Source organism: Diceros bicornis, chromosome 18 (genome assembly GCF_020826845.1).
Source record: "Diceros bicornis minor isolate mBicDic1 chromosome 18, mDicBic1.mat.cur, whole genome shotgun sequence".
NCBI lineage: Eukaryota > Metazoa > Chordata > Mammalia > Perissodactyla > Rhinocerotidae > Diceros > Diceros bicornis.
Window position 1 is genome coordinate 23244465 of NC_080757.1, and position 69703 is coordinate 23314167.

General features: G+C 57.1%; 1 protein-coding gene across 1 annotated transcript; it reads left to right on the plus strand.

The window, feature by feature from the left end:
* The first annotated feature begins 2989 nt into the window (after positions 1–2989).
* TMEM132E (transmembrane protein 132E) lies at positions 2990–53669 on the plus strand. The gene is made up of 12 exons (XM_058562023.1): positions 2990–3056; positions 3446–3619; positions 3842–4077; positions 9335–9424; positions 41543–42471; positions 43275–43421; positions 43701–43893; positions 44712–44855; positions 47233–47438; positions 49196–49484; positions 50433–50624; positions 51544–53669. Exons 1-12 carry the CDS (start codon positions 2990–2992, stop codon positions 52597–52599), a joined length of 3723 nt encoding a protein of 1240 aa, XP_058418006.1. The 3' UTR covers positions 52600–53669.
* The last annotated feature ends 16034 nt before the right edge of the window (positions 53670–69703 follow it).

Genomic DNA, 69703 nt, shown 5'->3' on the forward strand with positions numbered 1-69703 from the left:
GCCTCTCAGTGGAATGGTTAATAAGCCCTTGGGTGACATTAATTGCCATCAGCCATTAGGAGCCTAATGAGAATCATCTTCCTTGACGACTCCAGCACCTTCCATCCCCAGGGCCTCCAGGAGCTCAGCCAGCCCTCCCCACTGCACCTCCCTGCCCCTCTGAGCTCCAGACAGATGTGGAGGTGGGGGAGGGGCGAGAGCCGCTCTCCACAGGCCCCATTACCAAGCTGAGGCAGCAACCGCCAGCAGCCAGGGAGGAGGGAGGCTTCCAGGAATGGTCCAAGCCCATTTTCCAAAAAGCAAATGTCACTTTCCTGGATGAAAAGGAAACACATGGTCAAGAGGTCTAGGACCAATTCAGACAGACGGTGAGACTGAGCGCCCCAGCTGGCCTTGCTTTAACCTACCTCGCCCCACTCTCTCAGTCTGGTTGAGTGCAGAGGTATAGGAGGGGGTGATCCTCAAGATCCATAGATTCCCCCATAAGAGCTACGTCCACAGAATAGAAGACCCTCTCCCTTGAGAGTAGAGTGGGAGACCCGCTTCCTGGAGGTTGGGACATGATATCCAACGATGCTATAAAATCATTGTTATGGATCCAATGCCTGGCTGACAGTGGACGGCTGACCTGTCCAGTCTGATCTGGGTTGCGCTCTAATGGAACGGGCCTGACGGTGGGAAGGAACGCCACCCACGCACCCCTTCCCCTCGTCAGCAGGTGCCTGGGTGAGTGTGCCAGAGGGGCAGTTCCCCACCCCCACCCCATGCCCCTTTAAAGGCTTGCAAAACAACCTGTAGGAAGGCACGTCCCCTTCTCTCCGCCTGCTCCCTCCTGCCCAGCAGCAGCGGACGGGTTTTCCCCCAGCTGCGCCCGGACCCATCCCCAAACGAAGCTGAGCCGGCGAGCTCCGGCGCGGCCCGAGAGGGGCTGGGCGCGGCAGCTCGGGTGATTCCCACCCAATGCCCCTGAGGGCCGCACGCAGACTCGGGGATCGGGGTAGGGTGCCCCCTACCCGCGCCTCTGGTTGAGCGGCCCTGGCGGGTAGTGTGCATCCTTTGAAAAGGGACATCGGTGGCTGCAGTGGCGTCTACCCGGGGGAAATGCAGCCGCCGCAGCCAGCCGGCCCCACTCCGGCCCCAGCGCTAGCGTGCACTGGGGAGAAAAAATAAAACACAAAACAGGGACGGGCGGAATCGCGAGGTCGGCCCTTGCCGGAGTATCATTAAGGAGCCGCGCGCGCCCCCAGGCTGGGAATGCGGAATGGACACGTGGACAGGGGAGGGGGGAGCTGGGAGAGGGGTGTCCTCCGTGGCGCGCGAGTCGTGGGCCGCGCGCTCCGGGCCCACGTGACCACGGGGAATCTGGGAGAGGAGGGGAAGGGAGCGAGCGCGCCAGGCTCGGCGCCCGCTACTGCCGGAGTGGGCGCTGAATCCCGGACGGGGGAGGAGGGCGGGCGAGCGCGAGTGTGTCTCTCTCTCTCGAGTCATTTACGGCGGAGCAGCCGGCGCGAGCGCCGAGGAGGCGGCGGCGGCGGCGGCGGCGGCTGCTTCGTGCAACTGTGGCTCCCCCCACCTCCTCTTCCTTTTTGCTCCTTGATTCTTCTTCTCCCCCCACACACGTCCATGGGGAGCCGGCCTCCCTGCCGGCATCTCCTCTCCGCTCGGTCCCGTAGGCACCAGCTGCCGCCTCCTCGGCCGTGGGCTGCGCGGCTGCCGGGTGCCCTGGCCCCTGGCGTGGCGCCCGGGTCTCGCCGCCCGCAGCCCAGGCTGGCGCGGCGCTCGGCTCGCACAAACTGACTCCGAGCGAGCGAGAACCGATGCCCGGCTGCACCGAGACGGCGGGAGAGCGGGCATCCAGGGGCAGGGCGGGGGCGTCGGAGAAAAGGAGGCGTCGGAGACTCTGAACCCCGGAAAAGTTCAAGGTTTGTGCAGGTCCCCCCGGGGAAGGCGAGGAGCGAGGCGTAGCAGTGCGCCCCTCTGCCGAGACAGTAAGACCTGGGAGGAGAGGGAGGCTGCCGGAGCTGCCGCGTGCTGGCGGAGCCTCTCTCCATCCTACTACGCTTACGGCCGGGAGGCTGGAGTCGGCGACCCAGGCAGGAAGGGTTAGAGTCAGGCGCATTAGCCGGCTTTCCCCTTCCCTCTCTTCTCCAAGCCCCATCTCCATGGGGCAGCCCGTTCTGGCCGCGTCACCCTCGCCCCAGCCGCGGAGCCGCTGCCCCGGCAAGCGGCGCTGAGCCGGCCTGGGGGGAGCCCGGGCTCTGGTCCAGACTGGAGAGAGCGCGCTGGAGCCGGGCAGCGAGCTCTGCGAGGGGACGAGCCGCTGGCCACCCGCCTCAGGCATTCCGTCCCGGCGTCGCCTAGGATGGTGGCTGTCCGCGTCGCCGGTCTCAGCACTGCACGGAAACTTTTCCTTCTCCAGATGGATTAAAGTTGCCTGGATTTTCTCTTTCTTTGGGAAAGAAATCATTCATTTGCACTTAACCCGGGATTTTTATGCTGGAGCTGCAGCAGGGCGCTTGGAAGGAAGCCTCGCTATCCATGTGGGGTTACTACCGAAACCGGAGAAACTGGGGCTTGCGTTGGAAATCTGCACCCTTGAGCGAGTTCGGATTCGAGCTGGGCCGCGGGGCTGGGGGATCCTGCGCTTGGCTCTAGGCAGCCCCCGAGACGCCGGTGGCCACCGGGCCCCGGGACCGCACGTGCGGCTCCCCTCTCGCCGCACAGATCCTGCAGGGGGCACCAGCCGGGGGAGCTGGAGGCTCCTTCCGCCCGGAGCTGCGCCCCCACCAGCTCCGAGGGTGTAGCCGGCGGAGCCTGGGACGCCCCTTCCCCTCAAAGTGTCCCCGAATTGCACTCCCTGGCCCCCCGAGCCTCAGCAGAGACAGCCTGGCGCCACGGCCACCCTGAGTTGGATGTGACCAAGCCCAGTCTGGGGACAAGTCGTCGTCGACTGTTGCCCCCTCGACCGACTCCCGCTCCCGCCTCGACCATGGCCCCAGGGATGTCGGGCCGCGGCGGCGCCGCCCTACTCTGCCTCTCGGCGCTGCTCGCCTACGGTAAGTGTCGCGGCGCGGACTCGGAAGTGAAGATGCGGCGGGCGCCGCTGGAGGGGGCACAGGGGAGACTGGAGAAAGGCGAACCCCCACCCCCTGCACTCGCAGCCGCCGCTCCCAGCTGGGCATCTCGGGCTGCAGCTCGAGTTACCTCCAGCCCCCAAGCCCTTTGGCGGGAGCGGAGGCTGCGAGCCCCGCCCCGGGGACCGAGCCCGGCCCAGGAAGGGGAGGGGGGCACGGGGGGGGAGGGTCCCTCCAGGCTTCCCCTGGTTAGAAAGAAGGGTCCAAACCCGAACGTCTGGGGGCGTGTCCGCCCACGGAAATCTACAGGGATCTGAGGGATCCTCCAGATCGCGTCCAGGCCGCCGCTCCTGCCATTCCCTCCCCCGCAGCCGGCGGGGCTGGGGGCTTTGGGGTCTGCGGGGATCGTGGCTTCCTCCGCCGCTGGCGCGCAGGCCGGTGCGGGGCCGTGCCGCCCGCTGGCACGCTTCCTGCGGCGGCCCTCGAGAAGGGAAGTGGACTGACAGGGCCCGGGGAGCCGCGGCGGCTCGCCCGCCCGCCGTCCTGTGAGCTGCATCTAAATGGCCGGCTTAGCCGAGCCCGGAGAGCGGGGGTCTGGGAAGCGGGCGCAGGCCGGGGCGGCGGGCGGCGCGCGGAGGGAGCGAGCTCTGCGCTCGCGCGTTCTGCAATCTGTTGCGTCTGCTCCCCAGGCTCGCCTGGGGCTCCGAGGTAAAGGAGGTGGGAGAGGGAGGGGCCAGGGTTGGCGCGCTTCGCCAGTGGGACACCAGGGATACGCGTGGGGAACAGAGGGTCTCTGAACAACCCCCAGGAGTGGGAACTCAGATCCGACGGGAGGAGGCGACAGCGGGCCTTCCGCAAGCTGGAGGCGCTCCAGGAGGCGAGGGCGCTGACCGAGGGGGAATGGAGAGAGCTGGTGGGGAAGGAGAATGGAGAAGAGAGTCCTTCTGCCCCTCCCAACATGAAACCAGCCGACCCGGGACGCATTTCTCCAACCAGCAAGGGGGTGAGGGGGGACTTGAGCCCCACGCTGAGGGATGAGCCTGGACAGGTTGGAGAGGCAGTGGGCTCTCCGCGTTGGTGGAGGACCCTCGATGTGTCGTGCTCAGCTTTTGCCCACATCTAACCAGTTCTCAGGAACCTGCCAGGGCTCCGTGAGCGCGCCCAAGGTCTCTAACCAGCGGCCTCTCTCGCCCTGACCAAGACGCATTCTCAAGGTTGAAAGAATAATGAAAGGAACTGGCTCTGGGAGTCCAGGGTCCTGAGGCCAGGAGGGGTTGGGGAACAGGCTGACCTCCCCCTAGGGATGGATTGGTTCTTCCCGGCTGGGGAGTGACTACAGGGGGAAGGGGGGCTGTTTTGTGTTCAGTTCACCAGACTCAGCCAACCTCAGTTCTTTATCAGGAAAATGGGCAGGGCAGCGTTGGGGGTGGGGTTGGGCAGGGGGAACGCAGCTGGGAACCAGAAATCTCGGCTCCGTGTGTAAGACTGAGGGCAGCCAGGGGCTGGGGAGGTGGGCTCTGCATATCTGGCACTGGAGTGGCGGCGCAGTGCTGGTGACCCAGTCCTGGCGAACAGGGAGTTTGGGCGCCCAGAAGGAGGAAGGCGAGCTCAGACCTGGGTCTAGGTGTGGTTCTGCCCCCAGCCTGCATCCTGCTGCCAGAGTTCCCTTCCCACGGCTCAGCCATGGCCCCAGCTCTGGGCAGCTCAGATGCTCTGGCTCCCACTGCCTGCCTTCCTGACACCTCAGCCTGGCATTCAAGATCCTCTCTCCCTCTCGCCTGCCAGAATCCTGCCTGCTTCCTAAGGCCCAGCTCCAGGTGGGCCTTGCTGTCCTGGCACCGCTTCTCTCAGAGTCTTAGCAACCTGCCTCCTCTTCTCCTTAGATGTCAGTCTTCTCTGTGCCCTGTTAGTCCTGGAGACGGGGAGGTAGAACCCTGGGCTTATTCTTCTCTGTCCCTCCACACAGCCAGGGCTTAGCACAGTGCCCGCCACACGCAGGGCACAGGGTTGGTGGTGATCTGAAAGAAGCTATGTGAGGAGGTGGGGTGACGGTCCCCCACAGAGCAGGCATTTCCGCCTCCTGATTGTCTATCTAGCTCCCTTTCCAAGCTTCTTCCCTGTGTCACCATCCCATGCCTCAGTCTCCCCTTCCTCAGGGTAGGGTGCCAGTAGGTGCTCACAGCTTGGGGACCCTCCAGATGGATAAGGCCAGAATCACAGAAGTTTCTCCCCCAAAAACCTGTCTCTCCTAGGCCTTTCCCCTTCAGGGCTGCCTAACACCCCCCCACACACACACACACACCGTCCCTCTCTCAGGAAATGGGTACATGGGTTTAGCCTCACTTCAGGCCAACTCTTGGTTGAGATTTCTGGTCTCTTTGAAGATGCTGTGGTGGGGGAGCATTTGCTCATTTCTTGTGCCTGGCAGGCTACTGAGGCCGCAGGGTTCTGACCTCACAGCCAGACTGGGAGCCGAATAGCCTGGGTTTCTGTCTGACTCTGGCGCCGTCGGGGAGGGTGACCTTGGGCTGCCTCCCTCGTATTCCCCATCTTCCATAAGCAGCGTGGCCTCTGGCCCATCCCTCCCCTTCTCACTTTCTGCCAGGACTGCTGGGCAGATACCTTGACTGAACAGAGCCCCACTACCTTGCAGAGCCCAGCTCAGCCTGTGGGGTGGTCTCCCGTTCTCCTGCGCTGCTCCTGGTCTCAAGTCTTCTGCCAGAGAACATCTGTGAAGGCCATTCTCCTGCCTCTAGTCTTTGGGGAAGCTTTCTGCTCCATTTTTAGTTTAAACAGGAGTTTAGCGGGGCAGGGTGGTGGTTAAATCTGTTGGAGAGCTGATTATGCCAGCCCCCTACTCAGTAGCTTTCCCTGGTTCCCCATTGCCTATAGGATCAAGGATACACTCTTTGCCCCACTGGCATCCAAGGCCCTTTATGATCTTGTCTCAATCTGCATCTTCACTTCTGTGATACTGCCATCCCTCCATCCTCCATGCACCTTATGAGGTATCGCTCTTCTCACCTTCCTGCCTTTCTGCTTCTGCACCCACCAGCCTTCCATCTGGAATACCCTGCCTCCAGAATCCTTACCTAGCCTTCAAAGCCCAGCTCAAACATCACCTCTTCCAGGGAGTCAGCCTAGATTACCCCTTGGTTTATCAGCAGCCCCCACCCCGCCAACAGAAGGCATTGATCTCTTTCTGGTGCTGCCTTTCCAGCACTCCTCACGGGCTGCAGTGTCTCTGTGTGAAGGATGTATGTGGGCATACTTACATGTGCACCCCTCCTGATCCCCACAGACTTGTATTTAGGGCTGGAGCCATAGTTTCTTCGTTTTTGCTCCACTCTCTAGTGCTTGACTCAGAGTAGGTGCTCAGAGGAAATGAAAGGGGTGGGAAGACAACTCTATATTGGGGCGCCTCCCAGTGTCAACTGAAAAGGGAGGTCTGGGGTGTGAGGCAGAAGAGGGGAAGGAGAGGAGACAGGTAGAGACAACAGGAAGAGAGCAAGGGGACGGGGCAGGGCTGTGCACGCCCCTTGAGTGGCACATACGGGATCCATGTGTCTGGGTGATGTGTCATAACAGTCCCACAGGATATGAATGTAGTGTCCCATGGCGCTCTGAATACGTGACCTCAGATGCATATGTCCTCACCTATGGGGCCCCCAACCCAGCAACCTGGAGTTTCTCCTCTGGGTTGTGTTCACGATTCTCCCTACCCCTTGATCACCCAAGCTCTGGACTCCTTCAGACGTGCAGGAGGGAGGCCGCAGGAGGACAGGGTCAGCCCGGGAGGCCCCTCACCACTGGGAGTGAGCGATGATGCTTGCCCCCACACACGCCCATCTTCTTCTTGGCCACATGGAGCCCTGTGCCACAACATAGCCTTGTTAGTGTTTAAGGCCAGTAGGTGGGGATGTGTTATAAACTTGGTGGCAGAAAATGAGCTTTATTGGAATCCATTATGAGGATGGCTCAGTGCTTGGCTGCAAGAGGTGAGGCCACTGTGGAACACCAGGGTGGGCTCCAGGCATCTCCCAGGCCCTTGCTGAGGACTTGCCTGGAACTGAGAGACCCCAGGTCTAATATGGTAGTGCATGCTCGTGATGCTGCAGAAATTGAAACCCTTAGAGGCACCGACTCCGACCCCCAGGGTCTGACCCCCGACCTGGGGCAGGGGGCGTGTGCTGGGGGAGGGTCTCGCTTTGTTGCCCTACACATGATGATGTCCATCCACAACAATGAAAGAGCATAGAACCACCAAATCCAACCCTCCCGTGGATGTGGAAATGGACCCTCCAGAGGGGAACGGCCTGGCCAAGGTCATCCTGCCCATTCGTTCTAGAACCGGGACTAGCCCCAGAGCCCAAAGGAGATTCGTGAATTGGCGGTCTGCTCTGGGCCCCTCGGCAGAGATTCCGCCCTCTCTGTTATACTCTCTCCCTCTGGCTTCTTCCAAAGATGTGCTTCTGGCCTCAGCTAGTCTCGGGTCCCAAGCGGTCAAGATAATCGGTCACCAGTGGCGTTAGTAAACCTTGCCAAGCACTACAGAGGGCTCGTGGAGGGGTTCAAACCCGAATCTTCACTCCTTCTCATGAGCTTGAAGTCGAGTTGGGGAGATGAGAGAAAGGCCCAGACTCTGAAATGCAAGGCAGTTTGACATCAGAGTCCCCAGGACACAGCACGTGTGGGTTCAAATCCTGGCTTTGTCATCAGCTTGCTACACAGCCACAGGAACGTGATCTCCGTCTGAGTCTTGTTTTCCTCCTCTGCTGAGAGAGGGGACGATGCCCCATGCCCCCCGCGCCCCCTCCCAACTCCCCTGTTCTGCGATGGAGATGGTCCTGTTACCTCCCTCAGGTCTATGCTAACGAGTGGATGCGATTCTCCCTTCCCGCTCCCTCCCTGGGGTCTTCCTGACTTCCTCCTCACCAGTGCTCGGCACAGAATTTTAATAAGAGATTAATGAACCAGTTGCGGGGTTGTTTTGTTTTTTTTTTTTTTTGAAAATAAATTTCTTTTTCTCTTTTTCTGCTCTGTCTTTTTAAATGGAACGTGGGCCTCCTTATCATCAATTCCACTGGCTGTGCCATGCTCCAACAGTCCCCAAGGATGGGGCAGGGTGTCGGGGAGCGCCAACACTCTGCTAGCTACTGCATCGGTCTGTGGCACTGGGACAGGTGAGGCCTGTGGGGCAACAGAGAGGGGACAAGCCGCCCTTGGGGACACAAGCTGAGAGTCTGGAAGTCATTATCTTTTCTCTATCTTGTTTGCCCCTTTTAGCTCCTCTTCCTTCCCCCCACCCGCCCGCTCACACATCTCCACCCCAGGCCCTGCTGGCGGGCAGACAACCCAGCAGGGTGAAGTGGAAAATGGAAGCAATTACCTGGATTATTCAATGCTTGTTGCACGAATGAATGAATGCAGGAATGAATAATTCAGTGCAAAAAAGGGTAGAAAAGGTAATGGGAGAAAATCCTTTTTTGTCTAAATGATCGAGGTAATTATCTGCCTCTGTAAAGTTCTGCTTTTTGTCAAACTCAAATCCTTCCTGCTGCATTCTCACCCACACCTTTTTGGCCTATGCGGATGGACAACTGGTTTTTCTCTTCTCTTGAATGACTTCCGGTTCAGTTCAAACTGGTGGCAGAGGGCAGGATGTGTGCTCGCTGGCAGAATTTCTCAGCTTGTCTCTGTTTCCTGGGCCCATCTCTCAGGAGCCTCAGAGCTGGCAGAGTGATGTGCCCAGGGTCACCTGGATAAATGGATGACACTCAAAATGGTCCAGGTTCTCAGTGGCATCTCCATCCAAGAATCCATGTCTGAACAACATCAGACCCTACAAGGCAGGCCCCTGGCCCTGAGAGAGGACAGGCAGCCAGGACACCCTTGACCCTGACCCCTCCCCAGGGGCATGGCTCCAGAGGTAGCCAAACCGTAAACAGAATCAGCTACCATCACACTGAGGGACAACCTCTCTGCTTTTCTGAGAGAAAAATCTTCGGTTTCTTTCGCTATTTCGATTCTGATTTTCTAGCTAATCATCTGCCTTTACAGAAAACTCGCTCCGGTGTGTGGGAGTTACATGCGCTTGTTTGGACAGGGGTCTTACAGCGCTCTTCTCTGGGAGTGTGACAGCCAAGATGTTTGCAGGCTCTGTGTGCAGGGGATGCAGGCCCGACTTCCCCGGGTCCCCGAGTGCCCCCAGTGACTCCGGATTACCCGTGCTTTGACCCCTCTGCTTGTCCCTGTTGTAGGTCTGCGAGCGCTCAGTTGGTGGCCCTCCTGCCACTGCCAGCCCCCTGCCTCCACATGACCACTACAGCCCATGCCTCTTAGCCAAGGAGGTGCCCTGCCCCGGGGCGACCCACGCTCTCCCCTGCCCTGTCCCTCCTGGGGAGAGACAGGCGTATGGGGCCTTTGTCCAGCAGGAAGGAACTCTTGGATTGGAAATAGGAAAAACTGCCATTTTCTCAGCTGCCAACACAGCAAAGAAACGATCTCAATTTTCTGTGGCTGTTCTCGGCAGGAGAAAAACTGCCGGCCGCCAGCCCCGCGCATGAGAGGTCTGGAGTGCTGGGGAAAGGAGGCGAGGTGGGCGCGGGGGAGGTGGGGGGATGAGAAGCGGGGGACTGGTGTAGTGCACAGGGCTGGGCTCCCCACTCGGGCACCGCAGCCCTCCTGCCTGGGAAGCCCTCCCCACCCCAGCCCCACTCACCATACACCTGTGTCTGAGCAGCTATGGGACTATCTAGTTATCTTAATAGTCACTTGTATTAACTGAGCAGCTACTGTGTGGCACGCCCTGTGCTGGGCACCAGGCGTCACTCCTGTGGAGCCAGCAGGAGACTCTGTTCTGTTTCGGCGTGGTCCTGATGCACACAGCCCTCCTCCACCCTCACCCTTTCCCTGCACTTGGCTCTAAAACCAAACTGCCTGGCTTCATCATTTCCTGTGTGATCTGGGGCAAGTTACTTAACCACTCTGTGTCTCAGTGTCCTCATCTGCAAATGATTATAAAGGTACCCAACTTCTAGGGCGGTTGTGATGAGTAAATGAGTCATTATTCCATGTCAAATATTTAGAATAGTGCTGGCACGTGCTCAGTGTCCACAAATGACAGTGGTCATTATTATTGTTATTGTTAGTACCTGCCAGGCACTGAGTTAAGTGTAAAGATAAAGAAAATACAGTGTCTGTCCCAAGAGGAGCTTCTAAGGTGGTGTCCTGGGGAGATGGGCCGTGTCTGCACCGATTGTGATGGAATGTGGTCATAGACGTGTTGGAAGGGCTACTGTGGTGGAGGGAGAAGTCCTATACCTGTTGGAGGGATCAGGGGAGGCTTCATGGAGGAGGTGTCACTTCAAGAGGCCTTAACCAGCTTCGAGAATTCTGCCTCTAAAGTCTCATCAGTCAGCATCTACTGTGTGGCTGATACCTTGGGGAAGACAGAAACTCAGGGCAAGAAGCGTCACTGGCCTCCCAGCTCTGAGTCCAGTGCGGGGAGAGAGCCAAGGCTGCCTGTGTACCAGGATAGGGGGCTATATGCAGGGTACATGGTTGAAATTCTTTACCTGGATGATCTCCTAAGACCTCTCAGAACTTTGACCCTATGTTCCATGCAGCGCTGGGGAGCTGTTGAGTGTTATAGAGTGAGGGAGTGACAGGATCAAGGCAGGGTTCTCAGAAGGACTTGCTTGGGGACCATTTGTAGGTTGGAGCAGTGTTGAAGGAAGCTGTGGCAGCAGCTGATCCGAGGGCTCTTGGGATGGGAAATGACCACTAGAAGTCATCAGAGGTCCCACCACATGGCAGAGAGCCCACTCTTGGGACCAGGGGGACAGATGGGAGTGCTGGCTCTGCCTCTTCCCAGCGGCCTGACTTCTCTTTTCTGCTCCTTGGTTTTGCCTCTGAAAGACTGAATGAGAGGCACAGAGCCTGCAGCAGCCAGCGCAGGGTTTGAAGCCATCTTTCTTGTTTCAGCAGCTAAGGCCAGAGAGCGAAAGGGACTTGCCTGTGGCTCACAGCTGACTGACGCCCCGGGGGTACAGGAGTGTCTACTTGCTTCTCCACTCGGCAATCCTGGGGAACGTGGCCGAGCAGAAGAACCGAGAGAGACAAGATCTCCCTCGCTATTTTTAATAGAGGCCCAGCCTCCCTCCTCGCTCCTCACCACTGAGGGGTCAGATCTGCTCAGGGGTCACTGTCAGCGTTTGGGCTCCAAGAAAGCCTCAGAAGAACCAGTCGTGTCACAGAATGGTGGTGGGTTTTGGGGTTACGCAAATGTCGGTTCGAATCCCAGTCGGGTGACAGTGTGGCTGGGTGACCTGGGAGCACCTGCCTGCCTTGTCGCCTGAGCCTCAGCTTTCCCGTCTGCAGAATGGGAGTAGTAGCATCATCTCTTGGGCCGGGCTGCCCCCAAGACAAGATACCACAGCGTGTGTAGAAGTGCCAGCACCAAGGCTGAGAGCCTGCTGGAGGGCTCGTAGACGGGTGGGTTCCGTTTGTTTCCCTCTGTTCTCTCCCGGAGCCAGGCCTCGCTGCTGGGAAGCACGTCGAAGACCATGCCAAGGACTTCCCGGAGAGCTGCTTTGTAGTAGTGGGGCTGTTTTGTTTTGTTTTGTTTGGGGTCTTATTTTTCTGACCCTTGATGCCTCCTAGCAACATGCTTCTTATTTTAAAAACTGCAGTGGCCAGCTGCCGGCCCCTCTCCCTCGCTCCCTTCCTCCCTCCTTCCTTTCCCAGGGGAGCAGCCACAGCATCACCCCCCACCGTTCCTGGTGCCTCTCCTGCCCAGGGTGGAGGAGGCCTTCCTGGGTGCCGCAGCTGGCTGCACTGCAGTGCCAGGGTGGTACCCGGCCGGCGAGGCCAGGGCTTCCTAAGATTTGCATCTCCTCCACGGCAGCCCCAGGGTGGGCATAAAGGCTGCTTGTACACCGGCAAGGCAGGCAGCCCCGCCTCCCCAGGCAGCCAGAGCCTTTGCCAGAATCAGGTCTAGGGTTTTGGGGAGTTTCTGACACGGAGCTGGAGCCGGGTGTCCCTGAAACACTTGCTCTGATGCATCCTGCAGCCTGAAGGCTCGTGGAGACCATGGTCCCACAGCTAACTCCTCTCACTCTTCATTCTCAGATTCCTCATCTGCAAACAGTAGGAAGGAAAGCAGACCCATCCCCTGGGGGTGTTGGTGGCGGGGTACCTGAGGTGATGCCCCCTGCCGGCAGGGTCAGAACTCAGGCCCTGGTCACTGTACCATTATTCATGGGGAGCCACAAACAACCCGATCCACCCCGAGGGCCCCTCACCTCCCCAGCCTCCCACCTCATTCCTCCTCTCCCGCAGGTGTTCTGTGCTGCATTGCCGGTCTCTCAGCTGACTGCGCGGCCTCGGACAAATCCTTTCCTCCCGCTGGAGTTGAGTTTCCTGTCTTTGAGATCAGGGTGGCTGAGCTGGGTCAGTGCTGTCCAGTGGAAATATACCATGAGCCACATGTGTTATTTAATTTTTTTTTTTAGTTATCACGTAAGAAAAAATAAAAAGAAACGAGTGAAATGAATTTTAATAATATATTTTAATCAATATATCCAAAAGATGATCATTTCAACATGTAAGTGGTATAAAAATTACTGATGAGATATTTTACAGTCTTTTTTAAATTTTGTATTAAATCTTTGAAATCCCCTATGCATTTTACGCTTACAGCAGCACATCTCGATTCCAGTTGCTCCACAGCCACGTGCGGCGAGTGGCTGCCATCCTGGACAGCCCAGGGCTGGGTGCTCCCCTACCGAACTCTCCCTCAGAGCTACGTCTGGGGCCCTCGAGTCAGTGCTCTGGGGCCTGGGGAACTGGGCCACTGTCCTCTCTGCTGCCCTTGGAGGTTCCCCGCCCGGCATGGAGCCTGCTTAGCTCCTCTCCAGCCCTGGCGTGGTTCATGCTGGCCATGGTGACTCCATTCATGGAGCTCCCAGAGGCCACTTTCCTTCCCCCTCTGCCGGAAGATCCTGGAAACATGGGGTAGATAAGTCACTCTCCTGCTCAGAACCCTCCGCCGCACGGAGAGCCAGCGCCAGAGTCCTCACCGGGGCTGACGAGGCCGGCATGATCTGTCCTCTTCCAGACAATGCCTCTGTGACCGTATCTTCCTTCCCACCTGCTCGGCTCCAGCCAGTGTCCTCCTCGCTATCCTCACACATGCCAGGCACTGAGCCTCGGGGACTTGGCTCTTGCTGCCCCTCTGCCTGGCCTTTTCCCCCAAATAAGCATCACTCATCCCCTTACCTCCTTCAGGCCTCCACTCAAATGCATCTTACCCGAGTGGCCCTCCCTGGCCGCCCCCATCCAGAATAGCCCGCCCACCCTCACTCCGTCCCCCTCCCTCTGACGTACTGTGTAGTTATGTGTCTGCTTGTCATAGACTGACACCCCCTGCCCCCAGTAGAATGGGAGCCCCTGAGAGTGGGGGCCACATTGCTTTGTTCACTGCCGGCTTCCCAATACGTGACCGGTGCCTGGCACAGAGGCAATGCTCAATACAGATTTGTGGAATGAATGAGTCAGAAGGTTGCTCCTTCCCATCCTCTCGTCCTTTCCACCCGGGGAGCCACTAGGAAGAGAGATCTGGGAGCTAAACGGGTGACGGACCAGAGGGGGGACACTTATTCCTTCATTCACTCATTTATTCACTCATTCATTCATTCATTCATTCACACAATCATCCACCACATCCTGGCTTTGTGGTTTTGGGAAAATTACTTCACTGCTCTGTGGCTCAGTTTCCATTCCTATAAAAGGGGATAATAAGAGTTCCTTCTTTATAGGGCTGTGATAATGAATAAACGAATTAATACATGTAATGAGCTTGGGCAGTACCTGGCTTGTAGTAAGTGCTCCATAAAAGGTGGCTGTAGTTTTATTCACGCCTGCCCCACGCCAAGCACTGTGACAAACACTGGTCACACAGCAGGGAGGAGATGGTTATGGGCTAATGTGGGGCAAGGATGCAGACAATTCCAGTGCAGTGTAATCAATGCCAGGGTGGCAGAGGTGCAAATGACTGGCCTCCCCTGGACTTTGGAGAGGGGCAAGTGTAGCTTCCTGTTGTTTTGCAGCAGCCACTGCCAAAATCTATGTGCACCGCTAAGTTGAGCGCCAGCAGCATCGTGGGGTGACCATTTTGTCCAGAGCCCCGCCCACCCAGCTACCACAGGGTACTGGGAAGAGCACAGCCCCGCAGTTAGGGAAGCTCGGCTCTGCCACCAGCATGGGGGGAGTCACTTCTGTTCCCTGAGCCTCAGTCTTCATATCTGCAAATGGGCTAGTAACAAACAGCACCTACTTCTTAGATGATGGGGATGGAATGAGCTCATGGACGTAAAGCACCCAGCATTGCCTGGATGCTTGATAGACAGGAGAGACTGTGATTGCTCTCACTATTGAAGTGCTGCCCCAGGGAAGGGGGACAGGTGTGATCTCCTGAAGGGGCCCTGCATGTGGCCGGCACTCCGTCAGTGCTTGTTGAGTGCTCTGGAAGCTGGTTTGCACTCTGACATCCTCTCTGGACTGTGGCACAGAGGGGCCACTCAGTGAGCTGAGACACTTAAAGTCCAGGAAACTTGAGTCAAGGGAGCTCGATGGGCGCTGCGGGCCCCTCTCATCCTCAACATCCCTATTTGAAAGATGAGAAGACTGAGGTCCAGAGAGGAGAAAGAGCTCAGCCTAGGTCACACAGCCGTCCAGCATGGCAAAGCCAGGCCTGAGACCCGGGTCCCTGCCCCACAGGCCACTGGGCTTGTTGTTGTGTCTTCAGAGGTTTTGCGTGCAGGTGTTGGAGGTGTGGGGGGATGTGGGGGTGGGCAGCATGGCCAACAATCACTGGAGGAAGGTGGTTGGTCGCAGATCAGGGTGCCCCCCCCACCTCTGGCTTCCCCAGGGGCCGTATCTCGGGGATGCGCCTCGGCAGACATGATGTTTACTCAGAGTAACCAGATTCCATCTCCGGTAATCACATCACAGACAGCAGGAAATGTGAACTGTGGGGAAGGCTTTGCTAAATGTGCCACTGGTTTTATTTTCCTTCCATTTCCCTCCCCGGGCCCCCTGCTCCTCTCCCTCCCACATCACACACACACAAACACACACACAGGACCTGTATTCCCCAGGCATGTGGTTCCAGCCTCTGATCCCAGCCCAGTGAAGGCAAGTGTGTCCTTGTCCAGCCTTAGAAGAGCGACTTCTCCTGTCTGGGGGGGTAGGCGGGAGGAGGGGGTATTTGAGGGTCAGGTTCTCACCCCCGAAGTTCCCCACCATGACCAAGGAGTGCGGAGCCCTTAGAAGTGCAAAATGGCCACCTCACCCTTTATCACTTTGTCACAGGTAAGCCTCACCTGTGAAACTGCTGATCAAGGTCCGCATTATGTGGATGACGAAACTGAGGCTCAGCAAGGGGGCGGGACTGGCCCAGGTCACAGACAGGAAGAGGCAGAATGGGCTCTGGCTGCAGACACTGTCTTCCGCTCCCCCTGGGCCCTAACCCCCTGACTCCGTGGCTCTAAGTCACAAAGCCCCTCTCCCAACCCCCAATATCATAGAGGAAGCATCACACCTGTTCAGCTTGGTCCCAGTGCCTCACCCATGCAGGCGCCCCAATTACAAACAGGGAAAGTGAGGCATGGAGTGGCTGGCTCATCCACTGGTGCCAGCTTCCCTCCTCCTCATGTGTCTCTGCCCAACATACGCTCCCTGCCCATGCCTTTTCCTTGGTTCCTTGCTGCTGCCTCCGGGTCTGCCAGTCAGATTTGTCAGACTAGAGCCCTGCGGGTCCTCCCCCTCCCACACCCCTCGGAACCCAGATTCTCCTTCTCCATATCCTTGCATAGCTGATCTGCATAAAACCTTCCCCAGGCCCTGCCTTTACAGGCCTTCATCTTTTCTCTTCTCCCTAAACGGCCCCTAAATGATTTCTGTAAATTGCTCTAAGTAGCTCAAAAAAAAGGAAATAATAACTCAGCGACTGGCTGCCTGACCAGAATGTCGATGGCTCCCCTGCTGCCTGCCCGTGGCTCCCGGCTCCTTTCTGCCGAGAACCCAGACACACGGCCCTCCGCTCTGTGTGGGGGAGCTGCCTCTGAGACCCTGCCCCCCACCAGACTGGGGGCTCTCCCCAGGGAGCTGTGCCTGCCTCATCAGTCTGGGGCTCCTCCAGAGAAGAAGGTGCCTCTCTCATCAGACTAGGGGCTTCCCCAGCAGAGGCGGTGCCTGCCCCCTCAGACGGGATTCTCTGGGGGCAGGGCTGCGGGGGGCACTCAGAAGCCCCTCTGGTTCTAACTTTCCTCTTCTGCAACCACTTCCTTACAGAGCCTCATTTCCTCTACCCCACATTAGAAATCTGGGTCCTGATTCTTAGACTGGGCTCTGTTTCATTGATTCAGTCCAGCATTCATTCATTCATTCATTCTACAGAGCTTTCTGAATACCTACTGTGCGCCAGACACTGACTGGACACGTGTCCTTCTGCAGATTTGGCCCCTTCGACGCGCACCTCTGACCAGGGCCCCCAGATCTGGGCCTGGTTCTCCTTGAGGTAGGGCATCCGGCCAAAGGGCCAGCTGAGGCACATGCCTCTGGACATGAACCCAGCCTCAGCCCGTGGCCACCATCATGACCCTGGCCTCTTTCCAGTGTGGGGAAGCAGAGGCCAGAGGTGGGAGGGCCCCCCAGCTCTATGAGACCCTGGCCCGGCCCACACTTCCATCATAATCTCCACCCACTGCCCCCTCCTCACTTCCTGCTGGTGGAGCCCCACATCTCCTGGCCCCTGGGGCTGAGATCAGGGTCAGCAGATCTTGATCCTAGCAACCTAGCCCCTAAATGGTGGTGTGGCTTTGAGCAAGTCCCTTCCCCCTTCTGGGCCTCAGTTTCCCTTTCTGAGATGTGACAGGATTGGACTCAATCGGTGACTTTTTTTTTTTTTTTTTTTGGCCAGGGAAGTACATAATATATATAATAGATAATACATGATAATATATAATATATATTCTATGGAATGCATGAAATGTATATAATACAGATAATATATGATACAGATCAAAGCAGAGCTGCTGGTTGGATGGAGAGTGGAGGTGTCTTCCTGAAGCCCCATCTGTCCCACCTTCCCTTGTCAGCCCATGGGAGCCCTGGGGACACCCCCAGCTGGCAAGCCCTGGGTCCCCTTAATCCACCCCTGAGGCCCCTTCCACTCCGCCATTGGGGGGCCTGGGTAGTGCTGATTGATGGGGGCAGCCCCTTCTCCTCTCTACCCCCGATTCTCTGGGACTCCCCTCAGTTTCCCAGTGCAGGTGAAACCCATGAGAAGAACTGGCTCTTGTCTGGGCACCCAGCACCCCTAGGACCCTTGAGTGAGTCCAGCCCTAGAACAGAAATGCAGGCATGAGAGCCACTCAGAAGGAGGCAAGTGGGCCAACCCCAGGACAGCCCTGCCTGCCCCACAGAAGGCGGGATTGTTCCAGATCAGATAAAGCCCTTTTGTCCTCCTCCCCGCCCTCCCTCTGATGTGCAGAAGGAGGAAGGAGAACAAACAGACACAGCCCTCTGCTTCCTCTCCCATTTAATTGGAACCCAATTAAGTGAATAATTGTTACACATGTGAAATCACTTTCCACCAACTTGGGGATGCTCCTGCACTGAGCGTGAGCCTACGGGACCCAGGCTGGCGCCCGCCCTGGGCCAGCAGTTTAGGGGTTCCACAGGGTGGGGAAGTGGTAACCTCCAGACCTCCAGACCCCCCAGCTGGAAGACATGCAGAGTGATCTGGTCCAGCCTCTGCAGCCGGAGCATAGCCTCTGGCCTCCAGCCTCACATAATTCACATTCAACCAAACTTCAGTGACCCAAAATGTGGACTCGCCATCCCAGATCCCACAGACACTCGCTCGGGCCAAGTCCACGCGGATGGAAATAAGTATCACAGTTGAGAACGGATGTGGGACCCAAGAAGAAACAGAGAGGGAGGGAGCCAAAGGGAACATTGCAAGCCTTAGGCAAAAACTTTTAAGATGGAGTGGGAGTGGGGTTCCTGGGGCTGCCCAGAGTGGGTCACTTCAGAAGAAACAGAGATGGGGTTTCTCCACCACAAGAGGGTGTAGGGAGAATCAGAGCAGGATGATGACTCATTCACATTCTGGAAACCTGCATAAGGAACACCCCACCGCGGGCGCCTGCTCGTGTGTTGCTCAACCACGCACTGTCCAGGGGTCGGTGGTCAGTCGCATGAGCGTGGAATGCCTCCTGTCCTCACCTTCAGGACCAGTTTGTCTGATGGCGGCCTCTGCGTCGGGGCTTTTAGAGCATAAAAACCTCATTGGTGACATCCGCAAAGTGAATGTCTGAGGCTGCCGCTTCCAGCCTGCAATGCAGGGGGAGGGGAGAGGGCAGGGGTGAGTTTGGGGAATCTGTGGATTCAGGTGTAGGGAAAGGGAAAACTTCTGTGAGACGTGGAACAGCTCAGGCAGTGGTTCTCCATCTTGGCTGCATGTTCAGAAGTTTTTTAAAATGCTAGTGCCTCGGGTCCCATCCCTAGAGATTCTGAATTCACTAATCTGGGGGCAGCTTGGGCTCCAAGTAAAGGAAGACCCTGATTGAGACTCACGACTCGAGCAAGATTTCCTAAACTTGGGGGGAGTGGGGCAGGAATCACCTTCTCAGGACCCACCCGGACCTTCTGAATTAGGATGGGTGGGAGGGACCTGGGGACCTGCATTTTATAAAGCTTCCTAGAGCGGGGACAGGCCTAGAGGGGATGCCCCAAGGCTGGGGTCCCCAGTTGAGAGAGGAGACTTGGAGGCCCTGGGGGCCAGAGGGGAGCAGCCCTGGGAAGGAGGAGGAGTTTGGAAAAGGTGTTGATGATGGACCTGTCCTATTTCTGAATGATTTGGAGGGAAATTCTTTTCATTTTCTCTCCTTCTCTTTCTCTCTCTCACCTAGTCCTCTGTTCCAGGAAGAACTCAGGGTAAGGCTCCTAGGACCACTGTTCAGTCTCATTATACACATAGCAGGTGCTCGATAAATATTTATTGAACGAATTATAGGTCGACTCTGTTTGGTGGGCTATCCTGGGAATGCAACAGCTATTGATAATATTGTCTCTATAGAGAAAGGTGTTGAAATGTGTTTGCAAGTTCTAATGGCCAATTTCCAAAGAACTTTTGATAAGCAGCCCATTTATAAGTTGGAGCGTGCGTGTGTGTGTGTGTGTGTGTGTGTGTGTGTGTGAGTGAGAGAGAGAGAGAGAGAGAGAGAGATGCACTGCTCTCAATGCACCAGCATGGAATCCACCCTTGGGGGTCTGCACAGAGGTGTAATACCAGGACCCGAATTGAACCCACTGGAGTGTTTCTGGAGACGGCAGAGTGGAGCATGGTCAGAGGAAGGACGGCCCAAGTGGCAGTTGAGGAGAGAAGCAAGAGGGAAGAGCCAGACAAGGCTGATACGTTGAGGGCAGGCAGAGCCCTGGGTCAGAGGAGCAGAAGTTAGGGGGTGGCCTCAGCAGAGCTGGGGGCCCAGGGAGGAGCCATGACGTACCCAGAGCATCAGAGTACCTAGTCTTGTCTGGGTGGCCAGGACAGCTCTGGCAGGTCGATGCTTCCAATCAGGAAAACACAGCTGTAGCCAGAGAGGGGCAACCATGAGGGGGAGGCCATGAGGTCATGGGACCACCTGCCCCAGAGCCCCTGGGCCCAGGCCCAGCTCACAGTGGGCACTCTATCAGTGTTTGCTGTGGGAAGGGAGGGGGACCGTCCCCAGCAGGGAGCAGGCAGACACCAGGAGAGTATAGGGGTGGGGAAGTGTCCTCCTGCCTTCTCACAGTGCAGGGTTTCGGCAGTAACGACAGGAATGCTGGGGAGAGTGTCACCAGAGGCCAAGGAGGACTCTGGCTTGCACCTTCTGAAGGTTTTCAGGGGACCCCAATCTGACCGTCACCCCAGCGATGTCAAGGAGCACAGTGGAAAGCTGGAGAGAGGGGAGCGGAAGGGGTGGGAGGCCCAGGCAGCACCTTCCCTTCCGTGAGCCTCTGTCAAGTGCAGGAGGGGGGCAGCATCTCCGAGGAGGTGTGACTGTCAGCTTGCCATCCAGTTGGCCCCCCGGATCCCTCCCTCTCCAAGGGCAGCCACTGACCTCAGAATGAAGGGCTTGGGAGAGACCCCCCAGCTCCCAGGGCTGCCCCATCCCAGCCAGGCTGTCTCTCTGAAGCCAGGCTCAGCTCTGCAGGGAGCTCTGACCTGGCGCTGGAGGCTGTCTTTGTCCGCAAAGTCCCAGCCCTACTTCCTGCTGATGAAGGACTCCAGAGAGGCGGCCATTCACAGGGGAGATGACCCTGCTGGCCTTGGGGGAGGGGGCAGTCCCTGACCACACAGGATGACAGTGATTAAATGTTCCAGCAGCTGGGCCATCGGGGCCCTCCCTGCTGCTAATTTGGGTCAATTAAGCCAATTTGTCTTTGTCGACTTGCAGTCCCTTCTCTGTAATGGCTCCGGCCCCTCTGGGGCCTCTGAGGAAGGAAGGAGCAGGGAGGCAGTGCCCTGGCTACACGGCTGTCTCTCTCCCACCCCCATCCCAAAGCCCCCGGCTCAGGGACAGTCCTGAACCTTGTGACCCCTCCCGCTGCACTGCCCGAGGGCCTCCACAGCTGTCATCCCTGGGGCTGCCCTGTAAGTTAGGTCAGGCAGGGTTAATCCCCATTCCACAGATGAGCAGTCGAGGGACCTCCAGGGAGGAGATGGCTCCAAGATAGTGGAAGAGAAGGGATGTGAGCCCGGCATTCGGAGCCCTGGTCCAGTGCTCTCTCACCGCACCATTTGGACTACAATTCCCTCAAGGCACTCCGTCTGCAGTCTGGCCAAAGGGACCCCTGCAGCCAGGGCCCCTGAGAGGTTCCAAGGAACACAGTTTGCAAACTACTTCCCCACCCCATCAGACTCCACCTTTCATAAGAAAAGGGAGGCAGGGACAAAAATTGGTGTCTCCAGAGAAAAGCTAGTTGCCTCTACTTGGCCTCCCAGCCAAAGAGAGGACACAGTCTTCTAGAAGGGACAGTAGTGTGCCTGGAAGCTGGGCCCTGCGAGAATGGGCCTGTCTGTCTCTAGAGCAGGCGTAGCGGGGCTGTGCCCGGACCTAGCCTCACCCCAAAGAGGGGCAGGAGCTGCAGCATTTCAGGCGAGCCAGTCAAAGGCCCCATCCCCAGACCGAGACACAGCTCTGTCCACCCTGAGCTGTGTGAGCTCGGATGGGCCCCTTCACTCCTCTAGGCCTCGGTTTCCCCATCTCTAGCATTGCAGGGCCTGCAGGGGACGTTGGGCTCGGACCCTACAGCCCTCACATTTGACGAGTCATCCTGGGGGGGAGGGGTGGGTAGAAAGGGAAGAGGCCTTTCTCTCCTCCATGCCTGGGAAACAGAGGGCTCCCTCTCCACCTCCATTCTGAACAGTGAGAGCAGATGGGACCTTCGCCACAATGAGAGACTGGCAGGGACTAGGAAGATTCAGAGCTTCATAGTGTCCGCTGCAGGAGGCTGCAGCTCAGACTTCATCCCCATGGAGCCAATCTGGGCCTCACACTCAGAGCACAGGGAGGGCACCACCCAGGGCAGTGGTTCCTGGGGAGGTCGGGGGGAGAAGAGAATCTGGAGCAGTGCCCCAGCAGGGCCAGCGTCCACCATGGAAATAGTCGCTGCCCCTTCAGATCCCACCAGATGGCTTCCTTTACCCATCGTGAGACCAGAGTCATTTACACCAAGGGCAGAAGATGGGGAAGGAGGTCCAAGTGGGAAGGAAGTAGGTGGACCGTCTGCAGAGAGAGATCTGAGTCCTCTCTCAGGAGATCTTCCCGGAAGTGCTAATGCAAAACCCTGGAGCCAGCTGCACAGGGCTGGGTGGTGGCATTGCCCCCTCGGGAGGTCTTCCCATAAGATGTGTCCCCCTGGCCGAGCCCGGCTCACATGGGCCAGGGTGAACCAGATGGCCTGTGCAGGGCCCGGAGGTGGTTTCCTGGTGTTAAGCTCCTGCATTAAGTTGTCTTTGTGGTCGCATCTAGGCTGATGGAAAGTGGGGTAGATGAGGGTCTGAGTGCAGGGTAGTGACAAGTGGAGGAGACCCTTTGAGGAGAAGCCACCTTGCATCTTGATGTATGTGATCTCAGATCCCCCAGCCTGTGGGTGCTGCTGCCTTTAGGGCAGGAAGCTGGAGGGTGACAGACTCACAGACCACCGGGAGCCGTGGGGCAGCTCTCAGGGCTAAAGGGACCCAGGGAGGGGCCAGCTCAGCCCCCTCCTATTATTACTAGTGGGCAGACTGAGGCCCAGGAAGGGCACAGCCTGTCTGAGGTCACACAGGGAGGAGACAGCTCCCCTGCCCGCACACTGTTTGGATATGCTCCATGGAGGCCCAGCCAAGCGTTGCTTTGCTGGTCGTATTTAATAAACCTCCACGCCACGCCAGGTGCCATGGGGAGAAGGGATGTGTGCTGTGCCCACTGCTCACAGGCATCCAGCGGACAGGGGATGCAGTGATGGCTGGTGGTGATGCTGAGCAGGACTGGACCCTGGAGGGAGCCCCAGGGGCCATTCCTTCCCTGGGTGTGGTCTGGGCACGGTCTGCCCCTGGCCAGCTCTTTCCCCTCGGTGTCCCCATGCCCGCCGAATCTGCCTTCTCAGCCTCATTGCGGCTCCTCTTCAAGGCCCACCACCGTCAGCCGTGGGCCCCTGTGGGCAGCCCTCCCCCTGCGCTGTCTCAGCCGTGCTCAGAGCCCGGAGTGCCAGACCAGGCCACTCACCCACCGTCTCCTTTGGAAACCCCACAGCTTTCTCACTGTGGTCACCCACCGAGCCTAGTCCCCCTCTGGTCCTCCTGCCTCACGCAGGGGACCTGCCTTCCTTCCACCCAGAGCCCTGTCACCTGACCTCTCCCTCCCCCACCTCCTCCCCCACACCTGGCCCTGGGTCTGGTTGGCTGAGCTGCTTTAAAGCAACAGCAACAGCAACAGCAGCCGTCACTTCCTGGTGCTTACCCAGTGCCAGGCGTTTCCCTAAGGGCTTTGCACATATTAACTTGTTCCGTCCTCGCAACAACCCTCTGAGGTGGATACAGGTACTGTCTCCACTTTGCGGACAAGGAGGCAGGCCCAGAGAGGGTGGTAACCTCCCCAAGGCCACACAGCAGCTGGTACATGTGGAGCCAGGACCAGGTGCAGGCAGACGGGTCCTGGAGTCTGCTCCTCAGAACGGCTTCTCAGGAAGGGTCCTCTCCTTCCTGGCTGCCTACGCCTCACTCAGACCCCCTCATCTCTGCCCTGGACCACTGTCACTGCATCCTCAGTGCTCTGCCTGGCCCCAGGATCTCCCGTGCAGCGACCTCCAGAAGAGCTCTTTCCAATAGGAAAATCTGACCCTGTCATCACCACCCCTCTGTGTTTACTAGCTTCCATCTCCCACTGCCTGTGTATAGGGCAGAATCCTGCCAGCTCCTCATCATGGCATCCAAGACCCCTAGGATCTGGCCAGCCCCTTCTCCTGTGTCCTCAGCCGCCTCTCTGCCCTCTCCCCGCAAACACACACACTCAGTGTGCTCCCCCACCCAGAGGACTGTCAGTGCCGAGCTCCCGGACCCGTTGATTGTTCCGCTGACCCACCTGCCCCTTGCTCTCCCTGGCAAACCCCTACACTCTCCCCGCGGGGGGGGGAGGGGGCGTCTGCCAAGCTTCTCAGGTGGGCTCCATCATTCCCCGCCCTGTGCATCTTAGTTAGCTGCCTGTGGGTCTGTCCCACCAATCGTAACCTCTCTGTACCCCACCTGGCCCACGGAAAGCCCTTGAAGGACAGAAGAAAGAAATGAGTGCATTTCGAGGAAGCTGAAGTCCTAAGTCTAATGAGAAGGATTTGTTATTAATAAGGATTGCTAACACTTGTTGCTGAGCACTGCTTCTGTGCCAGGCTTCGTGTCAGCGCCGGCGTCTCGTCCTCACGGCAGCCCCGTGAAGTGTCTGTTTCTGCGGTCAGCTCTTTAAAGGACAGGTGGCTGAGGCTCAGCGAGGTTGAGCAGCTGGCTCAGAGTCACACAGCTGGAAAGAAGCAGGACCAGATGGATTTGGAGCCACGTTTATGTGAGTCCAGAACCTAAGCTGCAGACCTAACCCAGCTGCCCAGAGCTGTCCAGGATAACGGGGTGAGCCTGGAGGGGCCAGGGCGGCTAGGCAGCACTGAGAGGGCCATGCCTGCCCTCTGCTGCCTGCAGAGCTGCTGGTATTTCTTGATGTAATTGGCCGTGAAGTCCTCAGTGAGCAGACTCAGGTCCCTCGTCCCTGACTGTCACATGGGCGGCTGGAGCCCTCCGAGCCTGAACCGTCTGATGAGTGAGGCTCAGCCCAGCTTCAGAACCCAGCTTCAACGCTGGGCCCAGCAGAGGTGTCACCTTTTGGAATAAGGGGGTCAGGTGCACTCAGCACCCTCACTCCAGTGGGTGGGGTCAGGTGGGAGGGTCCCCTCCTATGGAGGTCCCTCCCCCGCCATCCAGAGCAGGCCCATTGAGCCAGCCTCCCCTAAATAGGCTCCAGGCATCAGAGCAGCCTGACCCTGTCCTGCTGCCCAACCTGGGCTGCAAACGGGGAACTGCCCGGTGCCTCAAATAAGCTGTGGCCGAGTCTACAGGCAGAAGAAGGGCTGAGGCGACCCTTCACAGCCCCTCGTGAGCACCAGGGTTGCATGCACCCATGACGTCCCCTCATGAGCAGACGTGGCTGTTTGAGTTTCTCCAGCTGCATCCCATCTGCCCTCCCCTGGCTGCACCTCCCCTGCCCGAAGGACAGCACGGGGGTCCCCTAACCCCCACTCAGCATCTGCCACTCACCCCTCGCTCTCTCCTTTCCTTCTCCGCTTCCTTTCCTCCTCCACCTTCCACACAGCAGGCAGTTCCTAAGAACAGCAGCCTCACAGAATCTCGTGGTTGGAAGGTCATCCAGGCCAACCCTCTGCCTGTGCAGAAGCCCTGATCAGCATCAAGTGGCTAGGATCCTTCCGGGGACAAGAAGCTCATTACCCTACGAGGCAGCCCCTTCTATCACTGGCCAGCTCTAACCCCAAATTACCAACTCACTTTTAGTTCCAAGTCTGCCTCCCCCAAAATTCCGTTCACTGGTCTTAGTTCAACCAATATTTAGGGAAAACTTACTAGTGTCAGCTGGGGACTGGACATACGGAGATGAGAGTCTGTATCCACATCCTTGAGGGGCCACAGACCACAGGGAGGCAGACGAGGGTGCAAGGTGACAGATGCTCAGGTAGGGGGACCGTGGTTGTCCTGGGGAGGACACCTAACCTTCCAGGGGCAACAGGCAGCTCTCTTTCCCAGGACGCCTTCAGACGCTTTGATGCTCATCAGACCTGGGTTTGAATTCTAGACCTCTCATCTCTTAGCTGTGGCCTTGGACATGGCGAGGCTGCAGCGTCCTTCTGTGTAGAATCGGGATCACGGACACAGACTCTGGTGGGAGAATGGAAGAGCTCCGTGAATGGTACTGGCGTCGTTATTGTTAATTGTGCGCCCCCAGATGGAATCAGCATTTAGCACATCCGCACTCGTGAAGTTAAAACTCTGACCTCCAGAGCAGGACTTTACACTTGTCCCCACGTTGGAGTGAGCAAAGAATGGCTGGAAATGTGTCTCTGTGATCTGGCTGCTTGTTGCTTCTCAGAAATGAGGACCACAGTGCTCAGCAAAGAGACCCAGCTGTGGGCGTTCAGACCGCAGAAGAGTTAGAGCCTATCTTTTTAGCAGAGAGGGGGGAGCAGGCGGCCTTAGCATTATAAGAGGGTATCATCTGCTCTGTGCAGCCTCCTCCAGAATCTGAGGGCTATAGGGAACCTCCAAAATGTCTGGTTGGATACCCCAGCCGATGCTTGGAGTCAGGAGTGTAAGGAGGGTAAAGATGTGACACAGAAGCCACTGTTTCCCCATCCGGCACTCACAGCAGACATCACTAATCGACCGTGGCTCTCTTCTTCCCCTGAGTGTGGACTCTCAGAAGCATTGTCATCTCAGGCTCCTTGGTATGAGAGAGAAGAATTTCTTGACCAGCCTTGCTTTACAGCAGCCCAGACAGGCTTCCTAGAGGCGGGATTTCTGGATCTTTTCAGTGAGCAGAAGTGAGAGGAGCGTGTCCTAGGTGTGGAGTTTGGGGGGTGCCCGGGGAGCATCCTAGGCTCAGTTCTGCACGTGGACTGGAGGACAGTCCTCCCCACATGCTGTGCTCTCAGCACGCCCACAGTAGGTGCCTGGGTAAGGCCGGAGGAAGGGAAGGAACGAGAAGGAGAGCAAGATGGACTGAAGTGGAGTAGAATGGGCCTGGGAGACGGGGGAGGACAGTGCAATTGGGAGCAGAGGGGCCATCAGGGGCGGTGGGGGCCGGGAGGGAGCTGCCTGCTGGGGTCCTGCCCCTCACTCAGGAGGCCGGGAGCTGAGCCCGGAGCAGGGAGCCCACGCCGACCCACCAGGTTATTGAGATAACACAAGCTCAGGAAATTAATTATAGCACCTGCTTCTAGAGCTATGTATCATCCCCTCGGAGCAGAGGCTTCGTCCATCTCTCCTGCTTTTGCCATGCTGTCTGAGTGTATGTGGGGTGTGTGTGTGTGTGTGAATGGGGCGGCAGGGGGCAGGGAGACAAGGCCAGGCACCACCCACAGTGTCACTCCCCTGCTCAAGAACCCTAGTGGCTCCCCATCGCCCGTGGCATGATGAGCAGACTTTTAAAGGCATAGGACCCATTATGCGTGTAAAAGCCTATGTGACAATCCATGACTATAGAAGCCATTCAGGATCCCTGTGGCCCTCCTCTTGTAGACCCGGGGACCTTTCCAGAGAGCCCCAGGGCTCCAAGATATAGTCCGGAAACCCCTGGGATAAAATCCACAGACTCCTTCACCTGGCATTCGAAGCCCGAAGCCACGCTGCCCATCCATCTCAGCTCTCAGCTCCCCCTGTTCCACGCCACTCCGTCTACACCTGCCTTTACTCCCTGGCCCTATTTGCCACCCTGTTCCCTCCACGTGAAGCGTCCCTGACGCCCACCTGTCCTGTCACACCCAGTTGTTGAGTTTCCACCTACTGTTCAAACACTCCTCTTCCTCCAGCGTTTCCATGTGGGCATCTGGCTCTTCTAAGAACACCGGGGAGCCCCTCACTTCTCGGAAGCCTCACAGCACTTCCTGCCTTTTCGTGTGGTTATTTCTGTACTTGTCCCGTCTCCCTATTCGCTGGCAAACTCCTTAAGGGCAGAAACTTTCTTCGTTATGTCTCCCTGTCAGTTCCCAGGGTCTGGAGCAGAGAAGGGGCAGAATAAATATTTATTTGTTGAATATCTTTACAGAGTGTTGGCTACAAGCCCTACTGTTGTACTAGGCAGCAGGCTGCATGGCAAAAGGCTCTGTCCCCGGCCTCAGCAAGGCTTCTGTCTAAAAGAAAGCAAACTTGTAATGGGCAGTTGCAGTACAGAGAAAAAAGTGCAGAGGGATGGATGTGAGCAGCTCAGAAGTCAGTGCCTAACCCAGCCTTGGGGGGTGGTCAAGGAAGGCTTCATAGAGGAGGTGACACCTTGGAGAAGTCAAAGAGCAAGTGACACCCACCAGGTGAAATGTGTGGGGAACAGCACAGCAGAGGGAACAGCATATGCAAAGGTACAGAAGGAGGAAAGAGCATGGCTGGAGATGCCCAGACCCGGGAGTGTGGGCTGGGGAGTGGGAGGAGATGCCTCAAGAGCAGGTAGGGGCAGAGAACACAGAGCACTGTGGGAAGAAGGAACCACTCGTGGGAACATTGGACTGTGGAACAGGAGGGGACGCATCCCACAGGGAAGAGGAATGGGCTGCAGTGAGGTGAGTGGTGCACGGGGCAGGAGGGAGCTGTGACTTTGGGCAGGCTTTTTCTCCTCTCTGAACTTCAGTCTTCTCATCTGTAAAGTGGGTGGTTTGAACCAGAGAGTCCTGAAGACCCCTTTCCAGCACTGAGTTGGAAATGCCAGTGAAGCATTAGCCGGCCAACTACCAGTCCATCAATGTGGTGCCTAGAGAAACCAGGTACAATAGGGTCTAGAGGGCAGAGCTGAGCGGGGAGGGCTCCCCGGGGAGGTGAGGAGGGAAGGGTCACACCTCTGAGCCAGGGTCTGTGAGAAGCACTCTGCGTGGATTCCCCTATTTACTCTTCACTACAGCCATGTAAAGGTCACATCCGTCAGCCCATTTTGTAGAGGAGGAAGTCAAGGCTCCACGATGAAGTGACTTGAATCCAAGGCTGTGATGTTGATCCTGGAGTTTCCCCTCAACAGGCAGGCAGATCTCATCCTCCCGGGGCTCCCATCCCCCACCCTCGCATGGGAAGCTGGCCCAGACCCACCCGGCAAGTTGCAGTTCTCCTTTTAAGGCTCTGTCGCCACCTGTGGGGCAGATAGAGCAGGGATGGTTGCCTCCTTTGTAGGGTGGCCAACTGTCCATTTTGCCAGGACTGTCAGTAGGAAACCCACAACAGTCTCGAGCAAACCAGAACAGGTTGGTCTCCCTACTCATACTACAGGTGGTAAACCGAGGCCCAAGTCCCTCCTTGCAGGTGGCAATGCGCTAGTCCTCAAGTTTGCCCCACCCCCAACGCGCGCACACGGTCCAGTCCGGGGGCCAGTTCAGGAAGGGGGCCTCCTCTTCCCTACCACCCAATTCTCAAGGCTTCCTGCAGCCTGGCCTCAAGCTGGGGGCCGCTGAAGACTCTCTAGGGAAGACACGAGAGCTTGCAACTGAGTCAGGGAAACGAGCTAAGGCTGAAAGCACAGCCAGAGGTCAGGGAAACGAGCTAAGGCTGAAAGCACAGCCAGAGGACGGTTCCAAGCTGACGCAAGCAGACGCCGCCTCCACATGCGCATGGCCAGACCCGCCTGGCATGTGCTCTGCTCTTTAGTGTGTTGCCTCACTTTCTCCTCCCCAACTGGAAAGTCCCTGAGTGGGGCCTTGGCTCCCGTGACCCCATCGTGCAGCCCTGGCAGAGTCCCACACCCCCGCCAGGAGTCTGAGTTCCAAACCCTGCTCTGCCAGTAAACCTCGGGGACCTCGAACAAGTATCTCCCAGTCTCTAGGCCTCAGTTAAAATAGGCTCACCACTCAGGACTGTTGTCCAAACATCAGAGGTGGTTCACATAAAAGTGCACCGTGCAGCAGTGAGAAAGTCCTACGTTCATGATCATGCCCACCTCCAGGGCAGGTCTAGGAACATAGTTTAGTTGATCAATACACCGGGTGCCCAGCTTCGAGGCTCCAGTGCTCCCAGGAGATGAGCCCAGGGCCAGGGAAATCAGGTGGGCCGATGGGCCTAACCCCAGCTGTGTGTCCTTGGGCAAGCCTCTCAGCCTCTCTGAGCTTTGGTTCCTTCATTGGCAAAAACAGGGATGCTGTTTCCTGGGGGTTATTGTGAGGATGGTGTGACACACACAGCCCAGTGTCTGGCACTCCATAAGCAGCCTCTAAATGTGAGCTGGGTCCCCTGCTGTTCGCTGCAGCCCTGACCTCCCCCCAAAGCCCAGCTCCACTCCCCCAACCCCCAGCCACTGCAGGCACACACTCTCTCACACACACACTTTCCTTTTCCGTTGTTTGCGGCTAATTGTTTATTAGGAGACGCAGGCGGCCGCGCCAGTGGGAAGGCTCAGCAAGCTCCGCTATAATTAGGATAATGCACATTAGTCATTTAGTGTAACTCAGAGAGCGGCCCCTCCCCCGCGCCCCTCCCCCTGCTCCCACTGCAGCTCTCAGCTCCCAGGCCCGGCTGGACAGGTTTGCACAGGGTGGGGGCTGGGGAACTGGGCCTGGGCCACCCCCACCCTCCTGCCCTCTGCCCACTTCCTCCACTTCACTCTCCCATCCCCCTGGCCACCCCACCGGGGTGGGCCTACCTCTCCTTCTCTAGCTCTCTCCACTCTCCCCTCTTCTTTCTCTCTGTCCCGTTCTTTCCTGACGTTAGCTTTCTCTCTCTGCTTTTCGCAGCCCCCCACCCCCCCCCACCCAAGGTCCCCATCCTTGCCTATTTCCTCTCTCTTTCTCCTCGCCCAGGCCCTCCTTGGTAGCCTGAAGCAGAGGTCTGGTTAGGTAGGTCAGCACAGTAGGTCACGCTGGGGTTCCAGGCCCTGGGCAGGGGGTGGGGGGCAGTTCTGGTGTACGGTGTGACCCCCCTCCCTCAGCCTGCCCCCTTGGAGGGGGCCCTCATGGCCGCTGCCCTCCCCTCTTCCCTGCCCCAGGCCCCTGGCATTTGTTCGTGGAGGACTGGACGGGCAAAGGCAGGCCTTTGGGTCCAAATGGCCCTGCCCATGAGCACATCCGTGTGGCTCCATCACCCCATCCCCCCATTTGCTCAGGGTCTTCCTGAAATCCACCAAACCCTGCCCCACAGGAGGCTAGTGTGTTTTGGGGGTGACGGTGGGGGCTTCCATAGAACTGGTGGGAGCAGGGCCCTCGTGGCCTGAGTCGGGCAGGGAGCAGCAGGGTAGTGGGGAGTGTCAATTAGTCCACCAGGAACAAGGGGCTCTTCTAACAGTTTCCTTTTGTCCCTAGGCTGCCACTGGCAGGCTCCAGACCTGGCGACCAATGAACCCCCTGACCCCTCTTCCTCCATCCCTGAGTCCCCACCCAGCCCTTTCCATCACAAAAGGGCCCTCACATCAGGCCCATCACAGCTGGGCAGACTGAGGTCTAGGGCCAAGGGCTTGCCCTGATGGTTGTTGCTGGGGCAGGGGTGAGGATAGGGTCCCCTCCAGAGTTTCAGAAATAAATAAAAGAGCTATTTCCGGGGGTGAGGGATGCTCGCCTGGAAATACAAGGCCTGCTTGTCCTCACAAGCCTGTTTGAGCCTCTTATCCTGATCCTGAGATCACAGAGGCAGACAGACTGACAAACAAGACACACGCTTACCACTCACAAGGGCAGGCTCACGGAGCAGGCACTGGGAGGGGGGCCGGGGTCACCAGGCACTTGGCAGGGACAGAGTTTCTGCCCCACAGCTGATACCCCTGCTCTCCTGGACTTCTCCCAGCAGTAACCTGCCTCCCTGCCCCAGGCTTCTCCAGCCCGGGGACACCTCCCGCCCGAGGACACCTTCCCAAGTTGTACCTCTTGAGGTCCTCGCCCCCAAGAGGCCTACACCACCCCCTCCCAGGCTACCCCTTCTCACCCTCCCTCCGTCATGGATCCCGAGGCCCTGGACCCCAGTGCCACGTGTATTATAGGATCCCATGAGAGCAGAGGCTGGAGGGGACGGGAGTGACCCTGGCCCATCCAGTCTCTCAGGACCAAGAAACCTTTCCTCAGTCTCCCTTTGGGATTGCTTCCCCTGGTAGTGAGGCCGCGGGGCTGGCGACAAGGTGCCCTGGGGACCAGCCGGGAAACGAGAGCCCTGGGTCCCGTGGGTTTCCAAGGCGCCTTGCTGTGACTGCGCAGCTTGGCCTCCCTGGGCCTCAGGTGACCTCCCAGTGGCCGGGAGCAGGACTAGATGGCCAGTTCCAGCACGCAGGGCTGTCCTAGCAGCAGCTTCTTGGGGTCTGTGGCCGCCTGACCTTCTGGGGCCCTGGCCCTCCTTTGGGGCCTCAGGAAGCGCTCCCAGCCCCCAGCTTAGCTGAGCTTTTGCTTCCTTCTTTCCTTCCCCAGTGTTTCCTCCTCCGCTCCTCTCAAGGGGTCACAGCTGAGCTGGGCGGCGGTGTCTGGTCTGCTGGAAGGAAGGATTTTAGGCTGCGGGAGCAAAAGGAGTGGCCGGTTAGGGTAGATGTCCCAGATAGAGTAGGGCAGGGTTATCTGCAAGAGGAAGACTGGGACGGACTGTGTGTGTGTGTGTGTGTGTCTGTGTGTGTGTCTGTGTGTCTGTATGTGTGTGTGTGTGTGAACAGGCACATCCTCCCAGGGTGTGTGTGTGCATGCATGCATGTGCACGTGTCTGTGTGTGTGTGCAGGCACAACCTCCCCGGGCCGCCGCAATCATTCATTCATTCATGGGGCTCCGTGCTGGGTGCCAGGGATAAAGAAAGCAACGGGGTTCCTGCCCTTTGTGGCAGCAAATTGCCCCGGAGAGAGTTAAGAGTCGGGGTTCATACACAGGGGGAGGGGAGCAGTCACTGGGTCTCGGAGGATCGCTGGGTCCTGACTCAGGAGGCTGTGTGGGGTCCATTCAATGATGATAACACCCACACAACAGCTGACATTTCAAGAGGGCCAGCTGTGTGCCAGGCATGGGTGACATGCTTTGCAGGGAGTCTTACAACATGTGCATTTCCTTTTCAAAGCAACCCAGTGAAGGAGGGACAGCTATCACCCCATTTTACAGTTCAGGAAACCGAGGTAGAGGGATGCTAAGCCACTTGCCCAAGATCACACAGCTAATAAGTGGCAGAGCCAGTCTGACGGGAGCCCTCCTGACCCTGAGTTTCCTCATCTGTAAAATGTGGGTAAGGGACCTGCCATCCCTTCAGCTAAGAGACAGGCAGATGGCAGGAAATGGCTTGGACCAATCCCCAGCGCTGCTGGGAGTGAGCAGGCAGGAGGTCTCCTGGGAGGGGATTTAGGGCAAAGTGGGGGAGGGGTGTCCCTCCTGCCAGCCCCTCCCCCCAGCTTACTTATTCCAACATTGTGTTCCAGCCAGGGGGTGGGGGTGGGGTGCGGGACAGTATTGGGAAGCTTCCTCTCCAGGATTTACTGCCTCCAAGGGGCAGCACGCGCTGCCTGGGGACTCTGGGCTGCTGGAGCCTTCAGTTGCCCCCTGCCCCCAGCATGGCCCACCGCGGGAGTGGTTCGTTATTCCATATACTCGCTCGCCCTGGAGCTCCTGCTGCTCCCAGCCTAGCCCAGGCTGCAGTGACATAGGGGCCCTCAGCGTTGGGGACACAGGGGCCAGAGGAAAAGGGAGCCTCCAGGTTGATGGGGGGAGACACAGCCCTGCCTCAGGGGGCTGCTCTGGGAAGGGGCATAGCCAGGTGGAGGAGGGAGGCGTAGTGGGTGGGCTTGCTCAGGCCCCAGACCTCAGGGAGGCCCCCGTGCCCCTGCTGGGCTCCTCCTCCAAGGGGCGGCTCACTGCAGCTCCAGCCTCGGTGGGGACATGTCTATATGGACAGCCCAGATGCCATTGTGTCACGTTGGAAAAAGACAGAAGGAGCCCGTGCTAGGTGCCGGGCCTGGTGAGCAGAACTTGCCTAGCCCCTGCTGGCTCCCTGGGCCGGGGGCATCCTTGTGCAAGCCCAAAACTGCTCTACGGTGCGTAGAGGCCCTGTCCTGTAGGTAGGGGAGAGTGGGGTTTGGACCCGCCAGGCCCAGCTGTCACCTCCCCTTTCTCCAGCTGACCCTTGCCTGGTCCAGAATGCACCAGGACTCCTGCACACAGGGGCCCTGCTCACCCCGAGGACCCCTAGTGGCAAGCAGGGACTGTCTGCTTCTCCCAGATAAGGAAACTGAGGCCCAGAGATGGGAGGAAAGCGCCCGAGGCCACACAGCAGGTCAGAGGCAGAGCTTCCTGAGCTGGATTCCAGGGCCCCGACAAGTGCAGTCCTTCCAGCCTCTGGGCCACTTTCCGGGTCCTTGGGACACTGCTGCGTGTGCCTGTCATCTCTGTACTTGTCCTGTTTAACTTAATAGACATTGACAGAGGACCTGCCATGAGCCAAACAAGGCACCAAGTGCTGGAGAAAAGCAGGTCGGCACGTCCCACCTCTCAGAACTAAAGAACCAATGAATGTTGAATGAATTAATGAATGAGTCCTGAGAACTGACTCTCTTCCAGCAACAAGCAATTTGCTTATTTCGTCATGATAACTCTATGAAATAGGTTCTCTTATCCTCATTTTACAGGTGTGGACAACAAGGCTCAGAGAGGTTAAGTAACTTGCCCAAGGTCACCCAGCTTGGAAGTGTCAGAGCTAGGATTTGAATGTGAGTTTGTGAGGCTCCCAAACCACACGAATTCTTTCTTCCTTTCTTTTTTTTTATTGCTTTTTTTTTTTTTAATTCTTAGAACAGCTTCAAACACTTTCCTTCGTTTTTAATGACATTTATTGTTTTCTTTCTAATTTTACAAGCGATACATGTTCATTGCAGACAACTGGAAATACATAAAAGCATAAAGTAAAAAATAACAATCACCCATAATCCTCACCCCCCAGAGATAACCACCATTAGCATTTTGATGCATTTCCTCCCAGTGTTTACATATTTTTATATAAAATTGGTATCATGTGAATAGCTGGTTGTGCACCCTCCTTTGTGTAGTTCAAACTATTTTGTGAGCATTTTCCCATCTGAGTAAATATTTTTTTGAGAACTTGATCTACAATGGCTGCATACATTCATTCTTAGGCATTTGTTTTTATATAACCATAGCCTGCTTTTGAACATTTAGGGTGTTTCTAATTTTTTACTCATAAACATAACATTGTGGTAAATATCTTTTTACATAAATCATTAAGCTGATTTCGGCTTATTAGATCCCAAAGGGGGAGTTACTGGGGCAAGGAGCATGAACAATGTCAAGGCCTTTAAAACATATTTTGACATTGCTTTCTAGAAAACTTGCCCAGTTTACCCTCCACAGGAGCGCATGTGAATGCCCCATTTCTTAAAACGCTTGCTAACACTGGGTATCGCTAACTTAAAAAACGAAACCTTTCTCAAGACGCAAGTCTTTCCCACTTCAGCAGCCCGCTCCGCAGGAACTGGGATATTGGTTGTTAATTCCTCATTTGCCGATGGGGAAATAGGGCCTCAGAAAGCAGAAATGACCATTTGCCCTAGGTTAGATCCAGCCCTTAGCTAGGAGGAGCAGGGCTGAAACCCGGCAGCCCTCCTCCCGGTCCGAGCCCTCCTCCATGCACCCTCAGTGGAGAGCTTCCTCCACTGTGGCTCCCTGGGCCGGGACAATTCCCCCGTAGGTCACACCCCCACTGTGGGCCTGGAGGTCTGGGTTGGGAGGGGTCACTGGGCATAGCCCCTCCCTGGCTTCTTGATCATGGACCACATGGCCCCTAGGACCCTCACCACCTGCATCCACCATGGCTCTTGGTCCCTCTCGTTCATTCATTCATCCGTTCGTAGATTCAGCACCTGTGTGTGCTGGGCACTGCTCTAGGCTCTGGGGACTTCATCATGCACCATCAGCATCGTCGCCACATTATGCCGTGTGGGTCACAACCCCTTCAGCATCTCCCAACCCTTCCTGCCTAGTGCTGTGTTTTCCAAACTTCTTTGATGATAACAAGGCCTGGAATGCTTGATAAACATACAAATGCCCAGGTCTCTCCCCTAGAAATTCTGATCATGTGAGCCTGGGTCCCGCCCTGGAATCTGTTTGCGGTTGTTTTGACTGCTCTGGCTGATTCTTACATTCGGGCAAGTTCAGGAGCAGGTGTGGAAGGATGCTCACACACTGACTTCTGGTGTGGCAGTCACACACACACACACACACACACACACACACACACAGGTGAGCAGGCAGAGCCCTCTCCCAGCACAGCCCGGCACCCTTGGGCCCTGCCGGCATGCCCTGCTGGGCTCCTCAGCCTCAAACTCACCAAAGCTAATGACAATCTTTTTTTTCTGATTTGCAAGTGATTAGTTTTAATTTGGGGACAATTAGAGGGAGAAGCAGGAGGCATCTGATCTTGATTAGAGGCAGGGAGATGGCCAGAGGCGCCCCCAGCCTGCCCGGCCTTAGCCTCTGCGTAGATTCAGTGATATATTCAATTGGAGGGAGGGAGCTGGCCTCTGTGCCTGGGGAGGAGGTGTGAAGGTTGTCTGGGCGGGTGGCCAGAGGCTCCCCACTGTGCTCCCAGACACCAGGGCCAGCCTGAGATGAAAAGGGAGGGCCTCTGTCCAGCCACTGGCCCTGAGCCAGCGCCCCCGTCCTCATCAGAGGGTAGAATTAACATTTGCTGCGCACCTACTGTGTGCCATGCCTTGCGCTGTGCAAAGCTGGCCCAGACCCGGTGTTTACCTGTATTCCAATCCAGCTGGAAAGGCCAAACCATAAACAAGCACATGCCTTCTGGTGTTGGAGGTGGCTTGAGGGACTTCTGTAGAAGTGAAGGGGCGCATTGGCCGGCGTCCTGCCCCCCGGGGAGCATTGGCAGAAGTAACTAATGAGACAGCTCACTGGTGATTTGCAGCTCACACTCACACCAGGGCCGAGCTCCTGATCAGTCAGAGCCAGAGCTGGACAGAGCCAGGCAGCCACAAAGCCCCAGCTAGGCGCTGGCAGTGAGAGGTATCAGGGAAGGCTTCAGGGAGGAGGTAATGCCTGAGCTGAGCATGGAAAGAGGAGGGGACCCTCACACCCCACCTCCTGTGCAAGTCTTCTCTTGGGTGCTGGTAGGTCCGATGCCCCTCTACAGTGTTAGTGACACCTCTTTTCACACCTTAGTCTCTTTGAGGAACAAGAAGGGGAGGGTGAAGGCTCCTGCCTCTCAGCAGAGCATAGCCCCAAAGCACCCCCAGGCCGGTGCTTGCAAGGGCCCCTGGGGCTGGGAAGGTTCAGTGCCCAGGGGAGCTGGTAGGAGAGGGGATGCGGGGGATAGGAGTGAAGGCCTGTTGCATGCACACACACCCCATCCCTAGTTATCGAGCTCTCAAGACCTGGCTGTGCCCTCCTGGGTCTGTGGCAGGAAGTAGCCGGCTCAGCTCAGCTGGGAAGGGTCATGCTCGAGGCGCAGACTGGGAATGCCCTGGCCACCATCACCATCCTCTGTGCAAACCTGCATGACCCCAGCCTGCCTTCCTCCCATATGTGGTGTCTCCACGTCTGGCTGGGGAAAGGAAGCCGTGAGGGGCAGAAATAGCCAGTCCCCATGTATGAGTTTGCTCGGGCTGCTGTAACAAAGTACCAGAGACTGGGCGGCTAAAACAACAGAAATGTACTTTCTCCCATTCTGGAGGCTAGAAGTCCGACATCAAGGCGCCACCAGCAGAGCTGGTTTCTCCTGAGGCCTCTCTCCTCGGCTAGCAGAGGGCCGTCTTCCCCTGTGTCTTCTCGTGGTCCTCCCTGTGTGTGTCTGTGTCCTAATCTCCTCTTCTTATAAGGACACCAGTCATACTGGATTAGGGCCCACTCTAATGACTTCATTTTAACTTAATCACCTCCTTGAAGACCCTGTCTCCAAACACAGTCACATCCTGAGTTACGGGGTTGGGACTTCCACATGTGAAAATCCGGGGTCGGGGGGCACAGCTCAGCCCGTAACACCCCTCAGGAGTCCAAGGAAACATGGAGAAGCCGCTTCTGTAGGGAGATGGAGCAAGGGGGAGGATGCCAGTGCTGGACCCACACGATTCTTGAGGCCCGAGGCTGTGTAGACGGGGAGTCTGACAGCTGCTCCCGGGAGACCTGAGGCTGTGGACAGGAAGACGGTACTAAGTCTGGCCCCGAGGTCGAGCGGGGCTGGAACACAAGTGCAGCCGGTGGAGCCTGGAGTCTGGGGAGCGGAGGGGAGCAGGGCGAGAGGCAGGGGCGGCCGGGGCTCAGAACCAGGCCCGTGGAACTGTTCTAGGCTGCAGGGTGTGGGGTCTGAGGCACAGACGGGTGCCAACCTGCATGTGAGCACGAGTGTGTGTGTGTGTGTGTGCGTGCGCGCTCCCCAGTCAGTCTGGAAGGTGCCGAGTGTGACCAAGGCAGAGTGGGTCCAGGCGGTCATGTCTACCCGGGTCGCAGCCCTGAAGCTCCTCCCCGACCTCTAGACCTGGCCTGACCTTGCTCTGTGTTGATCCTTCCCTCCCCCATCCGTCTTCCTTCAGGGAACCTTCCAGCAACTTTTCCTTCCCAAGCCCATGTCCAGAGCCACAATGTGTGGAGGTTAGAGCTCCGTGTGAGACGCAGGCTGGCACGCACGTTAGCACACACATACACGTGCATGCACACATTCACACATAGGGCCTCTGAAAGCTTGACCGAATAATCTGCTGTCAATTCCACCAGACCCACCTTCCTGCCCCCCAGCCCCCACCACACCAGAATCCTCCAGGGCCTCCCCCACCTCCCTGGGGCCCAGAGAGGTCAAGCAACTTCCTTTAGGCTCCAGAGCAAATGAACGGAGAGCAGAGATTGGGACTGGGGTCTCAGGGACCCTCTGCTCCGCCAGAGAGGAGGCCTCAGGGCCCCAGGGGATAGAGTGATCCGCGGTGGTGATGGGAAGGGGTGCTGCGTGTCACAGTGACATACATACAAGAACTGGAGTCCCCCAATAGCATCTTTTCTGGCTCCCCTTTCTGAAAGCAAGCTGTTTTCTTACCACAAGTTGCTTCTCCTTTTAGAAACTCAGTCTGCTTGGCTGCAAGGTTGCTGAGAGGGCCTCCGCCCTGTGCCGGGAGCCCTCCTCTCCGTGCATCCAGGCTCCCATTGGATGCCTCATCAGGGAGACCCCCGGCCCACGGCATCCCAGCCCATGCTGGGTAGCTCATTTAGAGAATCCCATTCATTCAACAAAAGTCTGCTGAGGGCAGAGGGTGCATGCAAACAGTGTCCTCCAGTCCCTTCCTCCATGCCCCTCTGAGCCCACTGCCCATCTGGTGGCCCCTCCCCCAGTGCGCCCCCAAGGGGTCCAGACGGCCGGCCATGAGGTCGGGACGGTGAGAGGTTCAGAGGGGACTAAGTGCCACTTAGCAGCCTCTCCTGGGGATGGTCTGACTTCCGCGTCCCCACCCTGTCCACCCCGGCCTGGAAGGTGAGCACTTACAGCTCAGGGACAGCAGCTGCCCATCTCCAGCCCCAGCGGACAAGCACGGGGGCCCCTCCTGTCTCGGCCCAGTGCCCAGCGGCCCTGGACATCCCACCACAGGTAGCAGTGCCCCCTCCTCCCCTGGGTCTTTTAGCTGCTCTTGATGTGCCTACGAGGGGACTGATGTCACCACCTCCATCTTAGAGGTGGAAACCAAGGCTCAAAATGGGAAGCCACTTGCCCGGTGAGTGTGGCTGGGAGAAGCTGGGAACGCGAGTCCCTGTTTGCCTGCGTCTGCTGCTGCTGCCAAAGCAGTAGGTTGGCTGCTGTGCCCGGGCTCAGGTCATTACCCAGATCCCACACACGCGCCTTCAGGTGGCAGGGACACCTTCTCAGAGACTCCAGGGCCAACTGTGGGGCAGGGATTCCAGGCGCCAGCCAGGAAGGCTCTCCTCATCTCTCCAAACACCTTCCTGTCCTCATCTGGGACTCGGCTGCCCACCGTCAGCAGCCGGCATACCTTGCAGGGCTGCAGAGCGTCTAGTGGGGAAGGGTGTCTGGGAACAGAGTGCTCCTGGAATGGAGGGAGCCATCTGGAGGTTAAAGCATGGGCTGCCCGGAGGACCAGGGACCAGCAGATTCCCCAGCTGGTCCTAAGGGCTGCTCAGGAGGAGCCCTAAGGAAGCACACTGAGGCCAAGTGCCACTCCTCCTAGAACACCTGACCCCAGGGCCTTTGCATTCCCCAAACCAATGGCCTCATTTTTTAAATGAGAAAATTAAACCACAGATTTAAAAAGTAGGAAGTAGACACCAGCGCCTCAAGAGCAGGGAATTTTTAACTCATTGCATTTATGAGGAATGGGTTGTGAGTGTTTGTGGAGCTGTCAAGGTTTCATTGACAGTGCTAAAATGATAAATGTGCATAAACTGCAAGCAGCGACCATAGCATTGATTAGGAGTCTCCTCCTTGGGACACAGATCTCTGTGAATCACTCAGTGGATCCACCATGATTTGTTGAAGGCTTGCTCAGTACAAGGCCTCGTAGATAACTAACTCCCATGCAAGGCAGCATGAGAGGTCCCCTCAGAGAAGGGCAAAGCTCTGAGGACATTCCCAGGAGTAGAGGTCACATCTTGGAGGGCTTCATGGAGGAGGTAGCATTCAAGCTGGACCTCAAAGGAGGATTCAGATTTGGGTGTGTGCAGATAGGAAAGGAGGGAATTTGATGCAGAGGGTGCAGCATGCGCAGAGGAGGGGAGATAAGGCGGCATCAGCCAGCACTGAAGCCAGATTTTCCAGTCGTGCTGGCAGCAGGGGCTTGGGAGGAGTAGTCTTGGGGAAAGAGGGGCCTGGAACCCCGTTGTAGGGGCCCTGAATGCCATGCTCAGGTGAAAGCTGTTTGGATTTTATTTTGTAAGCAGGAGGGAGAGATCCTTTCATAATACTTACACACATTTGCACTGTGTTGCAAGATTTAAAAAACGCTTTCTTATTTGATTCTCAAAAACAAAAGAAGTGACAGCACAACATCCTGCAAGACCCGAATTATTATTATTATACCCTGACTTCAAAGGTGAGGAACACCACTCAGGGTCCATGGGAAGATCCTTGACAGTGGCCAACAGGTGTTGAGCTGGGAGCGAGGGGCCAACAAGGTCCGATTTGTGTCCGGAAGAAACAAATCCCTCTGACTGCTGTGTGTGGGAGCGGGTGCCAGCAAGGGGGTGAGCTGAGGAGAGGGAGACTCAGTTAGGTGGTGTCACGTTGTCATGGCAACAAAAGCGAGACCAGAACCGGGGCTGGGGCCTGGGATGGAGGACAGGGGGCAGCCCGGGACGTACCAGCGAGTGGGGACATAGAATTGCCGGAACAGGGCAGGATCCTGTGAGGGTGGGGAGGGCCGAGAGCAGGGAGAAGGCCACCCGGAGCCCACATCCGGGCTTGTGAGACTGAGGATCCAGTTCCTCGTATACGCCGTGTGTGGTGGTGTCTGGAGGGAGCGGGGGAGATACAGCATCCCTGGGACCCTGCCCCATCTGAGGCAGCTGGAGCAGGAAAGGGCTGCGTTTGAGAGTCAGGTGGCCCCAGGTTCGAATCCCACTGCTGGCCCCTTTGGCCCCGGTCACTTCGGTAAGTTACTTAAGCATCTTGCACCTTTATCTGTAAGATGCAAGAATAGGCTCTCAAAAAAAGAGAAGTCACTGGTAGAAAACTGGTTGAACGATGGAGATCATAATCACACCTGGCTCAGAGGATCGACCTGAGGATCAGATGAGCTCGTGCCTGTGATCACTGAGCTGAGCGCGCGATAACGTAGGAGTTAGCGCTTCCTCGGTGCCACACTCGGCTCTCAGCCCTTATGCACGCGGCTCGGTAAGTCCTCACAGTGGCACTTGGAGGCAGGAAGAATTGTTATACTCATGTTACATTGAGGACGCCAGGGGATGAAACCTCTTGAAAGCTTCGCGGTGCTTTGCGCTGGAATTAGCTTTACCCCCGCGTGGCAGATAAAGAAATGAAGCAGCGGAAGGAGGGCAGTTAACGCACCAGCAAAGGTGGGGCCCGGCTTGGAGTCTGGGCAGCTTGGCCCCGGGCCCACCGGAGGATGTAAAGCCGGCAGGGAGTGGGCGGCCCTCTGTGAGGGTGGGAGGTTGGGGTGCCCTGGGATCCCAGCGCAGCCTCTCCTGACCACTCTGGGCCTCTTTCTGTCTGTCCCCAGCCTCCGGCCGCTCCCACCCGGCCAGTCCCAGCCCCCCGGGGCCGCCGGCCAGCCCAGTGCTGCCAGTCAGCTACCGCCTGTCGCACACCCGGCTGGCCTTCTTCCTGCGGGAGACGCGGCCCCTGCCGCCCACGGTCACCAATGGCTCCCTGCAGCGCTCCGAGCCCTTCGTGGTGTTCCAGACCAAGGAGCTGCCCGTCCTCAACGTCTCCCTGGGGCCCTTCAGCACCAGCCAGGTGGTGGCCCGGGAGCTGCTGCAGCCGTCCAGCACCCTAGACATCCCCGAGCGCCTGACAGTCAACTGGAAGGTGCGGGCCTTCATCGTCCGCGCCCGCGTGCCCGCCTCGCAGCCGGTGGCCCAGGTGCTGTTCTACGTGGCCGGCCGGGACTGGGATGACTTTGGCGTCACCGAGCGGCTGCCGTGCGTCCGCCTGCACGCCTTCCGGGACGCGCGGGAGGTCAAGAGCTCCTGCCGCCTCAGCGGGGGCCTGGCCACCTGCCTCGTGCGGGCCGAGCTGCCCCTCGCCTGGTTTGGGCCCCCTGCCCCGGCGGCGCCTCCCCCGGCCCGCCGCAAGTCCCCAGACGGGCTGGAGCCCGAGGCGGCGGGGGAGAGCCAGCAGGCTGAGCTCTACTACACGCTCCACGCCCCAGATGCGGCGGGGGGCTGTGGGGGCACCCGGCCGGGGCCGGGGGCAGGGACCCGGGCCGAGAGCCCCACCCAGCACCCCCTGCTGCGCATCGGGAGCATCAGCCTGTTCCGCCCGCCCCCCAAGAGGACCCTGCAGGAGCACAGGCTGGACAGCAACCTGATGATCCGCCTGCCCGACCGGCCCCTCAAGCCCGGGGAGGTGCTCAGCATCCTCCTCTACCTGGCCCCCAACTCCTCCTCTCCCTCCGGCCCCGGCGTCGAGCATTTCACACTCAGGTAGGGGGTTACGGGCTGGGGCTCTGGCTTCCCTTCCAAGCTCAAATGCATACTGACCCTTGTAGGGGCTCATCCAGACCTGCCTGTCCAGCATCCTAATCCCAGCCCAGCTCTTCCATTTATCGCTTGACCAGCCTCGGGAAGATGCCTCACTTATGGGAGCCTCAGTGTTCTCATCTGTCTAATGGCAACAAAATTTCTGCCCCTACCTCCATATCTCACAGATCATTAAATCATATCACATCCCCACAGAATATAATGATGTCTCACAGTAGGAATCCGTGGTTTGAGCCATGGTAGGTGATTCATAGGAAAGGCCCCACAAAAATGCCCCCCTGACCCCAAGCACTATGCATGGGACCTGAAACATCAGCATTAGCCTCCAACTTCTTGGAGTTAAGTGTTGCCCTCTCTCCTGAGTGTACTTCCTTAAAGTTCAAATATTTCTGGACAGGATCATACCTGATTCAATGATTGATATGTGAAGGTGAATATGAGTTAAATAAGTCATCAGAGGATGTGTGCAGAAGTAGTGAGTCCCCTGTCACTAAAGTATGCAGGTAGAGGTTAGGTGGACTTGGCAGAGATATGGTAGAAGTGATTGCAGCTCGAGTGAGGGTCAGAGGTTGCAGCCCTGTGACGCCAGACTCCCTAGGTTAGTCTCAGGCTTTGAGTCTAGGACTCAGGGTAACTTACTCACCTGCTCCCCTGCTCCCAGCCCCAGCCTAGGGGTGTTGGCCCAGTGGACAGCCACTGGGCCCTGGGCTGAGCCTCTCCCTCTTCTTCCTCCCACTTTGTCCCAGGGTGAAAGCCAAGAAGGGTGTGACCCTTCTAGGCACCAAGTCACGGAGCCGCCAGTGGCACGTGACGTCGGAGCTGCTGACTGGGGCAAAGCACTCAACGGCCACTGTGGACGTGACCTGGGCCCAGGGCACACCCCTGCCCCCCTGGTGAGCCGAGGTGGCCCTCTGCCTACCTCTTTGCAGGACAGGCACCTTGAAGGGGTGGGGGAACTCTTGGTGGGGGAGGCCAGGCTGGCAGGAGGGCTGGGGCTTAGTTTATGGGTACTCCGAGTCCAGGCTGGGGCCCCCCGGGTGGCTGCAGAAGGCTCAGAGGGCCCCGGAAGGCAGGCTGCTGAGGGGGACTAGGGTCACCACCTGGGGTTCCGGAGCTCCTGAGCTGCTCCCAGCCCTCCCTCCTCAGCTCTGCTTCATTTCCCCACCCCCCAGGGAGGGCCAGGGGCCCCTGGAGATCCTGCAGCTGGACTTTGAGATGGAGAACTTCACCAGCCAGTCGGTCAAGCGGAGGATCATGTGGCACATCGACTACCGTGGCCACGGCGCCCTGCCGGACCTGGAGCGGGCGGTCACCGAGCTGACGGTCATCCAGCGGGATGTGCAGGCCATCCTGCCCCTGGCCATGGTGAGCAGGGCAGGTGACAGGCCCGTGGATGCCCATGTCTGTCATGGGTGCGTGTGACGGGAATGCGCACAGCTGAGCGTGCGTGCACATCCATGCACACGCGCGTGTGAGCCAGCACCTGAGTGTGTGACTACCTCCCAAGCCCAGGTGTGCCCGTGTGTAAAGGTGTGTGAGTGTGTGTGTACTCACAGGAGGCAGGCGGTGCTCTGCACCTGGTGCTGCAGTGGGACAGCAGATGCTGAGGGGACAGAGATGGGAGAAGTCAGCATGGAGGGACCACTCAGGGGAGGCTTCCTGGAGGAGGTGCCATGCAGTTCAGAGAAGACAAGGAGGGTGCTCCAGGCAGGGGATCATGTGGGCAGAGGTGCAGTGATGGGAATATGAGTCGTCTGTGTTCAAGGGAGCAGTGGGTTCAGGAAGAGGCTTGTGGGGTGGGAAGGCTGGAATGATGGTCTGGGCCAGCCCGGGGGCACCTGGAATGACCAGGCAAATGTGTGGGACATTCCCCTGTGAGTCCTGAACATGGCAGATGCTGAGAGAAGACAGTAGGGGACTGGGGAAGGGTTGTTTTCTGGCAGCGGAGTAAGGTATACCCTGAAGGCTTCTGCAGCAGTCCGAGTGGCAGAGCATCCCAGAAGGTGAGTGAGGCCAAGTGGATTCACCTCTCTGCCCCTGTGTGCAGGTGTCCCCACGGGAAGGACACACATCTGAGGAGTGGGGACAGCCAGGAGCCGGGGCCTGGGCTGGCGTGTCCTGGGAGAGCAGGGGACCGCGAGCACCCCGGCTCAGCAGAGCCCCACCCTCCTCTCCTCCCGCAGGACACGGAGATCATCAACACGGCCATCCTGACCGGCCGCACGGTGGCCATCCCTGTCAAGGTCATCGCCATCGAGGTGACCGGCCTCGTCCTAGACGTCTCCGCCCTGGTGGAATGCGAGTCTGACAATGAGGACATCATCAAGGTAGGCTTCCTGGAGGTGGGGCCCCTGGGAAGGGGGCCTCAGACCTTCAGGGGAGCAGAATTCATATCCCAGGCAGGTCCCCTTGGTAGGCAAGAGGAGGGGAAATGGGGTGCAGGTGCCAGGAAGGGCTGCGGGCATCCCCTGTCTGACAGGGTGAGGGAGAGCCCTGGGTACTCCTCCGCCGGTCCTGGAGGGCTTCCTGCAGGAATGTGGACGAGACCGTTTGGCAGGCCAAGGGGAGAAGGCAGCACTGACAACCTGAACTCAGTCTAATCCAGCATGTCATTATTGGGCCCCTGCTGTATGACAGACACTGGGCAAGGTGATGGGGGGTGCCCTCAGAGACATGCCCTGAACCTGGGTGCTGGTGACTAAGTGGAGGAGATCCAGCGCAGAGAGGAAGCCCCCGGAAGCACGTGTGTTAGGCCAGGAGTGAAGGCTGTGTGAGGAAGGGCCCTCTCCAGCACACACACCCGGACTCCTCCCACTCCCGAAGGCCCCTCCCTCAGCTCCTCCCCAGAGACCCATTCTGGGCCCCAGGGCCTCCAGGGCCCAGCAAACAGGGCATTGATCTGACTCCAGTGGCCCTGTTTGCCACCTCCCCCAGGAGGGCCTTCAGATTTGGCCCTTTCCCTGGCTTGGGACAGGGGTCAGAGGCAGTGGAGTGGGCAGTGATGCCAGATGGTGTCCAGTGCTGGAACCTGTGGGGTGGGTGAGGTGTTTGCCATGCTAGCCTCCAGCAGGTGCCAAAATCAGATGATGAGACAACCGAATCTGCTTCCTGTTCCTGTAAATACACCTTGAAAGAGAACGGGAGGAGTGGGGAGGTAGGGGTCCTTCTCCCTGTGGCTCTCTGGGGAGCCTGGAGTATATGCTCGCTCTCCACCCTCTGCCCTGGATCCCTCCAGGTCTGGGGAGCCCCAGGCTTATCCTCCGCCCCAGGAAGAAGGCCCTCCAAGTGAGCCAGTGTAGATGGCTTGGTACCCACCCCCATCACCTCCCGCAGAGTGGAAGCCTTGCCTGTGGGGCTCTCCACTGCTGGCAGGCTGGGACGGGAAGAAACGGGCCTGCTCCCAGGAGTCCTCACCCAGCACCTTCCTCTGCCACCCAGACACCCCCACCCCAGCCCAGAGCAGACCAGAAGAAAGTCGTGGTGGCTTAGATACAAAGGGAATTAGCGAAGATTCTAAATGGAATCTGTTTCCGTTCTCAATGAAATACACTCAGGTTCTGTATGGAGTTTGCCAACATTCTAAATGGAATTTGCCAGCCTTTGGATGGAATTCTCTGCCTTCCAAAGTGGGAAATGAGCATTTCTGGCAGGGCTGCTGTCCCGCGTTCCTCCCCCCGCCCCCGGATGATTAAGAGAGCTAGCAGGAGTTTGGGATGGTCCACGGACCCAGCTCCACAGATGAGCCGCAGTCCGAGCACCCTCCCCACCTCCCACCAGAGCCTTCAGGGTGTCATCAGCCCACAGGCTGCGTCATAGACCCTCCTCCAGAGGCGAGGGTGTGTCCCCACGGGCATGTACCAGCAGAAGCACCTACACGCGTTGCACACAGGTTTCCCTCCTGGGTGTGCCAGGTGTATACGTGGGCACGTTTGACACGCACACCCATCTGCATCTACCCTCAAGTACTGGCACAGTAAGTAGTGAGTAGGCACAGGTATCCTCCAAGATGTGTTCAGCGGGCACAAGCCCATCCGGGAACCTGTAAGAATGCGAGTCGGTACCCAGGTGGGCATGCATTTGCAAAGTGCACCACTGGTGCGACCATCCAGCTGTCTGTGCTGGGGGTGCTCTGGTCCTGATTTCCCCTCTCCCCTGCCCTCACCTCCACCCCTGGCTAGAGCAGCCCCCTCAGCTGAAGTTAACCAGCTGCCCATTCTCCTGGGGCTGCCTGCCTCTCACCCCGTGCCCAGCTGAGCACCAGTGTCCTGCCCAGGACGGGCTGCTCCTCTGTACTGTGGAGGGCGCTACCCGCCAGACACCTGCTCCAGAGCCCAGGCGGTCATGCCGGGGAGGGGAGCCAGCCCTGGGGACCCTCAGCCTCACCGCTCCTCTGCCGTGTGGCCTGGCACATCACAAGCAGCCCCTCAGAAAAACATTTGCACGTTGGCTCCTTGCCAGAAAGGATAAACCTCCTGCAGTAGCCACTCTTGATGATCAAGAGATCATCAAGAGATGATCTCTTGAAAAATGGGCTGGAAGCAGGGACACTGGAAGTGACACCTCCCAGAGGAATTAGGTTAGGTGCCTGGTCCTCCCCTTCAGCCTCCCATGACGGGCACTTTCTCTCTCCAGCAGCCTTCTGGCCCTGCTTGAAGGATGACCGTAGGGCAAGACGGGCCAACCACCCTCCCTCCTCCTCCCCAGGTATCCAGCAGCTGTGACTACGTGTTTGTCAGTGGAAAGGAGTCTCGCGGGTCCATGAACGCCAGGGTCACCTTCCGCTACGATGTCCTCAATGCCCCCCTGGAAATGACAGTCTGGGTCCCCAAGCTGCCCCTGCACATCGAGCTCTCGGATGCCCGCCTCAGCCAAGTGAAGGGCTGGAGGGTACCTATCCTCCCCAACCGGAGGTACAGCCCCTCCACACAGCGGATACTCGGGATACTCGTGGGTGACACAGCCCTGCACACAGTCTGATCCGCACGTGGGTGTAAGGCACTAGGTACAGTCTGCAGGTTGGTTATACAGTCTACAAACTTTTATTGAGTAGCTGCTATGTGCCAGGCACTGATGGGTGCTTAAGACATGGGGTGAGTGTGGCTGGTGCCTGGTCCAGCCAAGCTCTGGGTCCATCAGGGAAGCTGTCATGTATGTGCCACAGAGCATGGTGGATGCAGGAAGCCCCGTGTGCAGAGAATTGAGTGGCACAAAGAAGAAAACCACCTTTTCCTCCAGGAGAAGTCAAGGCAGGCTTCCCGGAAGAGGTGGCTCTTGAGCTAACTCTTAAAGGATGGGTGGAAAGGAGGGAGACAGGATGAGAAAGCAGTGAAGCAGCAGACAAAATGAAGCAGACACACCAACACAGGAGCACGCACACCTGTACACGTGTGCCCCAGCCTTGTGGGCACATGAGCTCAGGCACATGGTGACTCACACACCTGCATACCTGTCTGTGGGGCACGTACATGTGTGCTCAGCTCACTCCACTCACGCTCTCCTCGCTGCTGGAGAGAAAGGCCAGCAGGGAAGAGCAGAGAGGAAGGGTGGCAGGCAGCAAGAGCCGGAGGGGCGGGGCTGGAGGGAGAAGCAGGCCACGTTGGACTCAGTTCAATTCTGCAGAGATTTGGAAAAGCAAGGCAGTGTAGACCAGGGCCTCTAAAACTTTCATGTGCACACGAGTGTTCTGAGGATTTGGTTAAAATGCAAATTCTGATTTGGTGAGTCTGGGGTGCAGGCTGAGATGCTGCATTTTGGACCAGCTCCCGGGGGATGCTGATGCTACTTTGAGTAGTGAGGACATAGTGAACTCTGAAGCCAGGCAGCTGGGTTTAAATCCTGACTCTGCTGTTTACTGGCTGGGTTACCTTAGGCTGCTCACATAACCTCTCTGTGCCTCAGTTTGCTCATCTGTAAAATGAGCATGGTAACACCTTATAGGATGGTTGTGAGGATTAAATTAGTTAACGCAGGTAAAAGAGCCCCCTGTGGGGGTGAATGTTCTGGTTGGTTGATCCTTCGAAACACTAGCAAAGCAGTAGCCACGCCCTTCCCTCTCGGTCCAGAGCGCGCTCTCCTGACAGTGCATCTCCTGTCTCAGCATTTTGGGCAATCTGGATAGGCTGAGACGTTCCCAAATCATCAAGTCCTGGTTCCCTTTTGCTTACCAGTTCTTCCCTCAATTCCTCTCTCTCCTCCCCCATTTTACCGTAAGCAGCAAGAGGAAGCCAGGCTGCACCTTCCACGCTTGGCGTGGAAATCTCTTCTGCTAACTATCCCAGCTCCTCGCTTACACATCCTGCTGGCCACGCCGCTGTAGGAGGCAGTTCAGCTGAGCTCTCTGGCCCCGTGGGACTAGGACCGCCTTTGCTCCAGCTCAGAGCTGAAAACAGGGCCGTGCGCGTGCTCAGTGCTGAGAAGGAGGCAGCCCCGGTTAGCGTTTCATGACAGCTATTTGCAGGTGTGGGTGAGGCCAAGCAGAGGGCACAGGGAGAGGGGAGGGTCAGGAAGGCATCTTCCCAGGAGAGGAAGCCTAGGCTCCTGGCTCCTGGCTTGTTGGAGAGGAGCGAGCCAGGGGAACGCCTTGCTGTGCACACAGCTTCCACTCCACCCGCGGGAGCCGGGGAGGGGCCGGCCGGACAGGGGTCAGACCCTGTGCCTCCCCGCCCAGGTCAGCCCGGGAGAGCCAGGACGAGGAGGAGGAGGAGGAGGAGCGGCGGCAGAGCGTGAGCCGTGGCTGCGCCCTGCAGTACCAGCACGCCACGCTGCAGGTCTTCACCCAGTTTCACACGACGTCGGCTGAGGGCACCGACCAGGTGGTCCCCATGCTGGGTCCTGACTGGCTGGTGGAGGTCACCGACCTGGTCAGCGACTTCATGCGGGTGGGCGACCCCCGAGTGGCACGCATGGTGGACAGCAGCACGCTGGCCGGCCTGGAGCCGGGCACCACCCCCTTCAAGGTGGGCACGGGGGGCAGTGCCGGGATCCTTGTTCACCCGTGGGCGGAGGACGCAGATGTTCCTAGGACAGGATTTCCAGGGCCTCGGCCTCCGAGAGCAGCCCCAGCCGGCCCCAAAAAACACTGTCTTCCCCACCTGCCCCTCCGCCTGAAATCCTGTCATCAGAGGTCAAGCTCCTTCAGCTTCATGGCTGTGAAGGTTCACCCTCCACATCTTGTCAACCTTTATCGGCCTTGCGTTGCTCAGTGTGGTCTCTGAGGGCAGGTGTGGATGAGCAGGGGGACAGGTGAGGGGTCAGCCAGCCTAGAGGCCAGGCAAGGGAGTTCAGGATCTAGAAACTCACATTTGACCTTCCTCCCTGATAAGTGGGTGCCTGGGTAGAAATCATCCACCTGAGAGATTGTACATAGTGACCTATGAGCTGGAATCTGCCTGCAAACACATTCGTTTGTAAAACAGTCGATCCAACATTTAAAAATTGGGAGACTTCTTATTTTTTTAATCTAGATTTCTGGTTTTACAAAATATGAATCTGGCAATACTGGGTCTGCATTCCTACCTGGCGATAATCTGCTGGGGCCGATACTGGTGCCCCCTTTACATGAGCATGAGTTCTATTGGCCACAGTCCCCACTGCTCCTTTTTGTCTCCCCGACATTGAGGCTGAACATCAATTACTAATTATCACGGTGGAGGGGGGGCTGTTGTTTTCCTTAAAATCTGCCCACCCCTCTTATCTGTGTCCCTGCCTGGCTCCTGTTAGCCTCTGATCCTCGCTTGACATCTGGACGCTGGTTCCCCGTTGCAGACCTAGGCAGAGCCCAAGGTCCTGCCTCCCAGCCCGCCCCACCCCCTGGGCCTCTTCCAGCAGCGTGGGCTGCCCCCTGGTTGGGGATCCTGGGGCTGCTGCTTCCCTGGCTCCCCCACCCCTGCCCCACTCTGCCTCAGGTGGTGTCCCCGCTGACGGAGTCCGTGCTGGGGGAGACGCTGCTGACGGTGACGGAGGAGAAGGTCAGCATCACGCAGCTGCAGGCTCAGGTGGTGGCCAGCCTCGCCCTCTCCCTGCGGCCCAGCCCCGGGAGCAGCCACACCATCCTGGCCACCACCGCCGCCCAGCAGACCCTCAGCTTCCTCAAGCAGGTAAGTGGATGCCCAGCCTGCCAGCCTGGGGGCTCGGGCTGCGGAAGGAGGACTTGCAGGCTCCGGCCTGCCCTTGGGCCACGAGTCCTCCTAATTAGGGCTCTAGGTAACGGGGGATCCGTCTGCCCTTTGTGCCCTGCGCGCCTGCCCTACCCCATCCCCCATCTCCTGCACAGGGAATCTGGCCAAGGGCTTGCTCCCCGCACCAGCCCCCTAGACGTTCCTGCTGAGGGCTCCCCCTCCCGGATTCTCAGAGGGCCCGCCACCTCTGCCTCCACCCCCAGGAATTATCCCATCCACATCTGGAGCCCCAACCACGGCCACCCACAGATACACCAGGGCACTGGCTACAGGACAGAGGTGGAAAGGTGACAGGCGGGATGAGAAGGTGGGCGTTGAGCACCCAGCCAGGAGCCAGAAGCCCTCTGCCCCTAACCAGTGACCCCAGGCCAATCCCTTCTCTCTGGGCCCTGCTTCCTCATCTGCAGGGAGGGCAGTTCTCAGGGGGGTTTAAAAAACAGAGGAGAAAGCTGGGGTTGGGTATATATTCTCAGTCTCCACATGTCTGATGGGGTGATCCTAAAGTCAGGCGTGGGGATATAGGGGTACTCCTGCAGCAAAAGAGACTTGAGTTAGACCCTAGGCAGGACTTAGCTTCAGCTCATCAATGGGAGAGGGGTGACACGGGCAAGGAAATCCTCCGGGCAGTAAGAGGCCATAATGTGCCCCGTACCCTCCCCACAACCTCCAGAGGAGGACTTCCGCTCCATCGTTCCTGAGCACGTGCCACTTACCAGGCACAGTTCCAGTGCTGGGAATACAGAGCACCCTGGTCCTTGCCCTCACAGAGCTCTGCATCTAGCAGGGAAGCAAGCCAGTCTAGCTCTCTGACTCCTGTACCCTTCTCCTCCTCCTCCAGGAAGCCCTCCTGAGCCTCTGGCTCTCCTACAGTGACGGCACCACGGCCCCCCTGTCCCTCTACAGCCCCCGGGACTATGGGCTGTTGGTAAGCAGCCTGGATGAGCGGGTGGCCACGGTGACCCAAGACCGGGCCTTCCCGCTGGTGGTGGCCGAGGCCGAGGGGGCAGGGGAGCTACTCCGCGCAGAGCTCACCATCGCTGAGAGCTGCCAGAAAACCAAGCGTAAGAGCGTGCTGGCCACGACCCTCGTGGGCCTGCGGGTGCACTTTGGGCGGGATGAGGAGGACCCCACTTACGACTACCCCGGCCCCAGCCAGCCGGGGCCCGGCGGGGGCGAGGACGAGGCCCGGGGAGCCGGCCCACCGGGCACAGCGGTGCCCCCACCCGCGGCCCCGGGCCCCGGCACCGCCAGCCCGGCCGTGCCGCCCACAGAGGACTTCCTGCCGCTGCCCACCGGCTTCCTGCAGATGCCACGGGGCCTGACGGACCTGGAGATCGGCATGTACGCGCTGCTGGGCGTCTTCTGCCTCGCCATCCTCGTCTTCCTCATCAACTGCATCGTCTTCGTGCTGCGCTACCGGCACAAGCGCATCCCGCCCGAGGGCCAGACCAGCATGGACCACTCGCACCACTGGGTGTTCCTGGGCAACGGGCAGCCGCTGCGCGTGCAGGCGGAGCTGTCGCCGCCCACCGGCAACCCGCCGGAGACCGTGCCCGCCTGCTGCCACGGCGACCACCACAGCAGCGGCAGCTCGCAGACCAGCGTCCAGAGCCAGGTGCACGGGCGCGGCGACGGCTCCTCGGGCGGCTCGGCCCGGGACCAGGCCGAGGACCCCGCCAGCTCGCCCACCTCCAAGCGCAAGCGGGTCAAGTTCACCACCTTCACCACGCTGCCTACGGAGGAGCTGGCCTATGACTCAGTGCCAGCCGGCGAGGAGGACGAGGAGGACGAGGAGGACCTGGGCTGGGGCTGCCCGGATGTGGCGGGCACCGCGCGGCCCACGCCGCCCCCGGACCTGCACAATTACATGCGCAGAATCAAAGAGATTGCGTAGAGGCGCCGTGCCCCCGGGGGTGGGCTCTGCGTGGACACAGCCGGGACCCCGCTCACACTGACGCGCGCGGCTGAAGTGGATTTTGTACTCCCCGCCCGGGCAGCTTGGCTCTGCGCCCGGCGGGCGCCTCCCCTGTCTGGCCTTTCCCGCTGCCTCACGGTACCTTCTTCTGCCCGCAGGTGGAGGGCGCCTTCCTCCAGGAGCTGGCTAGCGGGAAAGCAGTCCCAGCCCACCTTTTACCCTTTCCAAACCTCCTCCCGTCTTAGACAGCCCCCTGCCCCAAGAGTGAGGCAAGGAGGCCACGCCTGGGGCGAGGTGGGCCCACACTGTGCCCCACCCCCGCCTCCCATGTCCCTTGTCTTCCCCTCGTGCAGGGGGCACCGGGGGTCTTGTGTCACAAGTTGCACAAAGACTTCTCTCAAACCACTATTCAGGGATTTCTGTCCTGCAGGGTGGGGGGCGGTGGCTGCCTGCCCTGCCAAGGATCTTGCTGTGGACAAGACATTTGGGCGGTGGGGGACACTTGTAGCATCTGCTGGCTTCCGGGTACCCCCCAGTCCCTTCCCAGGACCTGGGAGCTGACTGTACAGAGGGGTCTGGGGCCAAGCTGGGCGCTTTCCTGAGATCTCAGGACTCCCTCCTCTGTCCCAAGGGCTGTGGACAGGGGCTAAAGGGGGAGGAGTCCTCTGTCCGCCCCTAGCCAAGCCATGCCCCAGAGCACTGTGGTCTGGGCCCGCCCAGGGAAGCCTGGGTGCCTCCTGCCCACCCCACAGCAAGGTCAACACTACGCCTTAGCCGCTTCTCCCGCTCTGCCAACCGGTCACTCCTTCCTCTCTGCAGGGGCAGCCACCCATTCCCCCACGATGCGGAATCCCGGGGGAGGGGGAGAGAGGGCACCAGGGAATGCTGTGAAGGACCTTGGGATGGGCAAAGGCAGAAGGGAGCCGGGGGTCTCCCCACCCCGTCCCGCAGTCACTTTTTTCTCGGGTTCTACCCACCACTGTGTCGGATTTTTCTTAAATAAAAGGAGGCAAGCAGACTGGGGGTGGGGGCAGCAGCTCCCAGAGAACAGACAGTACTTGATGGCTGGCTCCGTGTCTCTTTCTGTGCACACGCAGCTACACACACGCACACACACATGTGTGCATACATGCACACTGTGAGTACACTAAATGACAAGAGATGAAAACACGGCTGAACCCCGCTGCGGTCCTGCTCTTCCTCCTCCAGTATTCGGGTCCCTTTAGACCCTCTGGGGCTGGGGGGATGCCCACATCAGGGATGAAGGATTCGCTGACCCAGAAATGTGCCCTTACGAAGAGAAGCCTCCTCCAGGAGTCTGCCATGAGGGCTCAGAGGAAGGAGGGGCCAGCCTCAGGGCCTCCAGAGAAAGGCACAGAAGGGTAAGGAGAGAGGTGAGAGAGGGTCGGTGTGCACACCTGAGCTGAGTCCAGGTCCCTTCACGGCCTTCAGCCCACCTCTCAGAGGAGGTCCCTCCTCGTTACCGTCACCACCTCTCTGGAAAGCCTCCCTTCCCTTCTCCATGGATTGATGGGGAAAGCCTGGGGTCTCCATGTCAGAGAACCAGGCAGGAGAGCGCAAAGGCTGTTGGGTGTGCCCCTCCCCTGCAGTGGCCGAGGGCCGGCCCACAGCCCTCACTGCGCCCCTGACCTGTGTGTGTGCACACGGCCTCCCGTGGCCCTGGGAGACCACTCCCCAGCACAGGGGGACACAGGAGGCCTGAGGGGAAGTAGGAACTTGGCCAAGGCTGCCTGGCCAGCCTCCAGTGCCCTGGACAGGTGGCTACAGCAACCAGCATCTGTCCTGGAAGGGACTAGGGCTGTGTTGGCGCCCGCCCCAACATGCTGTTGCCCACCATGGAAGAAAGCCATGATCATCTGCTCAACCGACGACGGCAGCCCTGGGTTGTTTTAAGGTATAAATGAGATCATGTATGTGAAGTGCTCTGCAGACTCAGCTCCTAGCACAGACCCTGGCATGTAGAGGTTCTCAACGTGTGGAGTTTGCCACACCCAGGTCTTAATTTTCAGGTATGGTGTGGGCCTGAAAGTTAGACGAGAGATCGGCCAGCTCTGCCCATCGTGTGTTTTACGATAAGGAACGGGTGTAGCTCAGCAGCAAGGGGCGAGCTGCCAGAAAGCTGTGCCCAGGGCAGAACCACAGGTGGGCCCAGTGTGAGGGCTCCTCTTGAGTTCCCAGAACACCAGACCCCTGCTCTTCAAATCAGCCCTGACAGGGACCGCCTGGAGGGGCGGGGGGCGTGGATAGGTCTCAGCCGTTTTTCGTAACCCATGGTGCCTGGAATTGGCAAGTGCTCAAGAAATGTTTGCTGACAAAGTCCACAAGCAACCTAAACGGCTTTCTCATTATCCCACATCTGGGGATTTTCTCTACTCCGTCACCTTACCACCTTCTCCATGCAGAAAATCACAAGCTCCAGAGAGAGACAAGGAGGACACGGGTGTGAGTCAAGGAAGGCTATCCCAGCTTGAGTGTGTGTGCATGGGAGGGTGCTGGTGATAAAGTCGGAGCGTGGAGCCATTTGTTTATTCAACACATTAAGCTCCCACTATGCGCTGGGCCCTGCCAGGGAGTGTGGAGGCAAAATCACGGGCCTGTCCCCAAGGGGGCCCCAGCCCCCCAGGGAAGATGGACGGGTCTGCTGACCACAGTCACCAGGGATGATTGATGCTGCTGTGGTGGCTTTGCCCTGGCTGGGGGGGCACAAAGGAGGAGAGGTACTCAAACTGAGTTTGCTGAGGACAGGGCCAAGGACATTCCAGGAAGTGAGCACAGTGGTGTGAGTGCCCAGAGGCGCACACTCGACACCCTGTGCTTGCTTTTGCTGCCGTGTCTCTGCATGTGCTTTTCCTGTGCCTGGATACGAGTCCAGTGATAGGGGAAACAAGCACCGATGCAAAGTGTGGAGGCCGGAGGGAGTCAGGCTCAGACTCGAGGCTCAGATCATGGCCGTCTCACTGGGTGAAGGAAGGAAAGACGGGAGGGGTAAGGGGACCAGTTAGGAGGATGCTGCAGCAGAGAGGAGGAGGGCAGGGCAGTGGGGACAGGGAGCTGGGTGGGTGCAGTGGTATTCAGTGGCGGAATTTGCCAACTGCGTTATCCCACGTGGGATAGCTGCTGCTCGATGCCGAGATCGCCTTCCCAAGTGAACCTCAGAGACCAGACCACTCCAGGGAAGACGGTGGATGCTAGCAGAGTGGTGTTTGTCAGCATCCACACTTTCACAAACAAGGACCCAGAGAGGGGAAGCAGTTGGCAGAATGTCACACACAAACCTAGTGACAGAGCCAGAGCCCCGCCTGCCGCCCTGCCCTGTAATTTGTGTCCCTCTCTCGTCATTCCTCACCTCCTGTCCCAATGCGAGAAGTCAGAAGCGGTTGCTAAAAACGGTGAGTCCTCACTCTCGTGCAGTCCAAAAGGGAGCAGGTTGGGAGGGAGCGAGGCGGGACATTAAGTTAACGGCCCTCTGGAATGGCCCTGACACTGCGCTCCTCTTTAAAAATTTGTCTTCAACCCCAAAATGAATCAAGGGACCTTGTAAAGAATAGTTATTGACAGAGAGCTGCTCAGGGAGCACCGGGGAGCCAGGCCCATGAATCAGCTTGCTGGCAAAATGAGACTTCTTAGACAGCCAGGGCCACCGGAGGCAGAGCTGGAGATGCGGAGAAACCCCCTCAAGCCTGTCCCCACCCCAGAACTCGGCTCCACCCCAACCCCACACCATCCCTGCATGTACCTCCAAGCCTGTCTTCACACGTATTGACAAGCAGCTACTGTGTGCCAGGCACTATGTCCCCCCGACTTAAGAGAAGGTTTAGGGGGGATGGGGAGAGGCCTCGGAGCCAAACTGAGAAAATTGAAAATCTAATAAATGGGCCAGAGAAGGAAACTCTTACTTGAAGGGATGAAACTTCCTAAGACAGGTTGGCAGGGACTCCTGGGGTCTGAGAGTGCATTTGCTGTGTGACCTTCAGCCAGTACATCACCAGCTCTGGGCCCTCATTTCCCTATTTGTACAAACATGGAAGTCACCACCACTAGGCAGTATCCGCTGACCTCCCTGAAGAGGCCCCACTGTTTCAGCCCCTGTATTGCTAACAAGAGTCTAGGAAGGCAAGAATTACTGCTCCTATTTTACAGGTGAGAAGACAGGCACACAGAGACGGCAAGTAATTGCCTGTGGTCTCCAGCTTAGGAGTGACCTGGTGGGCAGCCACAAAATACCCACTTTCTGCTACATCCTGAAGCAAATGATGACATTGGCAAGTGAAGGAAACGAGGCTGGAGAGATTGGAGGTGGTAGGGGAGAGGGATGGGTCTCTGAGGATTTGATGTGCTCAGCGATGGGGGCAGGCGACAGGGCCCCATTTAAGGCATAGATCACGGATTGTGTTTGGGGAGATGGAAGACTATGAATATAGCATAGATGCTTGGCCTCTCTGCCACTGCTCGAGGGACCAGACTCCTTCCTGCACTGGGAACTCCATCCCCAGCTGTTACAGCAGACAACCAACCAACCCTCTCTTAGTCAGCCCTTCAAGCAGAGAACTAGCAGGGCTTTCCTGAGCAAGGTGCTGGGCGGGGCTTGTTTGGAAAGCTGGCAGCACAGGGGGTGGGTGTGAGCCTGTACCTGCCTTTTCCTCTGGGATAGTGGCTGTCCCTTCAGCCTCCAGGTCCTAAACAAGAGACACTGGGAAGCTGAGGCCATCCCCTGTGCCCGTCCCCCCCTGCCACAGTAGCACAGCGAGTGTTCATTAAGTCCTTGTCACAGATCTGACAGAGTGCCAAGCACAGAGGGAGCAGGAGTATTATTTAACAGTCACTAACATTTCCTGAGATCTCGCTACCTGCTAACTACTTCATATGCCTCATGTCATCGGGTCTTCACAATAACCAGGTAAGGTAGGTGCTATTATTATATCCATTTTACAGACGACAAAACTGAGGCTCAGAGAAGTTACATGACTTGCCTCTTGCCACACAGCAAATAAATAACACAGCCAGGATTCAAACCCAGGTTACACATCTTCCCACTGCCCACACTGCCCTCTTCAGTGAAGACCTGGAGTTTATAGAATTACTCTGATGCAGTGGCAAGAGCACTGGACTGGGAGTCCAGGGGCTTGGTAGGAGTCCTCACTCTGCCATCAACTGGTCATGTGGCCATGAGCCCGGCATGGCCCATGCCTGGAACAAGCCGGGACCCTCACCTAGAATCCGGAGGCCAAACGGTCCCTCTAGTGCCTCTGTCTGGATGGTATTCAGGTCTTGAGATGTGAAGCCCCAGGGCAGCCCCCAGCCCTGCCAGTTCACACCTCCCACACTCCGCCCTCTTAGAGAGGTAACTGCTGTGGGGTGGGAGGAGGGCAACAGGCTTCAATGGTCCTCAGCTGTCCTCCGAGCTTTGCCAGCATTGCCATCCTCTACTTGATGCCGTCATTGGCAGCTGCTCCCACGAGTTTGGGATTTATTATGTTGTGGGGTGGGGGGAGCATAGTGAAGGAGCAAGAGGGGGATGGGGATGGTAACTACCCCTGTGTGTGCCAGAGAGGCAAGGAGGGCAGGGGCTGAGACAGAGCTTCAAAGTGCAAGTTGATGATCCCCTGCCCACCGGGAGCTCCCAGTCCGATGGAAGAGGAGCAGGCCCTGTCCTGCAGCAGCTCCCAGTCTGAAGAGGAGCAGGCCCTGTCCTGCAGCAGCTCCCAGTCTGAGGTGGGAAACAAGCCATCGGCCGGTGACGAATACCCAGTCTGACGGGGGAGGCTGACCACACCCTGGAGGACGGACATCACGCATTCAGAGAAACATACAAATGTGCAAATAAGTGCAAAGGAATCTAGGCATGCCCTTAGCCCACAGAGCAGAGGAAGCAAAGTAAATGTGTGGAAGCCATGCAGTTAATCCAGAAGGGCAGCCTGGAGCAGGGGGCAATAAGGGGAGGTATTAAGAAGGGTCTACCAGACGGCTGGGAAGTCAGAAACAAACACACGAGGATTAGGAGATGGGATGGGTTTATCCTGGCTGGAGGGATGGAGCCCTGGGGGGGCCCGGCCAACAGGAGGAGTGGGGGGAGGGAGGAAGTGATCCTCCCTCAGGTGACCTTGGAGAAACTCTGGGCTTCTATGGAGACCACTGCTGCTGTCCAGGTGTGGGAGAGGGACCCAGGAAGCTTCTCAGCTCTCAGGAAGGAAGAGGAGGCTGGTGCCCAGGAAGAGGTGTGAATAGGGGCCAAGGCGCTTGGCTTCCAGTCCCCCAGGCACCCCCACACGCAAGGTGACCCGGCTTGAGTCTCTGGCCCCCCTCTGTGAGAGGAGGGGTCTGGACCAGATGTTGTCTGAGGGTGCTCTCCGGACAACCCTCTGTGCCCTGGCCAGGAGCCCGGCTGTGACCCATCTGCAGCGTGGACTCGTAGGAGTCACGGGGCCTGACACCCCTCCCTGGGTGCCAAGGGGGCTGGAGCGCAGAGTGGGCCTCAGCCCCTGGTGGAGCCCCCAGACCCGTGGGCAGGCAGCTGCAGGACCCCCTGGGGAGTGAGGCCAGCCGGGCTTGAACTCCAGTTTGCCCCTGCCTTCCTGTGCAACCTCAGGCACCCCCCACAGCCCTCTTTGGGCCCCCCTGTGGGGCTAGAAGTGCCCTTTCCCTCCTGACCTTCTGCAATTCTAGAATGACTCTCTCCTCTGTGACAAAAGTTCCCAGCAGTCCTCCTGTGAGTCCTACCGGGGCAAGAGCACTGGGGCTGCTCCCGGTAGCTTCTCCCGCCAGGAGGGGTCCTGCGAGCTAGAAGAGTTGACAAGGAGCAAAGGGAAGGTGAGCGGGGTCCTGGGAGTAGACCCCTGTGCCCTACCTGTAGCAGAGCTATGCAGCCCAGCCCTCGCCCTGAAAGTGGACTCCACCTGCAGACTGCACCCCAGACCTGTCAGGGAGGGGGCCATAGAGGGTTGCAGATGGCGGGAGGGGGCAAGTGAAGGGTCCCTCTGCCTCCCCGTCTCTGCCCCTCGTTATTTACTCTCTGCCCCCACCTGGACGCACACACTCCACCCCTCCAAGAGGCAGAGAGCAGAGCCCACCCTCCCCAGGTGGGATGCAATTCATCAGAGGTGATGGGAGCTGGGACACCGTTCCTCCCTCACACACACTTGCCCACTGTTCCTCTCCGACTCTGGGCTGGGTTCCAGAATCCAAATCCCCTGTGGGGTGGCTCTCTATCAAGGGAAGGGGCGGGTCCAAGGGAGGGGAGCTGGACTGTGGTTAGCCCTCTGGGCAGAGACCACATCCCCCCGGGTGAGCGGAGGAAAGAACACTCCAGTAGCTGCAGCTCCTCAGGAAATCTCCAGAGATGCCAGCGCCACAGGGTGACCCTCCACCCCAGCAAACCCTGCTCCAGAAACAGACACGTGGCCAGTGATTAAAGTGCTGCTTTTGTCGGAAGATGAGGAACTGGGCTTCAGTGTGCACACACTCCCTGCATGCACACAGCGTGTGCATCATAAATGCACACTCTCCGAGCACTCCTACTCATTCACATACCTGCCAAACTCGCAGGCGTGCATGAACGGCACATGCCCCTCCTACACACACATACGTGCAGGCACACACTCACTCCATACATGCACAAGTGTACACACATTCATGCACACGCATGCACACACACCAGACATGCACACCGGCAGCTGGAGCCCTCCAGTCCAGTGCAGTCACAATCAGAGGCAGCTAATCCTTGACCCCATTATGGGGCAGAGCCCTCACAGCCTCTCCATCCCGCCAGGAGGGAAGGTGGAGGTCGCATGGTGGCAGCCAGGTCCAGAGTTGTAAGTGAAGGAAAGGTGGGCCTAATGGAGAGGAGCGGGGCACTGTGGCTCTAGTGTACCCAGGGGGCATCTGCAGGGGGGTAAATAACCTACAGGGGTGGTTGTTTGTACAGGAGCTTGTTGGAAGGAGGGTCAGGAGCACATTCAGCCCACGCTTAAAACAACAAATAACTAGTCTCCCAGCACTCAGAAGAATACCCATTTACATGCAAGCCATCCCTGAGTTAATTACAAAGATTCTTATCTATTCATTAAAGCCAACTGGAGGGTCCTCTATTTGGAAACACTTTGCAGCTAAAGAGACTATGTTATTAACTCTAATGAAATTATTTATTTTGGGCCAGTGCCTGTTGAGGTTGAACCTGGGGCAGGAGCCCACATTCCTCCGTGTGCGTCCTGGTTCTCTGGGCTGACAGTTTTGGCATGGAAGCCAAGATGACTCCTGGGAGGAGAGGGACAGGAATCCTGGAGAGATTATTAAAACCTCTCCTACGGGTGGAGAGAGCCTGGCTGAGGCTGGCTGGAAGGAAAGGGCACCCCAGGGGCCTCGGGGGTCAACCTGGCCCAGCCGCGGAAGGCAGCAAAACTGATTTCTCCCAGAGCTCAGTCCCTGTCTATGAAATGGGGATAAATGGCACCTACCTCGTAGGGTTCTTGTGAAGGTTAAATGAGTTATTGCAAGTGAATAACAGAAAATGTCCTGCCCACAGCTCGCCTCAGCAAATGCTAGCTGTTATTTTATCGTTTTCCAAGGGAAGATGAATTTTCCAAGGTGATGCGACATGGTGAGCCGATCTGATTCTCAATCTGATAGTCCAGGGGTTTTATCCGGCGTGGTGTTTAGATGCAGGACTTCCCTCTTGGGCTGACTCATCTCTCTGAGCTACCTCAACGGTTTTGAGGAGAGGTTGGTAGTCTCCAAAAGAAAGAAACTGGTGTTTTGCTAATTTGGGGCAGGAGAGGTTCAAGCAATTAGTTTGACAACCCCAAAGAGATCTGGCTCCGAGCTGGTGTCATGATACCTACATTTAAAACAATCTTCAAGACAAACTCTACTGATATTCCTCGGAATTATTCTAAAATTAGGAGGGTGGACCAAATCTTGTGTGTGTGGGCAGGGAGGGGGACAGTAAATTGATCTTCTTGGCCCAGGTGACATCGTAGGGGATAGGAATGCTTTGGGAGGGTAGGCCCCTGGAGCTGAGGCCAGGGACACTCAGCTCACAGGAGCAGGCCCTCAGCTCAGGCAGGCCAGGGAGCATTGGACAGGCCACACAGAGCCCTGCTCCCACTCCTCAACCTGGCCCAGAGCTCGAAGGACCACTGTGGGCATCAGCACCCAGCCAGGCAGAGATGTGTATCTGCTGGGGGGACATAAGCCCCACCCGAGAGCAGAGAGCCTGCCTCACGCTGGCCTCTCTCTGGGCCATGCTCACAGGCTGGTGAGGACAGAGCAGCTGACGGGCTGCCTCTGCTCCTCACTCCATCCTCCCATCCTTTTCCTCTTCCAAGGCCTGAATCTCAGTCCCCTGATGGGGCTGTGCACCCAAATAGGGGAGTCCCACATACACCAGCCTGGGACCCTTCTGGAGGGAGGAGTCTCTGCAGTTGGGGCAGCCAGGGCGGGAGAGGAGAGAGGAGCAAGGAGCTGAGGGAGAGAGCTGGGATCCTCCAGGGTCCTGCAGTGTCTCTGACGGCGGGGGCTCCCTTTCTTTCCAGGGCAGGACATGGCCTGGCAGCAACGTGCCTCATCCACAAACACTCTCTCCTGGGGATGAGCTCCTGGCTTGGCTGTGGCCTCTTGTCTTGGGGGTGTGCACTCGTATGTCCAAGGAGATTCGCAGACTTTATCCCAGACCCCCAGATCCCCGAGCCGAGTCCAGGAAGCTGTCCTCTGCTTATGCCCTCCCAGACCCAGACAATGCCGTTGGCCCCTGAAGTCAGCTTTGTGAAAACTTACCTCCTGAAAAGTTGCTCCAGGACCTTAAGCCCAATGGGAAAAGCCAGTGATCTGACCTCTGCCCAGCTATCACTACCTCAGAGGGGCCTTCTCTGACCCCTCTACCCAAAATAGCCACCATGGGTCATTCTCTGTCCCTCTAGCTGGCTTCAGTGTTCTTCACAGCACCATCACACCTGACCTTGTATTCAGTCACAGTTCTGACTGTCCCCCCACTAGAGTGAAGGCTCCATGATGACAGGGACCTTGTATTCAACATTGTATCCCCCACACCTGGAGCTGGGCCTGGCCCACAGGAGGGACTGCATGCGTATTTTAGATGAATGAGACCCACACTGAGTTGGCTGTGACAGAGGGAGGGAGACAGTCTGATGAGGCTCTGTCTGAGGCTGGTGTCCACCCCCAGGGAGTGTCTCCCTTGCAGGGTGGAAAGAGAACCAACGCAGCAATCTCCAGGGATGCACACAGCCTCTGATCCAGCATCCTGGCTTCGTCCGGGGGCAGCTTTACCCTGGGGTGGCCCTAGGTGTTGGAGGCACCCCCAGGTGAGGAGGGCCCAGGATCCTAATGGGATCAGCCATGGCAGGGGTGGGGCATGCAGGGTGGGGACTCACAGGGAAGAAGTGCTGAGAATGGACGACACGGCTCAGGAGAGTTGGACCAGGTATGGGGTCTGAATTTGCGCCTGAGAACAGGGCTTCTGAGCTGGGGGAGTTTGGAAGGGTCAGGGAGTCCATGACGGTATCGTGTCCTTAAATTCCCAGCATGTCACCAATCCCCAGCACTGGAAGGGTTCCATTCCAATTTCGGAAGAAAACGAGGCCCAGAGAACTGTGGAATGATTTGCCCAAAGTCCTAGAGTTTCATTAACAAAGGAGCTGGGATTCAAATCCCGGTCTCCGGACCGCTGTACCATCTTTCCAAGCTGCCTCACTCCCAGGCAGATTGGGCCTTTGGGCATTTTAGTAAAATGATGCCCTTCATCACACTTTAAAATTGTGTAAGGTTATCAGGTCTGTACCCAATGCCTTCTCTTCACCTCTCCCCTGGTCACAGCCTCATCTTCTCTCTGTCTTGGAGCATCTGCTTCCAAGTGACATCAAGGCCCAGGCCTGGAGATGCAGTACAGGGCCACAGGTGGATCTGGGGGGAGAGAAGGAGCTGCGTCAGGAAGGAAGGATGCTCACTGTTCGTCTTGTCTGCTCTCTCCCCTGGGCCCTGGAGTGGGGCTGAGGGATGGGCCTGTGTTCTGTCAGCAGACCCGGTTAGCGATGGATGTGGAACCTGGTAGAATGGTGTCGGTAGCACTTGGTGAGATTCATTTTCCTGCTGCTAGGGGAGAAAAATGTGGTCTCTGTGTCATCCATCTGCTCTGCAACGTGGTAAAGAGGCGAGCCTCACAGAGAACAGCCTGGAGCGGAGCCCAGCTCATCAGGCTTCCCACAGAGTAAGGAGGCTGGGAGAAAGCACTGAGATTCATTTCCTTGGGTGCCCATGGCTGGGAGGACTCCTGGGTGCAGACCGACTGGGTGGGATCCTTGGTGGACTCACACACTCGTTCAAGAACTGAAAGATAGAAAGTCAGATGGACCATGATTCCATTTCATAATCTTTCTCACCTCCAGGATGGATCGAAGAGAAGAATAGCTGGGCTCCCTTGTGTTCCTAAAGAGCTGTCTTTGCCCATTCTCTCCTGTCCACCTGGGCTGTTCCTCTCTCCGTGTCACTCTCTGGATCCTACCCATGGCCAGTGTAAGAGTCACCTCCTCCAAGGAGCCTTCCCAGATCCTCCCAGCCTTATCTCCCAGCACTCTTAGTAGGGATCTTACATTGAATTCAGCTTTAGGTAGCTGAGTAACTTTTATCCCACCTCTGCCCCACACAGCTGTATCATTTCTGAACCTCATTCCTCTCAGCTTCCCTTGCAGTGAGTTATCTACATTCCAGGGCAATCAAGGACTGGGCTAGAACACACGTAAAACCTAAATTCGCAATTTCCCTTCCGGGTCAGAGGCTGCCTCCCGGCAGGCTCTGTCAAATGCTGTTGTCAAGTACATTGTGCTTCCAGTGGGGTTTGAGTTTTCCTTCTCCTGGCCCTCCCCAGCCCTGCCTCCCCTCCCCCAACATTTCTTCCCCTACAGCCTTTCTCGGTCCTCGTCAACCACCCCTACATCTGTTTTCAACAAGCATCGACATGCTTTCATGCCCATCCTCCTGTCTTTGGGCCTCACTTGCTAAGAAGAGTGGCTTCTATGATTATTCCCATTTCACAGATGGGAAAATGAGGCCAACACGGAGACAAGTCATGCCCAAAGTGACACGAAGTCAAAGCAGGGGTAGGGCTAGACATATTCTGAACCTTCAGAAGCAATCCCTTGCCGTATTTTTTAAGTGCCCAGCACCAGCATCAGGCCCACTCCCCTGTTCTTTTGCTCTGTCCTCCCACCCCCTAGTTCTCAGCAGGAGCACGACAACCTTCCTAGCTGGTCTCCCTGCCCAGCTCTCCCCACTGCAGCCGTGGCCTCAGAATCCCCCTTCTAATCTGTATCTGATCGTGTCACCCCTCAGCGAGGCTGCCCTGCTCCCCTCCCCGCCCCACGCAGGAGTCCTCTTGGGGAGAGCAAAGATAAGTTTTATCCCACCCCAGGTAAGAGGTCCTTGCGGGTGCTTTTGTCTGCCTCCTTGAGCACCAGTACCACTTCCCACTCCTAGGACCCTCTGGAGAAGTGGGGAGGGCAGCTCATCCACAGGGCTGCACACCCCAGACTTTGCTTGAACCCCCTGGTCTCATCCCTACCTCTCATCCCAGCCCTCTGCCCCGGTTCAGGAGAAAGAGCATGCAGGGGAGGATCAGGAGGCCTGGGTTCAGCTTTCCCCCATGCAGTGACCCTCTTTAGCCAGGCTTTGGACTGCAGAGACCATGGGGAGATGGAGGCGTCACAACCCCCCAGCCCCCAGGACCCGCACACCTGCCATGTGACATTGGGCAAGCCCCTTCCCCTCCCCATCTGTTAAGCAAGAGGGCAGAATCTAGGAGATCTTAACTTGGGGTGGGGGGTATGGACCCTTTAGAGAAGCTGATAGAAATTATGAACCTTCTCCCCAACACCTTTCTAAAAATAATTCCTACTCATACAAAATTTCACCTGCGGGGGGGTGGACCCGTGAGGACCCTCCCATGGACTCCCCCTTAAAACTCCGTGGAAGCCATTTCAGAAGCCCTTGTAAGATGGTTCCTAAGGACCTTTCCAGCTTCCGCTCTCTGAGACACACTGCTTCTGCATGCCCAGGCGGAGGCCAGGCGGAGAGCAGCCCCACTCCATCCCCTGGCGGCAAGTCCCAGAAGAGGCGAGGGAGGGGGTGTCTCTCCCCTCATCCCTCACCTGGAGTGTTAGTGGAGCCGGCATGGCCATTACTCACTGAGCCAATCTCTCACTCCAACGCTTCCCCGACCCCACCCTCTCCTCAAAGAACAAAATTAAAAGAGATTTGTCCTCTAAGGGCTGCGACAGCTCATCTCTCTCACCAGCAGCGACAACTTTCCCGGGCCAGTGGCTGTGCTCCAGGCGGGAACTGCCAGGTGACAGCCTGGGCAGACCTGAGAGCCCTTGGCCTGGCCTTCATCTCCCATCCTCCAGCTCTCAGCAGCCCCCTCCCTGCTCAGCCCTCTCCTCCTGTCCGCCTTTCAGCCAAGGAACTTTTTAAACGGATTCAATTTCAAACTTCAGAAGCAATCCTTTCCCACATTTTTAAAGTTCACAGCCCCAGCATCAGGCCCTCGTCTCTCATTTGTTCACGCTTTCGTTCAACAAGTAGTTCAATTTGTCGCCTCTTTGCTGAAGCCTTCTGATCCCTCCAAGCTGAATTATGGGGCCCTGCTTGGAACTCTCAGAGGGAGTGCTTTCTTGACGCTAATGTCCTCAGAGTGAGGGCTCCAGCTGTCAGCCTCTCTGTCTCTCTGGCTGCGCAGTGAGCTGCTTGAGGGCACGGACCCTTTGGATTCCTCTTTGTAACCCCGACTTGTGCCTGGCATAGCCTACATGCCAAGATGGCTCTCTGCATCTACTGATTGTGGATCACCGTGTGCCAAGCACTGTGTAGGCCCAAAGGGGCTGACCAAGAATGATGCATCTAGTAGAGGAGACAGGTGTGAATCAAACAAAATGCCACTGTGCCCAGTGCCACCATAGGGGCGAGCAGCACCCACCCCAACACTATGCCCTTTATCTACTCACCCCTAGCTCTGGCCACACTGGTACACCCTCTGGAGCTGAATCAGGCTCCCCAGGCAGATAAGGTGCCCAGCTCACGAAGTCCCTTGTCCATCACCACCATTGTCCAGGCCACTGGGGCCAGAAGACAGAGCTTAGTGCCAGCTCTGCTCCTGGAGAGGAGAGTGGAGGATTGTGGGAAATTCCTTCATGGCTGTTCTTATGAAGGATGGGGAGGGGCTGGCGGAAGAGAGGAAGGGAAGAGGACCATTCTCTGGGTCTGCCGCAACTGCTTACTTATTTTGCCTCACTGGTGAGAGAATATTATCCCAAATGCCATGGGGACAGCAAACAGTACAGAAAACAACTGAAGCCCTCAGAATTGAACTTGAAGGACCTACTTTCCGGGACCTTCCTTGCCCCCTAGATCTCCTCCTTTGAGGGGCTTGCAACTACAGCAGAAGTCTGGACTGAATCGCCATTGCACACAAGGCCTCTGCTCAAGGGTCCCCAAGGAGGAGAACCACTAGGACCCAGCCAAGACCCTGCTCTCAGTCAGTAAATGTTCTTAAAGACCAGATAGCAGCTATTTCAGGCTTGCATGCCATATGGTCTGTCTCTCTTAAGACTACTCTGCTTTTGTAGCTCAAAAAAAAGACAATACCTGAGCAAATGAGGGTGGCTGTGCTGCAAAACAACTTTATTTACAAAAACAGGCAGCTGTCTGCTGGAACTCAAATATCACGCACACGCACGTGCGTGCATGCACGCGCGCGCACACACACACACACCTTAAAGATCACACGGGCGCCTCTTCTCACTCAGGATTGTTATGCTCAGCACTGGCGTGATATAGCCCATAATCCTAAACATGAGCTTTCATGATTAACACTGTTGAGGCCCCAGGGAAATGCGTCTCCACATCTTTCGCTCTAGGTTTGCAGAACAAAAGACAACAGAGTGAGAATGCCGAGAAGGTTTCTGGGATATGCTTCTGCTGACGTCTGGCTCCACTTGTAAGATGGAGAGTGTGTGAGCAGCAGAAGCCCTCAGGTCAGAAAGAAGATGAATTAATTGACTTTTCAAATCTTTGCTCTTAGATAGCGTGAATGCAATAGATTCTTGAAAAACAAAGCACATCGCAAGTAATGCCAAATGTCATTCTTTAGCTGTCTGTTCCAATTAATGGTCTGGAAGTACTCACAATTTCCACGTTATCGTTTGTGGTATTTGCTACAGTTGACACAGCAGCTAAGGAACATCTTGCTACATTAAACAATTCATATTAATCATATGGTATATATGCAGGTCCAGAGGTAAAAAGTATGATGCTGATTCATTACATTAACAAAAAGTTGGACATTTAATGCTATAGTTGTGAACAGTTTTATTTTTTATAAAAATATTTAATAATGGGGCCAGCCTAGTGGCATAGTGGTTAAGTTCACTCACTCCTCTCCAGCAGCCCCGGGTTCATACGTTCAGATCCGCTCATCAAGCCATGCTGTGGTGACGTCCCACATACAAAATAGAGGAAGATTGACACAGATGTCAGCTCAGTGACAATTTTCCTCAAAAAAAGGAAGATTGGCAACAATCTTCCAAAAAGAGGAAGATTGACAATAGATGTTAGCTCAGGGCCAAACTTCCTCGCCAAGAAAAAATAAAATTTAATAACACGTATCTCTTCCAAAAATTAAAATAAAATTTCAGCTTTATTTAAATAATTTTTATTTAAATTTTTGATATTCATTAATTTATGATGTGAATTACACCTTTTAATTTTATTTTATTTATTTATTTTTTTTTTTGTGAGGAAGATCAGCCCTGTGCTAACATCTGCTAATCCTCCTCTTTTTTTACTGAGGAAGACTGGCCCTGGGCTAACATCCGTGCCCATGTTCCTCCACTTTATATGGGATGCTGCCACAGCATGGCTTGTCAAGCGGTGCGTCGGGGCACGCCCGGGATCCGAACCAGCGAACCCCGGGCCGCCGCAGCAGAGCGCGCACACTTAACCGCTTGCGCCACCGGGCCGGCCCCTACACCTTTTAATTTTAAAAGATCATTTTGAGTACCTTTTTTGAAAACATCTGTGGAAAAAGTTTAATCTTTTAATTTTTTTGCTATCACTTGAACTTAAATGTTTAATGAAAATACATTCAAATTTTGTATGCTTTGAATAAAATTACATTTTGTTTTTTAATCCTTTAGCTGAGCTGTCCATAGAGTAACCACTCTCTACACATGACAACTGAGCATTTGAAATGAGCCCAGTTTGAATCGAGATGTGCTGTAAGTGTAAAATACACGTGAATTCCGGAGACCTAGTATGAAAAAAGGAAGATAAAATACGTCATTAATAATTTTTTATATTGATTACTGTTGAAATAACAGTTTGGACATCTTAGATTGAATAAAATATATCATTAAAATTAATTTCACCTCTCTATTTTTACTTCTTAAAGTGTGGCTCCTAGAAAATTATAGATGTGATGCACATTTGTGGCTCACGTATTTCTATCAGACAGGGCTGCTTTCGATCACTACTGTCAATAGAACACAAATGATATGCAAATCCTGATTATAACAACAAAATTGGCGATTTTGCAGACATGATTGCAAGAAAAATAAATTTTATGGAGTAAATATGTGATAATTTAAGCATTACGCACATCTGTTTTTGTGTGACTTTCACACTAATTTGGTCTACCTTTCTCCTGATTCTGATGTTACCACATCTTTTGTGGTTGCAGTTGAGGTATAATTTACGTCCCAGGAAACGCCCCTCATTTGAGGTATACAGTTGGGTGAGTTGGGATCAGTGTAAACACCATTCCTCTGATACCCCCATCTAGATACAAGACAACTCCATCAGCCCCAGAGAGGCCCTTCGTCCTCCTTCGCAGTGAAACCCACTTCCCAGAGGCAACTGGTTTTCGGGTTTCTATCACCACAGATTCGTTGTGCCTGTTCTTGAATTTCGCATAAACAGGATCGTGCATTCTCTCTCTTGCGTCTGCTTCTTTTACGTCTTTATTTTATTATTCATCTAGACGTCAGCAGCCCACCAGCAGGAAACC

Excerpts from the sequence above, each read along its gene's own strand:
- TMEM132E (XM_058562023.1), top strand. The coding sequence starts at position 2,990 with ATGGCCCCAGGGATGTCGGGCCGCGGCGGCGCCGCCCTACTCTGCCTC. Across the intron at positions 42,472-43,274 it reads GTCGAGCATTTCACACTCAG|GGTGAAAGCCAAGAAGGGTG; the intron begins GTAGGGGGTTAC and ends ACTTTGTCCCAG. Across the intron at positions 44,856-47,232 it reads ACAATGAGGACATCATCAAG|GTATCCAGCAGCTGTGACTA; the intron begins GTAGGCTTCCTG and ends CCTCCTCCCCAG.